The sequence below is a fragment of the Eumetopias jubatus genome, unplaced genomic scaffold (genome assembly GCF_037043125.1).
Source record: "Eumetopias jubatus isolate StellerSeaLion01/CBP00866 unplaced genomic scaffold, mEumJub1_p1.0 scaffold_17, whole genome shotgun sequence".
NCBI classification, from domain to species: Eukaryota; Metazoa; Chordata; class Mammalia; order Carnivora; family Otariidae; genus Eumetopias; species Eumetopias jubatus.
The window spans coordinates 13,360,234-13,432,322 of NW_028274823.1; the positions used below are offsets into that span (position 1 = coordinate 13,360,234).

Consider the following 72,089-nt stretch of genomic DNA (forward strand, 5'->3'; position numbering starts at 1 on the left):
AAAGTCCGCTGCCATGTCTTTCTTAGTTATGTAATCCTAATTTTAATCAGGACGCAGAGGCAACTTAAAATAGATAATCTCCCAGCCTGCCTTGCAGCAGTGTGGCCCTTTGATACATTTCTGGCCAATGAATGGGCAAGGCCAAACCTCATGAAGATGCTAAAGTATTTGGGAGGAAGTGTACCAATGTCTGCAATTTACTTTGAAATGCCTCAAAAATCAACACTGTGAATTGATGGGTGGAGGGAGCTGGCTCACTGGCTAGCTATATGATAAGGCAAGTATGGGAAAAGGTTAATGATAGAATCTAGGCGTTGAGTAGACAAACGCCTCTTGTAATATACTTTCAATTTCACCATATGTTAAACATTTCTTTTCAAAGTATGTTGGGAAACAAACGTCCTGTGGAGAAGGCATGTGGCCCTTAGCCCTTCATCCTTCTCCTCTATCCTGGACCAAATGCAGGAAGGGCCAAGGCCATCTTGTGACAGCGATGGCGGGTCTGGGGCCCACGGGACCTGAGAGCAGGAAGACAGAGGAGACGGGTCCTCGATGAATTCCTTGCTTAGTCATACCAGTGGTTTCCTTCCAGGCCTCTTGCCACATGAGGCAAGGGAGTCCCTGCATGTTTGAGACTGTGTATGCTGGGTTTTCTAACAGATGCACCTGGATACTCTAGAAAGAATATTTGTTTCAGTTTTCAGAGATAGAGTGCTTGGTGGAGGGAGATGGGCCCAAACTGCTTTCTCTCCTGGGTGCTGTTTGCCGTGCTTCTGTTGACATTTCTCTTCTGGAGTCACATTATATGGACTTTGAGGGAGGGTCTGAACCCCCAGGTGATAAGCAGCTGCACTTGGCAGGCTGTGGGGCCAGAGATGGCCCGATTCCTCCTTTGGAAGAAGCAGCTTTAGTTACGCAGTGGAGGGGTCATTCCTATGGACACAGGGGTCACCTTCGTGAAGGGCAAAGTGGAATGCAAAAGCAAAGCTGAGATCCTCTGTCAAGGACTGACCTGGAATTAGGGATTTCCCCATCAGGGTGTTCACTCCAAAGGACTTTGTGCCCCCCTTGCCTGGTGGGGGATCCCAATGTATTTGCCAACACAGGCTGATGCCCGTCTTGAAAAAAAGCAAGATTCCAAAAGTAGGGTCAAGGACAGAACTCCAGCTCCTCTTGTTAAAAAATAAACTGCAGTAAGAGTTCTATTTTGGTTATAGATGGATTTTTAAAAATCTGTATTTATTAGATTTCCCGCATATTTTCTAGAAATGGTCCAAGAAAGCATTCCCTCTCCCTTCCTGCATATTTTCTAGAAATGGTCCAAGAAAGCATTCCCCCTCCCTTCTAAAAAATCTGTATTTATTAGATTTCCTGCATATTTTCTAGAAATGGTCCAAGAAAAAAAAAAGGTCAGTTTTTTGTTTTTTTTTTTTCATCTGCCCTCATTTCAGTTCTGTGTCTCTTAGGATTCCCCTCAGGAAAGAGACACTGCCAGCCTTTGATTGTTTCCATGCGGGGGTGGGTGTCCTGCTTCCTGGTACAGCAGCTGGTGGAGGTTAATACTCCAGTCTCTGAAGGCCAGGAGTGGTCCAGAACCCTCTGCACCTCCACTGCTCCCTCCCTTCCCACCCCTGAGACCAAAGCTCTTCACATGAGGTGGAGGAGCAAGAAAAGGATCGCAGGATGGAAAGGGTTTCCAGAACATGGTCAGATGTGGCTCTGCTCCGTGCCTGTTATTATAGTCACACAATGTACTTCCTCCACTCCGGCCTCTTGAGCTATTTGTAGCTAGCTCTACCATGTCCGTGTTTGCGGGGGCATGATCCAGGAGACAGCTCAGTGTCAAGGCCCTGTCACTGTGGGAAGTTCAGCATGACACAGGAATGACCATCCTTTCACTGGAGCTCCCTGGGTTTCTAGGCTGTGGGGCCTGCAGAGCGGCCAGGGGCACGAGACGTGTAGATTGGTTCTGTCCCCTAGCCGCAAAGCTCTGGGAAGCACGCCCTGGGTGCTGGTGGGCTTGGGCTGAGAGAGCCCCCTCTGATCCCCTGGGGATCCAGTGGCCAGGCGGTGCGGGGGCAGCTGCAGCTTTCTGGGTCAGGAGCCTGACCTCCAGCCTTGGAGAGAGCGAACCTGGCTTCCAGACACGCAACAGCATCTGATCTGGGTTGGGGGTGGGGCAGGGTGCGAGTTTCCCTTGGGAAAGTCTTCTTCCAGGGGGAAAATTGCCTAATTTATTACATGCTTCTGACGCTCATCTCACTACCTTCCACCCAGACGTCACTCTCCTGAGCTCAGGTAATAATCCAGTTGCCAGCTGAACATCTCTTAACTCTCCTCAGTGAGGAGGGCCAAGGAATCACAGGGGACTTGGCTACCCCCTACTCATCCTCCAGGACTCGGATTAGATGTCCCTCCCTCCGGAAGCCTTCTTAACGGGGTGCCCCTGTCCTGTGACCCGTACAGTCTCCATCAGAAGCCTTAGCATATTCTGCTGTGATTCCTTCCCTGTGTCTGTCTCGCCCCTGGACTACAAGCTTTGTGGGGGCAGAACTGCACCTCTGTGATGTTCACGGCTGGATCTCCAGCTCCCAGTTCTGGGCAAGGGGCCTGGGCAGTGCTCTGTCGATGTGTGTCAAAAGACTGCAGGAATTACTGTGCCATCCAAGCCTGCACACAGGTGAGTCTGAAGCATGCCTGTTTATGGTCATGCCTATCGTCTGGGCTGACTTTGAAGGCACTTTCCAAAGAGAAATTTCTTTTTTTTTTTAATTTTTTAAGATTTTATTTATTTGAGAGAGAGAGAGAGAGCATGAGCAGGGGGGAGGGGTAGAGGGGGAAGGAGAAGCAGACTCCCTGCTGAGCAGGGAACCCGATGTGGGATTCGATCCCAGGACACCAGGATCAAGACCTGAGTTGAAGGCAGATGCTTAACCCACTGAGCCACACAGGCGCCCTCCAAAGAGAAGTTTCTAAGATGGTTTGAGCAATAGTTATAGAAATCTTCCAAGCTAATTGCCTCTTTGAGAGAAATTTTGTGCCTTTGAATGAGTATGTTTTAACACATTAGTTTAAAACAAAGCAAAACAAAAACAAGTCTTGTCAAAATTGCCAAACCTCCTACAAAGATAACTGATCAAACATCAGTTCTTGGGCGCCTGGGTGGCTCAGTCGTTGGGCGTCTGCCTTCGGCTCAGGTCGTGGTCCCGGGGTCCTGGGGTCGAGTCCTGCATCGGGCTCCCTGCTCGGCGGGGAGCCTGCTTCTCCCTCTCCCACTGCCCCTGCTTGTGTTCCTGCTCTCACTGTCTCTCTCTGTCACATAAAAAAACAAAAACAAAAACAAAAAACATCAGTTCTTTCTCCTGCAGTTGATTCTGCAATTTTTTCTGCAGTTGCTTCTCCTTGCTTTCTCCAAAGCCAGAGAAGGAAGGAGGTGTGGAGAGACCTGTCGACCAACTCTTTCCCTTTATCAATCTTGAGTTTTAAATAAAGGAAGGAAAAGAAAACAGCCTTGGGAACGTATTACAAACTGTTCCTTCTAGATGCCACATATAGGAAAAAGCACGGAGGGGAGAGATAGGGAAAGAGAAGGAATGTTTGCTAAATGCCTACTACATGCCAGGCTGGCTAAGCATCTACCCTGTGCTGTTCTAGACACTTAAAATGTGTAATTTATTTAATGTTCCCAACAGGTCTACAAGGTAGGTATTTTCATTCCCATTTTACAGAGAGGTGAACTGAGATGCTGAGATGGGGCATTTTAGTAAGTCCCAGACCAGCTGGGAGTAGGGAGCCAGGATCAGACCACAGGCTGTTTGGATTCCAAGTTCATGCTTTGCAGGAATGTGCAACCCTCGTGACTGAAGCTGACTCGGGGCTTACAAATCTGAGTCTGAACTCCCAAGAGCTGATGAAAAAGAAGCACTGTCAGCGGCAGTGAGTTGAAAACACTGTGAGAGGAAAGGGCTTCTCCCCAAGCCCAACCTTATAAGACTTCTGCACTATTTTGTTGCCTCTTGCAATGGGGTTAAAAAAGACCTCAGCTACACCAGCACAATAGATCTAGGACATGTATCAGAAATTACCTTATCTATGGTTAAGGTTTTAGGCATCATGGCTTCTTGTAATAATCTGAAAAATAGCTATGGACTCTCTTTTTTAAAAAATGCACACATATGCATACAAATTAAGAGAACCCCAGAATTGGGAAGTGGTCAAGAAACCTGGTCTAGACACTAGATTCTTCAGTGACAATCTAGCTGTGTGTGTGTGCGTGTGTGTGTGTGTGCACATGCGCACGATTATACACGGAGTGGAGAGTGAAGCCAGGGAGAAGTAGAAAGAAAAAAAAGTTAACCACATTTTTCCTGAATCTATCCGGTGGGTAGATTAGAACTACTTTCGTGTGTATCTCCCTGTGGACTTCTGCCTCCTTGAAAGTAGTTCCTCCCCGCCTGCGGCAGTACACTGCCTAGGGCCTTCCAACTTGCCGGGCTTTTGGTAGGTATTTGCTGGCCTAACCAGTGTTCCGGTGATTCTCCAACCCCTTCACCAGCCTTCTGTTTAACCCATGGCAGAGTACACTGTATTAACATAGAGAGAGTGCAATGTCATGACCTGAATCTGGTCCCCGCACGGCTGCTTCTTAGACTATACGACCTCGGTCAAGTCCCTTCTATTTTTCTGAGTCTCGTTCATTCATTTGAATTGTACTCTTGATGCATCAGAGGCTGAGCTGAAAAGTCACTGGGATTATTAGATGGATGATGCAAGGTCTCCAACCTCAAGGATCTCTCAGTCTTGCAGAAGTCTGGAATATTAAAAAAAAAAAAAAAAAAAGCAAGGGTGATATTTAAAATTGTTGGACAAGCAGAGAGACATGGGTGCTAATCACTCAGCACACTCACACTGGGGCGTCCCAGCGGAGGACTGCCCCTCAAAGAAGCCCGGGACCAAAAGACCATTGCCAGAGTTAGACGTGAGATTCAGTGATGGCGGGAGAAGGAGCCTGAGGTCTCAGTTTCCACTTATGCCCAGGGAGGGGTTAGGTTGGAACCGAGGTCAGCCAGTGATGAGGGGCCTGTGAACCAAATGGGACCTCCTAGCTTCTTCTGTAAAGTTTCTTTGGAGCATGTCCTGCCCATTTGTTCACATGTTGTCTGTACCCGTGCTCACGCTACGACAGCAGAGGGAAGCTGTCGCCACACAGACGGTATGGCCCACAAAACCCAAAATAATGTACCGTCGGGCCCTTCACAGAAAAGTTTGCAGACCCCAGACTGGATAAGTGCCAATATTCCTTCCATCAGGAAACCTCCATGCCTTCCTGAGCAGGTAGAACACACAGTTTGCATTAAGTTTTCTAAGAACTCCCCAGCAGACAGCGAGTGTCATTTTCTGGGACAGTGGAGAGTGGAGACCGAGTCCTTGGAAGACAGAATGTAGGCTGGGCGCTGTCCTTTGGGGAAACTATTTTTTATTCTGTACAGAAAGTTCTGCTCATTGTCATAATGACGCCCATTGGGGAATTGCTCGTGCGTACCAGTTGGCAAGCATGTACTTGCAATTGAAAACAATGAAGCTTCCAGGAAGCCACCATCGACAAACGCCCTCATTTGTGGAAGAGGTGATCCGTATGCAGACTGAGGGGTCTAACTGGCCTGGTTGGACTAGCTTGGAAATCATCAACCCTGTGTGGGTTTTCCTTGCAAGACTGCGGGAGAAAGCAAGAATCAAGAGCTTGGAGCGAGCTGGCTCCACGAGAGGCTGTGATAACGGCAGATTTGAAGCATTTCCAGGCGGGGTGGAGAGAGTCTTGAGCAAGTAGAGAGATGGGTGGAGCTAGGCTGGACTGCTTTACACTCAGGTTGTGCACCCTTCCTTCTGGATGCCCTTCCTCCTCTCAGACCATCCCTTTGCTGTCTTTTCTCTTGAATCCTTAAAGGCAGGCTTCAAGTCAAGAGATTTCTTATTCATCTTTGAACCACTGTGGGGCATTCCTGGCCTCAATTCTTTATGCCTCCTGTATTCATCCTTTCCTAGTGACTTTGTAGTTCTTCCTCTATCTCCACACAGAATGGCAGAATATCATTTCATGCTCCTTGAACTTGAGCTTGGCCACATGACTTGTTTGGTGAAATGATAGCATGTCAGCTCTGCTCCTAAGCTCATGTTTCCACTTGTCATTTGGTACATCTGCTTCACTATGAGAAAAATATGCCCACATTAGGCATAAGAGGCCAAAGGAGGCTGGTCAAAGGAAGATGAGAGACATGGAGTGGAGATACCCCAACCAACCAATAGACCTGCAGTGAGACCTGCCAAGATGTCTGAAGCAGAGCCCTTGGCTGAGCCCAGCCTAGGTCAGCTAAATCCTGGCAGAAGCACAGACGTGAGCAATATGAACTCTTTGATATTTTAAGCCACTGAGATTTGGATGGTTAGTTATGCAGTGGAGCTGATACCAACCTCCCCCGCAAGCTCTGTAAGAAAGTTTTTATCAGAAAGCAGGAAAACAGTTAAATGAAGGGGCCAGAGAGAGTCCATCTACTATGTTTAGAAGCAAACAGCAAACATTAATAGAGACCTTTATTCCTGGATAAGAAAGGAGGAGGGGGAGGAAGAGGAGGAGAAAAGAAAGAGGAAAAGAGAGAGAGAGGGAGAATATGGGGCATTTGACTGAGAGAGAGAAAAACAGAGATGGGCTACAGCTTAGGAAGAGAAGAACATAGCCTCAAGTTGTACACGATCATTATTTTGGAAAATATGTACTTAAGGAAACAAACAAGAAGTTTTAAATAGCTTTCACTTGATACTTCTAATAAAACTCAAGAAAATATGGACTTAGGAGAATAAGAAATTAAATGTAAGATAAGACAACAGTATTAACAGTACGTACTCTCTTGGGTCAGGGTTGCCAGTTGCCATGTTGTGAGGACACTCAAGCAGCCCTATGGAGAGGCCTGTGGGGGGTGGGGGGGCCTGAGACCTCCCGCAAATGGCCAGCACCGTTTTGCCAGCCATGTGAATAAGCCCCCTTGGAAGTGGTCCTTCAGCCTTCAGATGGTGGCTCTTTGACAAGGTGTGAGGTGCAGTGACTTTTATGACCTATCCTCAGGGGTCATGCTCCTTCATTTCCTCAATGTCCTGTTGGTCACACAGTCAGCCCTATTCAGTGTGGAAGGAACTATCGAGAATATGATTGCCAGGAGACTGGAATCATTGGGGGCCATCTTGGAGTGAGATCCTTGCCCAGTGGAAGACTTCTTCTAGTAAACAATAGCCGCTAACATTTATCCTTGTACTTGTTAGGTTATGGACACTGTTGAACTGTGCTTTTCATGTATTAGCTCGTTTAATCTTCCCAACAACCCTTGAGGTAGGTACTATTATCCTCATTTTATAGATGAGGATACTGAGGCACTAAGAGTTTAAGTCATGTTCATAGTGTCATTCGCTCAGTAGGCAAAAAACGCAGGATTGGAACTTAGGCAATCTGGCTTCAGAAGGCACACTCAGAAGCACTCTGCTTCTGCCCCTTGGTCATACTAAATTCTGCCACGGCTTGGTTTGCAGTTGTTTTGTGGGAGTGGAAAAGGAAATATCAAGGATAGGAGGGAGCCAGGGAAATGGGGGTCACAGGTTTGCAGCTGTGCTAAGAATAGCAGCTCAAGAATCCAGAAGGTCCTGGTCTGCTGGAAAGATCATGGCCCGCACGACGACCCTCTCCGCCCATGCTGTCAGTGATGGCTGGCTCCTTGCCTCTCATCACTGCCCAGGAACTCTCCAGATGCCTTCGTGTGGTGTGTGTATACGGCAACCAAGCTACTAGGGCATCGTCACACCGCCTTGGAAAAGAATACAAGGAACATTTCACTTTAAATAAACTTCCCGAGTCGATCTATGAACAGTTATGTGCTCTCTGCTTCCCCCACTGGGGGAGCGCAGGCAGGTGGGGAGCCTCTCACACACCTCTGTTTGGTGAATGTCAGGCCGTAGATGATAAATGAAAAGTCAGCCTGCTCAGAATGGCCCGGCTTGTACATTTGACCCCAGGAGAATGTTAACTTGCACCACAAGAAAGCAACTGATGTCCCAGGGACAGCCCATGGCTTTGTCTGTGGCCCCCAGAGCAGGGCTGGGCTGGGGTACACCAGTTGTTGATGGAGACACAGTTGAGGTTCTGCATGAGGTCACCTGCAAAGTCAGGGCCATCCCGTGCCCCTGGGGCCCCCGTCAGGTTCTGGTGTCTCAAAAGATGCTGCACAGCCCATCTTTGCAGGGAAAACCAACTGGGTTGGTCACAGAGAGCGTCAAGCGTGACTCGCCGCAGGGAGGCAGCTAGGCTGGGAACAGCCCGGAGAGGACAGTGACTGGGCGCACTGCTATTTTTGCGGCTCTACCTTCATATTTCTTCTTTTCTTTTTTCTTCTCTTTGGCTCAGAAGATGATCTAACATGTGGCTCACAGCTGACTCTTGTAGGGGCTCAGATAAACGAGGAGAAGACAAATACCACCTGGGCGTGTTTACGCCATTCTGTGTGGATAGCCGATGGAGCCAGACATATTTTCCTCCGCCCTCTTTATTTGTGGAAGGCCTCACACCCTTTCCAACAGGAGGAGAGAGGGTGGGAAGGGCACCGGGATGCTGTGTTCAGGGGGAGGAAACGGTATGTATGGGCAAGGGGGCTCCGGTAAACCGCCGAGGATGGGCGTGGTCACTGGAGCCCGCCGCCTCTCTCTTCCCAAAGCCCTTGGTGGCTGCGGTCCCATCAAGTGATAGTAACGGGAAACACAACATCTACGCGGAGCCAGGCACTCTTCTAAGTGCGGAACGTAGCAATCTTTTGAGGTAGGTGTGCTATTATTCCCATTTTACATATAAGGAAAGCGAGTCACAGGGAGATTAAGGAACCTGCCCAGATTGATCCAGGTCTAAGTGGCAGAACCGGGACTGCAGTCCCAGGCAGTCTGGCTCCAGAGCCTGTTTTAGTAACCACCCTTCGCCATTGATTTTCAAAGGCCATCTGGCTCAGGCTCTCCCTAACTTACTCACTCCTGAACCACCTTCACGATCTTTGCAAAACCTGTGTCCCACCTCTAATGTTATTGACTTGACTTTTTTCTTCTCGTAATTCACGGGTTTAGTTAAATACATGTATCTTGAATGAAATCTTGGTATTCCTATGAGAGACGAAAAATCAGCATCATTTGCCATACAAAATAGAAAGGAAATGTCAAAATAAATTCAGTGAAAACAATGTTACTAAATTTTAGCCAGCTACTGCTGCCCCCAAGTCCGGAGCCCCCAGGGCTGGAGTTGAGGGCTCAAAAAGAGCAGAGGAAGGGGAATCACGCTCACGGGACCTGCCCCAGGGATACGCCAGTGTTCCCTCCAGGGCACTGACCCCGCCTTGCTTGCCCCCTGCACTTGGAGAAAGCGGGTTCAGGACAATGCTGCTTCTCACCCCCGAAGAGGAGATGGAGGCTCAGGGAAGGGAATCGCTGTGCTCGAGACCAGCACTCGGGACCCTGGACTCCTGAGCGTGTGGCCCTCTACGCTCATCTCCAGGCACACTTTCACACACCTCACATCTACCAGGTTAATTCCTGAGTTAATTCGTGTAGTTTTCATGTTGACGGTGGCTCTGCCACCAAAGTTTGTCCTCCAGTTCTCGTGTTTCTGAAGTAATTCCAAACCTTGACTGACTTGGCTGTTCTGGAGGGAGTCCCAGGTCACATGGGAATTTGGAATCAGGACCTCTAGATCTAGGTGGTCTGCTGCCACTGCGGTGGGAGTCATTTAACGTCCTTCCATCTGCCAACCCATCTATATGTTGAGGCTAACAGCACTTTCTCTGTGGACCTCGGAGGGTTGTGGTTAGGATGCAAGTGAGGTCATGGATTGGGAAATGCTCTGGTGGAAAACACGGCCCTGAACGTGCCCACTAGCGGTCACCCCCCAGCCCTCGCTCATCTGGCATCTGCAAACGATGAGAACCGTGAAGAAGGGGACGGGCATTTGAATGGACAAAAGAGATACCACAGTTGACTCATCTGTAGGACATCTACCGATCCTGCTGCCCAATGTGCCAGGTGCTGGCTGGGTATGAAAGAACTGGGACAGGTTACCACGTGGCCTGGACGTGAAGAGAATTCAGTGTAAAAGGCAAGTAACACACAGTGTATGAAAGGGTTGGGATCCCTCGTGGTCCAGACCCTCGGCCTTCTTTAGGCCCACGGCCGGCAGGTTGGGTCATCTGTTTCCCCAGATGACACAACTTCAGAGCTAACAGATGACAAGGGAGCAGGGCTATTTCCGGGGGCAAAACTGCCTTGCTGAAGAAGAGGGGCTGACTTGGAGGAAAGAGGTAAGAAAATGAAGCATTTGTGCATCCAAGTCTGAGGTTGCTTAGTGGAGGAGCGCAAACCCTACAAACTTCACAGACCCTGAAATTTGTTGTTTTGTAGGATATAGTAATGCATAACCAGTACTCATAACGACCTCCTGAATCAAGGGCTTTGCATTTTCTTGTCCCCTCTGCCTGGAATGCCCTTCCCCAGACCTCCTGCTGGCCTGACTCCTCACTGCTTCAGGTCTCTACTCCAATGTCCCCAACCTCAGTGAGGCCCACTCTGACCACCCTGTTCTCAATTATGTCCCATCCCAGCTTCTGGAACTTTTCCTCTATTTTTTTTCTGTAGTACTTACCACCTTTGGACATAATATTTGTCATCTCTCACCTATCTATATCTAACTACCTATCTATCACGTATCTGCCATCTGTCTTTCATTGATTACGTCTTTTGTGTGACCCCACCTCTGGAATATAACTTCCATGGGTGCGAGGGCGTTCGCTGTTTTCCCAGACAGAGCTTGTGGCCTGAGCAGTAAATAGACACCCAATACATGTCGTTGGTAGACCTCCAACTCTTGAGTTATCAAGGAAAGGTCAAATTGTAGTTCATATATTTTGAAAATAGGGCTCTTGTCATGCGCTTTCACCCTCATCACCTGCTACATTATAAAGGTGTCTGAGGGTGCATCACTTCCGGCCCGGATCCACTGATCCTCACACCCCGCAGCAAGCCTAGGCGGGCACCCAGGAACCAGAGTCCTCCTCTGCTCAGCCTCCTCTCGCGGACTTCCCCTGAGGACTTCCCATGGAAGAGCTTCTACAGAGAGACAGGTTTTCTTTATTTTTATTTTTTTTGCCATGTGCCCAATTTTCTTCCAAATTTCCATACTTCTTCCTATTCTTTAGAAGTCATTTAGAAGATATGTAAGCAGGATCCCAATGGTATGACTGACATCAAGAGCAAAGACAATACATACAGTAAGTATTGCAATTTACTCGTCCATACTCATCCACTTAAAAAAAAAAATGAAAAAAGTTTCAGATTAGCAACCCGAAATGCCTCGCTTAACCTAAGTACTTTTTAGGACTCCCGTTGCCATAGCAACTTGGAGCCGATCTTGGTGGTCAGCGTACCCAATTCTATTGAAGCTAAAAATTACCTTAGCCTTGTGCATATGCTTGGCCAGCACAGTAGAGACTGGGTTCCAGAAAATTAAAACTTTTTTTAACCAGTGAAATTACTTCTACTAGAGCAAAAGAAACCTCTCAAATCTAAGTGTTTCTCTTCTTTAAAAAAAGGGCATAATTTGTTGGACATTAAAATAACAAAAGGGCTTTGAGAAAGGATTATGGGTTTCTGATGTTTCACCGCTAGAACAGATTTACCTTATATCCGACTGATGTTGTAATCTTGCGTTCTGAGGTAATGTTTTAGCTCTTTCTCTTCCCATAAATAAAGATCTCAACGATAGCACTTCATTCCTTCTCTAGAGCATTCCTTTAGATTTTTTGCTCTTGGTCTTGTAAACCATTTCACCAGGATGGCGTACAAATTGGATGCAGGACTTCTGTCGGGGGCAGGGAACTCATTACCAGAGGTTTTTATTGCTACAAGCTTCAAATGGAAAGTGTTTCAAGTCTGGAGAGTTTCAGTGGAGATGCTCCACATCAGATGCTTTCCCTCGCTACGAGGAGAAGAAATGCAGTTCAAAGTTCTCTTCTTAACCCAAAAGGCGCCTGGCCCTGGGATCTCGCTGAGCCCGGGGCTGCAGATGAATACCCACTGGGGTAATTCTGAGTTCAGAAAGAAAGCGTCTGTTCACAGCCCTGGCCCGCCTGCTAATCACGTGCGCCTCCTTTCCCCCTCGCAACCCCGGCCGGCCTACTGGCCTACAACTCTCCAGGGCAAAATCTCTTTAAAAATTCACAGATATATCCCTCTCCATGCAAATCAACTGCAGAAACTGCCTGGGCTTTGAATATCTTTTGAAACCGAAACAACTGTATGTAAATAAAGGGCTGTTATTTACCAACAAGGAGACAAAAGGCCCGGGCACCCCCTCAGCTCCGGGCCCCTGCAGGACTTCTCTGCCCGGCAACTTCATACTTATTAGCGTGATTGCCAACTTCGGTTTATTATTCACAAACTCACCCTGAGCCCGGCCTTTGAATGCGAAGAAAAAATGGTGTTTATGTTCCAGATTTTTTGCTTTATTCTCATGACTGAAGTAAATGATGAAGTATTTTCTGCCTCAGCAGAGCCGGCAGGGAAGGAACACTTGTTGTAATTATCTTAAATAAGCAGGCAATGGACACTGCTTCTAGGGCTGTGTGGTGGGGGCCCCCGGAAAAAGTGGGGGACACGGGGATGTCCCGCCACCTACACTCAGCCTTGCCCGTGTCTGATGGCAGAGGTGGTCTGTACCCAATTTAGTGACAGAAATGCGCTTTCCAGCCACGAAAACACATACTATTAATTGGGTATTACTTGGGCTTTTTTGAAAGATGAAAATTGATGACCATGTTTAAATGTTTTAAAAGAAAGGCATCATATTTGAGCAACACACAATGACAGGAGCAAACTGAAACCTTACTCAAAAAAAAAAATTCCATTAAAAAGCCATCACTGACAATAAACTCTTATGAATCTGAAACAAATACCTTCACGTAAAGATTTTGATCAGGACAAACCAATCAGACAATTATCAGAGTACAAATAGTATTCAGTGTTAGGTCTCGGCAATAATCTCAAATTCCAGTGCGACTGATTTGGGATTTGGTTCCAAATACAGTCAACTTCTTCCATAAACAGCACAAAAGAACAGATCAACTACGTCTCTGTTTTACTCTCAAAAGCATTTACTACTGAGGCTCAGGCTGAAAAGAAATATTTTTATTAAACAAGCTTCTCTATTGTCGTCTCAGAGGTTGGGAGGGAAGCTGTGGTAACAGCAGGCCTGAGTGGCGCTCCCGGCGGGCCCTGCGCGTCCCCCTCTCCCTGTTGCTCCCTCTGGAGAGGGGAGGCAGATTTATTTCTCCTCGGTTCTCCTCTACCAAGTGTGTTCCCTGTTCCTTCTACTAATTAATGTGAGAATAGAGAATCAAAGAGGGTATCCCTCCAAAGAGTTGTTTTTGAAGAGTGACAAATTAATCCCCTTGAATATGCCTGGAGGCAGGCAAGATATCTTCTGTTTTGTTTTGCAAAATTCTGCAATTAGATGTGCAAAATTTCCATTTTTAGTCAAGATTTTGTTGACAAATTTCATCCACTTCAGAACACACACACACTCTCTCTCTCTCTCTCTCTCTCTCTCACACACACACACACACACACACACACACACACACACACACACCCTGTTTCCGGGGAACAATTCTTCAGGGAATATATTTTTTTGGACAATTGAAACATTCCTGTGCCAAGTTCCGCTTTTTGCAGCTCTCCCCATTCCCTACCCCCCCCACACACCCCCAGCAGCACCTGACAGAGTGCTCTGGGCTCCCAAGATGGGGAGTGGGCTCAGAACCCCTCAGGGTGGGGGAGCTTGAAGCACAGAACTTGGACATCCCTTCCCTCATTGGAGCCCTAAAATCACCTTGGGACGTATTACTCTTTTTTTTTTTTCAAGATTTTATTTATTTATTTATTTGACAGAGACAGAGAGAGAGAGACAGGGAGAGAGGGAACATAACCAGGGGGAGCGGGAGAGGGAGAAGCAGACTCCCCGCCGAGCAGGGAGCCCGATGCGGGGCTCGATCCCAGGACCCGGGGATCATGAGCCGAAGGCAGACGCTTAACGACTGAGCCACCCAGGTGCCCCTGGACACGTTACTCTTGCCCCCATTTTATAGGTGAAGAAAAAGCTCAGAGCAGTTAAATGATTTACTCAGGTCACACAGAGAGTCCATTGGTACTGGGGCTGAGTTTCAAACCCGAGTGGTTTTCCTACAAATCCTCATCTCTTTCCTCCAGGTTCTCCTGACTTCCTGCAATCTTCATGGAAATGAGAATGGAATTGAACGTGTGTAGAACTCCCAGCTTTATTGCAACCCCAATGAAATGAAGTCTGTGTCTCTCTTGCAACTCAAAGATCGATTGCTCAGGTGGAAGATAGTTATAGATCGTGATTTAAAGTTTGGTATTTCATTTTCGCTTAATGCCCACAGAATTAGGACATTAGTTTCTCATAAATCAATGCCGTCCAATCAAGTATGCTCTTAGTCATAAATACACTGGAGGTGATCTACAATCACATGGGCTAACCACTATCCACTGAAGTCTTTTGGTTTTTTTTTTTCCCACTTAAAGCAGATGATTTACTTATGGAAATGTCACTGAGACTGGAACACCTTTTCCATTTCTTTTGACGGTACTTTGAGCCATCACCCCTCCCTCTGCTCCCAGTTCAGAAATGGGTGCTCATGGTATATAATTTGCTTTGTCCTGTTTTGTTTTGGGAGATCAGTTCTTTAAATCATTTGGCCAGACTGAATAAAATAACACCAAGATTTTTTTTTTTCTTTTTGAATCCACAAGGTGCGAGGAGAACTGACATTTATCGAACCCTGGCTTCGCACCCCACACTTGGGTGCTATGCTAGGGCACCCAATCTTCCCTGCCAAGCTGGGCAGGAAGAATCGTGATTCTTGTTTCGCAGATGCACCAACTGGGTCTCCTGGAGGCTGAGAACCTCATCAGCAAGTGCTGGAGGACTGCTGTGCCCTTCCAGCCCTCTTTGCCCTGATGGCAAATCAAGAAATTCGCCTGTGAGGCGCCTGATCAGAATATCCTTCTAGAAGCTTGGCTCTACCAGTTGTGGGAGACTGGCACTGTGGACAGTCACCAGTCCCTTCCTCAAGAGCATTCTGAAGGTGGACATCAAGAAGGAAAATGCTTTACCCCAGGTCTCACTACATTTACTTAGCGGTGGGGCCTGGATTCAAATCAAGATCCCGTTCTTCCCAATCCCACGCTCTTTCCACTTAATATTGTATTTCTGTTAATATCATTTAAACCAGCTCAAGTTGGGTAGGTCGAAGAATAATGGGCTGATGGCTGAGGATGAACTCTCTGTCCTCTGCATCTAGCACCAACCTCTGAAAAGGGAGATGTTTGCAGAACTTCACCTGCTGCTGAATACCCAGTGGTAATTTTTTCTTGCCCCACACCATCTGGTGAACGTTGGCTGCGTCCCCACTTGTCCCCAGGGCTCCAGGACTGTTGGGCATTATGGATTTCTTCAAGTACATAGTTAGGCCCTAATCTCTAGTCTTCAGGTTTTTAGTGTTTATGTTTGGACAGCACGTGAGAGGAAGCTGATGGGATATTTACCCAAATACAAGACACTTTTCAGACTAAGATGCTGCTAGAAGCTCTACCAAGCCTGGACCTCCGCGGACACTGGCGACAGGACCAGAGCATTTCAGTCGTCCAACGGCCACTCCCTGCGATGTCCCGTTCGGGGAGAGGACAGTCAAATGCGGAACTGTGGGATGGGGCCTGGCAGTCCCGGGGACCATGCCTGGGGGTGTTTTTGCCCCAGTCGGGCTCTCAGCTGCTTGTTGGTGCCAGCAGGATGGAGTTTGCAAGACTGAGAAGTGATCCGAGTTTCTGTTTGAGACCTCCCTCTGTGGGCTTTCTCAGAGCTCACTGGGGTCCCCATAACTGGCTGCCTGGCCATACTCCCGTTCTTTGTGGCCTGGCGCTCATGGGCTGTGCAAATACCGCATAGGATGGTTGAAAGAAAGAGCTCTGGACTACGACAAACCCAGGTTTGATTCCTAGCCACTTCACTGCTGTGTGACCTTGGACACTTTACTTAACCTTTCTGCACCTTAGCTTTCTCATCTGTAAAATGAAGCTAATATTGCTGATCTGATAAGGATTATGAGAGATCATGTATATAAAGTACTCAGTGCCTGGCATACAATAAGTGCTCAATAAATGGCAGATTATTATTTTTATTAGCTGCGTATTTTGAATATACACCTTAAAAAACATTAGGCTTAATATCGTAAAGCATACAGACACTCGCTACAGCAAGGATGAACCTTGAGAACATTATGTTAAGTGAAAGACATCAGACACCAAAGGCCACACATCGTATGATTCCATGAATATAAAATGTCCAGAATAAATGAATCTATAGAGACAAAAAGTAGACTAGAGGTTTGCAGAGGCTAGGGGGAGAGGAGAGTGGGAAGTGACTACTTAATGGGTAGGGGTTTCCTTTTTGGGTGGATGAAAATGTTCTGGAACTAGACAGTGGTGATGGTTGCATTATATTGTGAATGTACTAAATTCCACTCAATTCTTTAAAATGGTTAAAATGGTAAATGGTATGTATATTTTCCCACAATTAAAAAAATTGTGTAAAGCAGACCCACTCCAGACATCTCTGGATTCCGTTCATTGTTCTTTGAGATCATATAGCCACCTGACGGTCACAGAGGCAGGATCAATCTGTAGTCACTCTTGTATCAGAATCATTTTTTAAAATGCCTTTTTATTTTATTTTAGAGAGAGCGCGCGCACGCGCAGGTGAGCGTGAGTGGGGGAGGGGCAGAGGGAGATTGGGGGAGGGAGAGAGGGACAAGCAGCCGCCACACTAAGCATGGAGCCTGCCAGGGGGATCGATCTCACGACCCAGAGATCATGACCTGAGCCAAAATCAAGAGTCGGAGGCTTCACAGACTGAGCCACCCAGGTGCCCCCAAATCCTTCAAATTTTAAATAGTGCTTTATAATGTACTCACATGAAACTACCTTCCTCAGCATACTGTGAGATCGGCAGCAAGAAACATTGCTCGCATTTTACAGGTAACAAACTCGAGGATCAGTGCAAGAAGATTAGTTGTGGTTGTTACATACGCTGTTAATCGTGGTGACATTTTCTGAGTTCACAGAGTGAACAGGTGGGTGTCGGAGGCTGGACTCCAATCCTTGTCTTCTGGTTCCTGGATCTGGGCTTTTTAACTTCTCCATTTTGCTTTACACATGGTTGTTGACAGTTCATTTTATATTACACGTATGACTTTATTTTTATGTTTTTCATTTATAAACGGTACTGGGTTAATGTTTATCCCTGGCTGACTCACAGGGAAGGGCAGATTGTGTTTTTGTGGAGAGTTTGCATTTGGGCTGGTGGCTTGCTTTATTTAACTGAAAATGACTGCCTTCACTAGGGGCCATTAGCACATCAAAATGGTGTTTGTTGAGCCAGGAAAAGTGATACATTAGGCTTGCATTATTCTTTGGTCCCCAAAGACTAATTGTTGGTTTGTATTTTTAAACACCTTTCAAGTGCTAAGAGCCCCTAATTTAACCCTAAATTAAGAAACCATTAGGGTTGAGAATAGTGGTGTGATGTGGGCACAGTGTTCCAATTATGGCACTGGACACCGGGATGAGGCGTGTACGAAAACACTACAAACCCCTCTGTGTCTGATGCTATTTGACACTTGACAAGTATTTCCTTTTGTTAGTCAACCCATATGTCAATCCTTGACATGGGGCACTAAAAATGACCATTTTACAGATGAGGACTTTGAGGATTTAGAGAAGTGTAGTGGTATGCCAACTCAGAGCTTGTGAGGAGCATTTGGATGTGGGTTTTGGCACTCAGGGCTTCAGCATTATACCGGAGAGTTTTGCTGGTGAAGTCACACCCTTGGTTGGGTTTGGGGCATACACAACACTTGTTGCATTATTACAAACTGCTCAGAGCCCACCCCAGTACTGGTTTGAAACTGACATCCCATGATTCCACTTACAAATCTGACTTACCTGCAGAGGCTAATCTCTTCACGCAACTCAGTGACCCAAAGGAGGCTGGGATGAGCACCGTAGGAGGCTGTTAAAAGAGATGTTTGTGGCTGCCCCTAGTATCTGATGAGGTGTTCAGCTAATTTCTCGGACTGGATAGAAACCCAACCCTATTCCACAGAGAAAAACAGCGGCCGTGTCAGGGACACCTGGAGACATCCTCTGAGTGGATATGTTCCCAGGGGGCCTAGAATACCACTGTTTTGGGTTGATGTTGTTAATCTCAGTTATCACCAGCCTGTTAGCTTGCTTGGTATTGGGTGCTTAGCCTGAGCTAGCCCAGCTCGTCTCCTCCTTTGGGCTGTTCTAGTATCCTTGCTTATTCTCATGAGTCTGCCCAGTTGAGCTCCAGATGTAGTAGACTCATTACACCCTATCAAGCCAGGGCCAAAGCTAAGCTGAGATGGTCAGTGAGAATGAGTCAGAAGGAGGTTCCGGTCATTGACATGGCCTAAATCAAACCCGGGCAGCCCTTGTAATTCAGGGCACTGGGGGAAAGGGGCTGGGAATTGCTCAGAATCAAAAGCCTCCATACTGGGGTGTGTGTGTGTGTGTGTGTGTGTGTTTCCATTGTATTTAGCAAAATAAACCATCTGGCCCTGTTGGCAATTTTCTAACCAAAGTCCAGCTCCCTAGATTCAACCTCAACCTCACCGATCGGCTATTTTGAACAGTACACTATTAGTGGGGGATGCTTGGTGCTAGGGGAATTTGGCTTCTCATATATAATAATTGCCATTATCTTTCAATTACTTAACAAATAGCAAAGCACGGGGTCATGCTGTTTCAAAAGAGTCTCCTGAGAGCAAGGCTGGATATCTCCAAATGTTACCCGGAATTAGCTGGGAGAGGGCAGCGTTTTTAGCATATACCCAGGGGAAAATGCATACATACACTATGTACTAATCACTCAGGTGGCGCCATGGCTGTTTGCCCTTTCACCTTAACCTCCCACTTCCGGCTAAGAGAGATCTGGTCAACCCAGAAGAGATTTCAGTCAGGTCCTTTCTGCTGCTCTCAATCTAGACCTAGACCTCAACCTAGACCTCAGACCTACCAAATAGTCTGGATGAAAGATGAAAAAAAAGTGAGGAGAAAAAAAAAAAAAATCAATAAACGAAGGAGCAGGGCACCTGGCTGGCTCAGTCAGTAGAACCTGTGACTCTTGATCGCAGGGTCGTGAGTTTGAGCCCCATGTTGGGTACAGAGATTACTTAAAAATAAAATCTTAAAAAAAAAATGAAGTAGTGAGGGGAAAGAAGTTAAATCGTTTGGTGTTGTGAAGACCCAAACAAATAAAACTGGATTGTAGGTCGTCTCTCTCCTCGCTTTGGAATCATGATAGCTACCTTCTATTTTGGGTTTGCCAATAAGCAAGTGTTGATAAAATTTTACGAAGAAGATGCTTTGGGCAAATTAAACATAGCCAATTTTGTTGAGAAATACGCTCTTTTCCAGTGTAATTTTGTAACATCTTAAACAAGCACCGTTCCCTATGAGAAAGTAGGACCCAAAAAAGATCTTTTTGTTTTATATACAAGATTTGATTAGATTTAATGTAGGATTGCAACTTTGAAAGGAGCTTTGGTTTTTCTGGTGGCATAAGAATTAAAATTAAATTTGGGTTTAACTAAAAATCCTCAACACAAAATGAGGATTAAATGTTAGGGATCTGTCTGCCCATGCACCTTTTGATTTCATTTTAATTGGCATCTTGAACACTCAGGGTAGAAGGCACACTTTTTAATTTTCAGGAGCATGGAGATCTCAGGTACTCGGCTTGCTAGCTTTGCGTGGGTCTTTATGCCACCGAGTGAATAGTTGTGCACTTCTTGTAGAATCAAGGACTAAAGAAGGAAAAGGTAGAGGAGATTACACTTCCGGAACCCTGATTCCCACTAAACCAAAGGCAAGCGCTTTGTAACTATTGATCAGGAAATAAACCCTCTTTGTTATTCCACAGGGAAACCTCTTCTCCCTCTGCTTTTCTACACCTCTTCCCATAGATACATGGTTTATACTGACCTTGCATTTCTTCTTACACACCTGTCAATTTGGAACTCTTCTGGCCTTAATTGCTGAATTTTTCTCCCCTCCTCAAAACAGGAAGTGATAATACCCCAGCTGGCAAGTTAAACATTTCTGTCAAAAAAAAAAAAAAAATAGTTCCAAACCATTTGTCCTTTTCAATTTACCCAGTAAGAACAAGAGTGAGATATGGCAAGACTGGCCAGCTCATTGTTGCCCCCAATTTCTTACATTCAGTACCTTAGAACAATGGTTTTAATTCTCTTCAAGAGGTAACGATGTAACTGCTTCAGATTTTTTAATTAAAAATGAGAGATTATGACTCTGGACGGGTTCTAAACACTTTTGGAGGGACTATAATTTTTCTTATTAATGCCTCACACAGCAACACTCAACTTTGCTCAACTCACAAGTCTTTGCCTTTGGTGGATGGTGATCAGCCGCTGCAGAGGTGGTGGAGGGAGGGAGTGATGACTAGTGCATATGTTTATGTTATTTTAGTAGAAAATCCATGTGCCATTGGTAATGAATTGAAGGTTAAGTGACAATTTTTCTTTACAACCACTCTTGCCGAATAGTCTGTGAACTGAAAACTGGATTAACCTTTAATTACCCTCAATGATCTCTCAACCCCGAGACAACATTACCACTCCTACCAGTAGTATTTGCATATACAATTTAATGAGAGAAACATCTGTTTGCATATTCGCTATCATTAATACTATGCAGATGAATAGATATTCACAATGTGATAGGCATTCGTGCTAATGTCTCATTTTCTTCCTTCATTTCTAGTCTTTCTTCCTCCACACACAGCTTCAGCTGGACTTGGATTAATTAGAATTAAGGGCTGTCTAGAGCCAACAGCCTTGTACAGGATGCACAAATGCAATGTGATCTGAATGCCTACAAAGCCACATTTTATTCAACTGGGGGAAAACACTGCTGGGTCCCACAGAATGCACACCGTAGAGGCCTGTGTGTGTTTATGTGTGTGTCTATGAACTTGAAACAAAACCATGTTTTTTCTGTCTTTGATCTAAATAAAAAAACCCAAACAAACCTTGGTATGTCTATTTTTGGAAACCCTTGCCTTCACACACAGCTTTCCTCTCTGATGGCTATATCAAATGCTTCCTATATGGAGTTTGACGATTTTACTGCTGACAAAGCCCTCGGAGGCCAAGCCAATCAAACCTTTATTTTCCAGCCAGGCTAAGTGATTTGCCTGCAGTCACCTCAGTAGCTAGTGATGGAACTGAGTCTGGGGGAGCCAGCTGAGCCTCTGGACTTCAAGCCTAGTGCTTTTTTGACTGAATTGTGCTGCCTCTCTGTATGAATGAAGTTTCAAGACACAACCGCCAGTAAACCCAGTTTATAGAGTTTCATAGAAATCCTGTGGTTGCCTCTTGAAGCCATTTTAAAGGTATCCATATATGTATTACGTATATAAAATGCATGCTATAAATACAATATTTCTCAACAAAACAAACATTGTATTTTGTACGCATATGTGTTGATTCTTGCCTACAACAAGGCTTCAATTTTTGCGTTGGTCCAAAGATAATGAAAGATCCCTTAAAGATTTTCAGGGCTTTAATTTCACGGTACATTTTTCAATAGGTGTTCCAATCTGGAAAAGAAAAAGTGTTGCTTCTTTATGCTTTTTAAAGTAAAAATCTCTCAGTTCTAACTTAATTTCACCCCCTTCTGATCAGAAGCCTTGAGCCAGGCACTGCCACCTTTAGAACTTGCACTTCTCAGCATATGCCATGGAAATTATTTTACAGAGCTACTCCTCACAACTGTATTGTCTCATCAGAATGAAGAAAATTCTTGGCTTTCATTAGTGAATCTATCCTCATTAATTCAAACTAAATGATGGTGGTGGTGAAGGGCCAGCCAGATTAACTAGTGAATACTTTGAACCATAGAAATTTTTTATGGGAATGTACTATTCTTACTTCCATGGATGTTCAGTAATTAAAGCCGGGCTGTGTCGCCAAAGGTCTTTAGGGCACATGATTAAATCAATTGGTTTGTGATTTCATATCCATTATTTGGAGGCAAAGGTGTATTATGAAACTATTGGAAGCAATTTGTTCCCTAAGCATTTCAACACTAAACCCTACCTTAAACCCTCCCTCCTTATTTATATGCTATTCAGTAACACTGTCTATAAAATAGAACACATTTCTAGGGGAAAAAAAAGGTAGAACTAGTTCAGATAGCATCTGAGTTATTATCATTTCCAAATAAATAGGATTATTTTTAAATATATTCTCCAAGTAGAAATGGACATAGTGGGATAATTTGATTTAAAAAGGCATTTTGAACACCTGATGTGAAGAGAGCACTGATCGAGAGTGAGATTTCCATCTGAAGTACAGTCATTCTGTACAATCATTTTAGACACTCTGTCTCCTACTATCGTCTGGTCAGTAACATTTAAACATGAGGTGACATACATTCCTTCCCATTATCACCATAAGTACTGTGTGTGAATGCCTGACACAGGATAGATATTCAATACCGATAAACATTTGTTGGGTGGATGGATGGATGGTGTGACAGTATGAAGCACCCTAACTCTGTTAACCATTTCTAGAATCTAAAGGAGCACATTATTTTCAGTGACCTAAGTACCAGTTCTAGTCCCGGGGCAAAGTTTTACAAACAGAGTTGTCACTATGATTCATGGCTTCTAGTAGCATCTGCTCTATCATGTATCTTGTGGGCATCCCATATGGGCTCCTAATTACTCTACAACTGCTTGGGTCGTAGTTAAAGTTAAGATGTGCTTATATGTGTGTAGTGGGGAGATTTGTAAAGAATCTCTGCAAATCTGCACTTAACAGATTATTCGAGTTCACAAATTAGTTTCCAGCTCTGTGGTGGCCTATGTATTTTTAAATTTATGCTGAAATTTATTTGTGTTATGATTTTATGTTAGATTTGACCTATGGGTGCTCTCATGTGTTCCTGGCTGTGTTCTAGACTCTAGGGTCTATAATACATGCTCTCGGGTGTGCTGAATGCATTGACTTCAAGACAGGAAGGTAAAGATGCTAGGAGGTGCAGGCCTAGGTTCCCCCCATGGGATGGTGAGGGCACATCTGTCCATCCACTGGTTGCACAGGCTCCTGCTGTAATGGAAGTACACCTCCTTCTGACCTAGTTAGGTCAGAACTCTTGGCAAGTGATCAAGCTTCTGGTTGTATTCAGAAGCAGAGGAACTTAGGCCTTACTCAGATGGACAGGAGGATCTCTGGGCGCAGGCCTTGGATTTCCGTGGGCCCATCAACCTCGGGGCACTTGACACTGTCCACAGTCCATTGGGATGAGGAAAGAAAATACGAGATTAACGTTTTGATCAAAAAGGTAAGAAATAAAATAAGCATTACTAATATTTATATATATATTGGGGATGATCACATCCCTTTTTTTAGGATTGGGGATACATGACCAAAAAAGTCTGGAGACCTCTAGTCTCGGAGAAGATGCAGCAGGTTTTGCAGGACAACTGCGTGGGGCTCTTGCCTACTCCTTTCCATCCATTTTCCCACCTACCTCTCGGGTCTCTTAGTATGCTGTGCAGTTGGGTCCCTCGGGGCCTGCTCTCTTCTCAATTTTGGATTCTCTTTCCTTCTGTTTAGTCAATCTTTATTTTACTTTTGTAAGCAGTTTCCTGTGTTTGTTGGACTGCGTGATCTCTCTGAGGGCCCTACCCCGCCCCCCCTTCTTAAATCTCTGTTACAGCTTCTTAAGTTCATCGCCCTTATTGTCTTCTGAGCAGCCTGAGGGCAGAGATCATTTCTCAGACGTTCGTGTGTAAATATCGGTGGAAGGAATGAATGAAGAACGAAGGGAAAGTCGACCTCGAGGATGACTAGCCGCACCCTGTGACTCCTCTAGGTCACCAGGAGGGGTCGCTGTTGGCACTTCCTGTGATGGGGAGAGCCTGGTTGCCCGATCTTTTCTCTGACATGTTCTCTCCCAATTCGGCAGAGTCTAACTTCAGGACCTCCTTCCCTGACCCCTTCTCTTACCCACTCCCACGCGAAGGGGAGAGAAACTGAACCAGAAGGCAAGCCAGAGCTTCTGACTATGGTGGGATGTGCTTGTGCCTGGGACATCCAGGAAGATAAGGACTGAGCACTTCGGGCCCAAGAGTCCGTCCTTGTTGGGTGGATTCACAAATACTACTGGAGAAAATTGTGGATGCTGCCTTGCTTCTTCTTCCAGACCAGAGAAGCTGTTCTGGAACAAGCAGCGGAATATAAAGGAGGCTATTGAAAACGTCAGTGACTAAGGAACAGCAACCAACACCCATGAGCAGATTTTGTGAGGCATAAAATCACATTGCTGCTTCTGAATGCGGCCGGGCCAGGGGATTCATTTGGCTTCCCTTGGAAAATGGGATAGAAAAATGCACCGAACGAGGCAAGAGCTTTGTATTAACCATAATGTCAGAGAATGCATTGCCATTTGCCTTGACAACTCGAGTTTGTAAAAGACAAGTAATTACCAAGGAGTTGGTGAAAATAAAAAAAAAGGGGGGGTACAGAATGTCTCAGTCTCATCCTTTAAAATGGCTATTATTTTTTTTTACTTTAATTCAAGGATATTTTTATACCTTAGTAATAAATTAACATTTCAAAAGTACTTTTACCTGCTGAGATGGTTCATTCTGCTAATGTGGGTAGCTCTGTGGACTCGAATAATTAGTGTAAATTGCCTTTGAATAACACAGAGCTGGGAACAACTCTAACTTGCTAGGGCTTAATGCCCCTTGCCTACAGGATGAAGAGTCCTTAATGGGGCCTGGAAAAACAACTAATACCTACAAATCAAAGGAGAAAAGCCGTTTTTGATGCATTTGTCTGAGAGTGTGAGTTTTAAACTAAATTGTTAACACTTCCTCCCTGCTGAGGGTCATGGATTAGCTAGGCTGGGAGATTCTTTGAGAATCTTTCACACTGACCAGGGGAGGTAGGGGGTTCCAAATACAAGTGTTTTCTTAACCCTAATCCCTACCTCCCTGACCAGGACAGCTCTGCATTTCCCTCTAATTAGGTGAAGAATTAGGAGGTGGATAAATGTGTTCAGGGATGAGGATGAAGTGATTAGTTCACTCCGGACCATGATCGCGATTTCTAGGCACTACTTAGTTCCTTTCAAGATAATAACTTTTCTCTTTTTCACAAAAACGTATTCAAGCAAACCTCCAACATGTATTTATAAGCAATGATAATTATCTCTGGGCAAACTTGGGGCAGCATATTGACAAACTATTTTTGCTCTGTGCATTTGCTTAAATTTCATAACATTATTATCCCATCAAGGAGCGTCCAGAGCAACTCCGAAATGGACCCAAGGAGTAGAATTATTTGTGCAATCTGAACAAGATTTAATAACCTAACCCCCCCAAAATGTGTTCACATTTAAATGATCCTTTCAGTGAAACGGGGAAAGGGACATGTTGCTGAGGAGCCATCTGCAGTAAAACCATTTTGACATTTTTTCTGCATTATGAGTAGATACTACGCTGTATGTATGTCCCGCGCCTTTTCTTTTGGAAGATCTTGTAGATATTCTTCACTGAAGTGTAATTTTAAACTTCTGGTTGAATAAAGCAGTTACTGAATAGCTCTGAACTTTGGTGGTATTAACAAGCTTCATCACTGATGGATATCCAAAGGCCACCTAGACCTCCAAATCAGTTTCAACAACAGGAAAAACCCAGACAGGGACCGACAAAAGAACATGTCATCTTTTATACTCAGGCAATCAGTTCCGGAACTGCATACACACCAACTTGTCCTCTGCTTTTGCCATTTGAGCTCACTTGGAGACTTGAGCATCTTGCCCTTTTGTCTTACCTAATACGAGTCTTATGTGCTATGAACAGAACCTCAGGATGAAGAAAAGTGAGAGCAACAAATGACAAAACGTAATGTTCTCCCTCCTTTCCGAGGGCGTCGGAAGGCCTGAGACAGTATCCCCTTGGTCCTGTTTGAAGGCTGGTGAAAGGCAGTGATCTCATGGTGACCTTCTGGAACAAGTTCTCCCTGTTTCGTCCCTCTTCTTAGATGTTCATCCCTGAGGACTATAAATGTGCCAGAGCAAAACAGAAGTGAAAAGTGACACTCTAGATGCCTGCCTCCCTGTTTCCAGGTTTGATTTCTGAGTTAGTCTCAGCTGATCAGGAGTAGACACTGCCCCAGCCTCTGGAAGACACATGACATTATTATTATTATTTTAAGCCAAACTTCTTTTAAACTGAAGTAAGCTTTCCTTTCCAGTCCTACGAATATCATGGCTGGTTTAAGGTATGATGTCTGCATCATGCCCAATTACGCCATACAAGACAGATCACACTACATTAGCCAGGATTATGTTGCCTCTTGATCTTATCAGCTTTGTTTCCTAAACTACAAAAAGATCTAACACAGTGCTGGTTAGCAGTTTGGCTTAGCCGATCTCCACAGCTATCCGTCACTGTCACCGGGGAGCAGGAGACATTAGGCACAAAGCTAGGGGACAGGATGCAGCTGACATGCTCTTCCCAAGCCAACTCTCTAATTTCACATTTAAACCAGCTCTTCCTATGCTTGTCCTTCCTTCCTACTGAGACTTCCTTTTCCTTCGTTGGAGGAACTCTATGCCCTTTGTCTTCTGAAATCTAATGCAGAATGTTACACATCTCAATCATTTGTTTGCTTGTTTTTAAATTCTTAACAACCGTAGATAAGACACAGAGCAAACGTATAAGGTAAAATGTACAGTCCTGAGCTAAAGAGAGGGTAGTAAGTCAGGTTCCCCGGGGGAGAAGAGGCTAATTAATAGATTCAATCTGACCAATCCCGTCTCCTGGATAATCTCTGGACCCACAGTGGGAATTCTCTGCAGAAAGGATACAGCCAGTCTAGCAACTGGGATTTAGCATCTTCTTTTTCATCGAATCTGGGATTATTCCCAACTTGTCCATTCCTGCTTTAAGGTCTGGCTCTTTTAAATAGCCCCAGGAGTTAGCGAGGACATCTGGATTCTGACCCACTCTAATTTGGAGCAGAGAGCGCATGCCCGTTTACTCCAGTAAATCGAGCATCATGGACAGCCTCATCTGGAGATGTGAAACAGTAGGAGATTTGAAAACAGAATCCATTACCCTCTTTGCAGTCAAAATCTGATAGGATCAAGTATTCACAGTAGAAATATCTATGTGTCAAGTAGTAAACTTGATAATCGTAAGAATACATTTAATGCAGCAGGAGAGAATGCCAAACCAGAAGATTAACATTTCTGTTACATAATTACCAGTTCAAGGAGTTCAGCCTCTTATCATTTTATAGTGAGTATCGAAAGTAGGAGTGATCCTCTTTAATTTGTAATTATTTAACTGAAAAGTGAGGTCCAGCGGCCTTATTCTTACCCTTCTGGGCTGGCCGACATTGGTATGCAGAATCCATGCGAGAAGGCACAGTACACTATCAGAAGGAGACATGTTTGATTATTCTTTAAAACCAACTAAGAGAAGTTAATCTCATTGAACTTCTTTTTATTCAACAAAAGAGTTGGATGTTTCCAAGTCTAATGTGACTATAATGTTCATTAAATGGACTTCTTTACACCTTTAAATGGATTAACGGCACATCTTCACAGTCTAATTATTATACATGTCATTCAAAAAAATCACAGATCTAATTCAGGGGATGATAAAGGCCTTTCTTTTACAACTATGGAAAAGACAGTGCAGTAAATGGATGTGATTTTTATCTGTGCCACTTTTTTTTTTTTTTTTTTTTAAGGGCACATGTTGCTCCAAGGAGGTGGGAGGGAGGGACGGCACTGAATGTGCTGTGTTTTTCTGCCCTAGTAATTTTAGTTTAGAGATTTAGGAGCTGCCCATGCCGATGCTTGCCCCTTCCAGACTTGCTGTACCAGGTACCTGAGAGGTTCCTCCCACCCAACCCTGCTCAGCTAATGACTTCAGTCTGTCCAAGACAGCTCTTAGTCAGATAAGCGATAAATTATGGACGGCCCCCTTTTAGTCTTCGGCCTTTGGGGCTTCTCCGAGTTCCTTTACCCAGAGCTTTCTTGAAAGCAAGAGAAATGCTCTCGCCATGCCCCTAGAAACAGCAATTCAGTTAACAACACGTACACATTTGATACCAACTATCTTTGGGCCTGTACTTGTCTCCCTTTTTACCGGGGGAACATTGAACTTGGTATACTCTGGCAATTCGCTGGTGTCCGAAGGATGTCACAGGCCTTGCTTGGCTCAGGTGGGTACAGAATGTTCTAGAAGCTATCAGAAATATGCAAGGACTTTTCTCTTTCCTTGGGGATGGGATCTACAGGGGATGGCCCCGGAAATCCACCGTGAGTGATTTCAGGCTTTTTTGGGCTTAAAACTGAAGAAGGACAGATTTGTCTTCCTTCACTCATTTCAACAATATTTACTGGGAAATTATTATAGGTCCGCCAATGAGCGTGGCCTATCACATGCAGCACAAAGTTGAGCAGACCCAATTCTTATTCTCAGGGAGCATTCAGCCTAAGAGACGTTCACCTCTAATTTTGTAAATCGAGGGAGTCTCCCAAGTTTTCCGTATGAGAGGCGTTCGAGTTGGCAATCTAGTCAGACGTTGATTCTAGAGCTCTTGCCTTGAGGTTGTCCTTGCTTAGCAAGGAAGGTCTCGCACTATTTTTATTTACGTTGTATCTTGTATGGAGTTGTTTTGGAGTGGGGGACAGAGATGTGAGGGAAGAAATGAAGCACCTGTCTCTCCCTGGGGGTCATCACTGGATGTCTTCCTCGGAGCCAGTCAGCTACATCCCCACTCCCGGTCCTGGCGCCGCCACTTCTAGCAATGTGAATGACAACAAGTTACTCACCTCTTGAAACCTTGATTTCCTTATCTGTAAACAGGGACAGTTATGTCCATCTTACAATGTTCTTGTGGGCATTTAGAAACAATAAATGGATAAAGGGTCTCACACAGTGCCCGGCACATAGTAGGTGTTCAATAAACACCGGTTCCCCCTTGTCCTTCCCTCTCAGCTGCTCCTTGCATCCTCTTCCCCCCACTCGCTTGCCCCATGCCCAATTATTAATCCTAATTAATCAATTAATCTTAGTGAGGTCTTACTTCCTAAATGAAGTATAACAGCTCAAAGCCTACCTGGATTAGAGGTCTTTGCCTTTTTTTTTTATAGATTTTTTTTTAATTTTAAGATTTTATTTTATTTTATTTTATTTTTATTTGACACACAGAGAGAGAGAGTACAAGCAGGGGGAGCGACAGGCAGAGGCAGAGGGAGAGGGAGAAGCAGGCTCCCCGCTCAGCAGGGAGCCCGATGTGGGGCTCGATCCCAGGACCCTGGGATCATGACCCGCGCCGAAGGCAGACGCTTAACCATCTGAGCCACCCAGGCGCCCCGAGGTCTTTGCCTTTTGAAAGGAAAATCCTGAAACATTGACAATCCCCAGGAGCCGCAGAGTGATAGCCCGTGGGGTTGGTGTTTGGGCTGATGGACGCTCCGTTGGCTTGTGTAGAATCCCATGACCATAGATTCTCACAGCCAGAAGCCCCGTTTCAGGCTCCTTGGTCACGCTCACAGCCTATAACTCCATCCTGGGGCTGCCCCATGTATGACTTGCTTTGGATTGTGAGTGAGGCTGGTGTGGCTCAGGCTTAGCCTGCGCTGTCCCCAAGCCTGAGCTCAGACATGGCACTCCCACCCCCCAGCTCTGCCCGCCCTCTGTTCTCCTTTGTGTCTGGCATTCCACAGGATTTGACAGCAATAGGTGAGGATACTCTTAGAGACGCCTATGCTGAGACAGAAAACTCTTTCATAAATCGTTTCAGATCCATGTTGTACCAACATCAGTTATCAGAATTAATTGCCTCCTAAAACATAAGAAATTTGTACTGCAAAGAACTGACATTAGCTGGGGAACTGTGAGCCTCTCCTTCTCATCTTCTGATGGAGCACGAACAGGTACCTTGATGAAGCAAACATTGGCCTTCCATTGTGTGTAGGTACTGTGTCCTTGTTTCCAAGCTAATAAATACTGAATGAGTAAATAATTTTGTTTTCTCTTTGCGTTATAAAGATTCAGTTGTATTCGGCCAAGTGATTTCAGGGAATATCATTAAATACTCTTCAAATAGTGCTTTCTCTAGGACATATTCTGCTCTTGGAAAGTGTCTACATATCAGTCTAGAGTGCGGACATGGAAGGAAGCAGAGGATGAACCTGACTCTCTGTAAGAGACTGTCCATTCCCAGGAGAATGATCAGCAGTGAGCGGCACCTAGGCACCGAGGTTCCCTCGTTTGTCTTCTTGCTAATTCCACACGGGCTGGGGATTTGATGGCGTACAATGAAATATCAAATTACAGGGGTTAAAATCTTACCCAAACAAATACATTTTATAAATAATAGAAAATCAGAAAACAATTTAAGTATAAAAACCTGACTTCGGGATAGCTAGAATAGAATTCTAATTTTTATTATATATAGAGAGAGTGTATATATGAATATCATATTTATTGCATGAACGTGTGATTTCATATATACAAATAATATGCATGTTACATATGGGATGGTGTTAACTCCAAAGGTCTATACTCATTAGCCAGCAAACAGAGATTATTACTTCAAGATTTTTCTCTACCAGGGCATTCTGTGATGATTCTATTTCCATCTTGGATTTATTTAATCTGTGAGATAAGAAAAGTTAAACAACCTCATCATATTGTATGTTAATTTTGTCCTAGGCTTATCAGGTAATAGAAAACATGCTTTGATTTGTACTCATTCAGAGACCTGACACCAGCTTCAATGCTTGGCAGGAAAAGGATCTTTGCTCAGGAAGTTACTTATCGGACAACTAACATGTGGAAACTATACCAATCAGTGTGTGAAAATGCCACATTCATGTTGAATTTCCAAAGGGTGGAGGCTCGTTCTTCCGAGACCCTGACGACTCTTGCTGATGGGATAAACAGGATCATTACATTTCAGTCTCCAGGTAATTGTCAGAAATGAAGCGTGTGAATTCTTTCCCAATGGGGCCACCTGTCACCCTTCAGTCTTTGTACAGAACGGCATTTTGTTTCTGAAGACCTGGGCCCCAGTTTAGCTCTTCCAGAGTGTTAGGGACGTGTCCTGGCTTCCCCTTGTCTTACTATGATGAACAGATACGTTTTCGGCGGGTTACCCACCCTCTGCCCAACCGGGGATTCCACGTGTCTGGAAAGCCTGTGGCGGGTGTGTAAGACCATAGCAAAGCCAGGTGTTCTCCCATCGCTGTTTGCTCATGGGCAGACGCCCGTGTGGGGTGTGTGTGGGGGCGGGGGTGGGCGCTGGACGGTGGTTTACTCACCGCGGCCACCACCCTGCTCGCCCCATTCCCTCCCCTGCCCCGTCCCCTGTTCCCAGCTGCCCTGGGCTTGTGGAGCCTGTAGCAGGCTGTTGCAGAAGCTCCGGGCACCGGGGCTCCTGGAGCCTTGCTTAAGGTCTCTGCCAGAATGCCCGCCCCACATCTTTTCTACGGACAGCCCAGCTCCGTGGGCTCGAGGCTTCTCCTCTGAGGCCGGACAGGGAATGCAACTTGGCTCTGAGGTCACTTGTGTGACCCACGGGCACGTAGGCGTACAGCTGTCCGTGGATCTCTGGTCGACGATTCACGACTTATCTCTTCCAGGGCATTCTATGACAGCTGTATTGTCACCGCGGGTCTGTTTGATCCGTCAGATAGGAAGAGCTAACCAACCTCCTCCTGGGTTGTGTTGATGTTGTCCTAGGCTTATCAGGAAATAGAAAACATGCTTTGATTTGCCCCGATGCAGAGCCCTTTGCACAGCACATTACTTCCTGGACAATTAACATGTGGAAACTCTACCAAGCCGTATGTGAAAATGGTAAGTTCACATTGAATTTCCAAAGGGCAGAGTCTCGTTCTTCTTGTTCGCACAGGAGCGGGCATTGTTTGGTTCGGTAATAGCTTCGAATGGCAGACATTCTTCCAGAGCGTGGGGGCCTCCCGTGGTGCGGCCTGTGCGTTGTCATTACTGGGGGTCCCTTTCAGAGGCACAGGTGTGTGGGCAGAGGACCAGGTGGGTCCACGTACATGTGGATTTGTTGTTTTATGACTACAGTACTGTCAATGTATTTTCTCTTATGATTTCGTAATAACATTTTCTTTCCTCTAGCTTACTTATATATATATGCTTGTATACATAATACATATCACATACAAAATACATGTCAATTGACTATGTTATTTGTAAGGCTTCCAGTCAACAGTTGGCCATTAGTCGTTAAGCTTTTGGGGAACCAAAAAGCTATATATGGATTTTCGACTGCTCGGAGGGTAGGGTCGGTGCCCCCAAACCCCACATTGTCCAAGGGCCAACTGTACTTTCATTAGGTCTTGCCTTGTGTTTGGTTGTCTAAAACAAGGGGAAATAACCCTGAAAGTCTTTTACATTTGCTGATGACGCTTTCTCATTTGAATGAGAAGTGCCTTTAGGGCTTGGGAGTGAGGGTGGAAATTACCATTTGAGTCCAGGTGTTGGCCATCAAGGGTGCCTGGACGATCCAAACGCTTTCCTTACCTCGGGAGTTATAGTCCTATAGGTCTGTATGGGTCGGGGACCACAATACTACAGAGAAATATAATTTCACGCTAATTAGGACTTCTTACAACCCACTTCCTGGTGCAAATTGTGATCAATAATCAAAAGCGTTCACTCCTAATGGAGAAAGATCTCCAATCCTTTCTTCTATAACCAAAAGACGTCCCTGCTGCAGGCTGGATGTAGAGCCAGGGGGTGCCAAATTGACCTCTTAACCTATTGAAGTGTTAAATTCTCTTGCAAGTGATGGTTCTTCAGAAACATTCCCAACCTGCCCTTCCCTTCCCCCAGCTGGACGAGACACAGTCACGCCAGCCCCTGGGTGGCTGAACTGCCATCTTCCTTTAGCAGGTGGTGTGATTTTGACCACAGCCTCCAAGTTGACACCTGTTGAAATAATATTGGAACCACATTTGTAACTAATCTCAACCAAGATGTCAACTCAATCTGACAATAGGACAGCCCAGGAGACTCCGTTCAGACCCAGGCTGAGGCTTCCTGTCAAGTCCAGGCTTGTTGTCTATTATCTGACAAGCCCAGGACAAAATTAACACTAAATACAAGGTAATTTAATTAACTCCTCCTATCCCAACAGGCAGGTCCCAGGACCCCAGGTGCCCCAGGCCTTCTAGTGAGCAGAAGAGTGTTGCACCCCCAGCGAGTAAATACTTAGTTTGTGCTTTCATTATTTTAAGTGGGTGATTTGCAACGAAGGATCTTCATGAAATTCCTTAGAGCACTAAAGCAAAAGCATAGTCTTTTCTTATCCTTCAGAACATGGCAATAAATTGTATGAAAATCATTTGCAGGAAAACTTACCTTGTAAGAGCCAGGATTCTTCAAGGAATGCATGTGCTTCCTGGAGACAGGAGAGAAAGAGAGCCGGAGACAGAAGAGAGCTGAAGACCCTGCTTTAAAAGGAACAAAAGAGGAAGACAGTGTGAAAGGATAAAAACAAAAAGAAGCTATAATAAATATAAGAAAAAAACACACAAAATAAATATAAGAAAAATTGTTTTAGGGGCGCCTGGGTGGCTCAGTCGTTAAGCGTCCGCCTTCAGCTCCGGTCATGATCCCGGGGTCCTGGGATCGAGCCCCGCAGCACCGGGCTCCCTGCTCAGCGGGAAGCCTGCTTCTCCCTCTCCCACTCCCCCTGCTTGTGTTTCCCTCTCTCGCTGTCTCTCTCTCTGTCAAATAAATAAATAAAATCTTTTAAAAAAAAGAAAAATTGTTTTATTATAAAGACCTTCCTTAGGGGACATAAAGGCCTCTTTTATTTCCTTATTTCAACAAAGCTGACCCTTGACTTCCTCATCCCCAGTGAACTGAACATCAATCTATTTAATTATTCTTCCCATTTTCCTGCTCTCTAATATTAAGCCGACACAAAGGACATGAAGCAACAGGTTATGAGCATTATGAAAGCGAATCACAACTCTTCAGTCTGTAAAGGTGAAGTAGACTAGTTGAAAAGGCAAGTGGGGAAAATGAGGCATCTTATGTCTGTCAAGGGGAGCAAGCTGAGCCCATAACTGCCCCTGGAGGTCGTGGGGAGAATGTGGGCTTTTCATGGATGGCCGTGGAGTACGGGGCAGTTTGCTGGAAACCAAGCCCGCGTTCTCACCTGGGCCTCCTGGTGCTGACAACCCGTGCTGAAGGCTGGGTGGGGCTCTGTTGTGTGGCTTTTCTCCACGTGAAGCCAATTAGATTAGGCACCAAAGCGATAAGGAGGTTGATGCACATATTCAAATGCAGATGAAAAAAGGTATCTGGGTCAGGGATACCAGGTCAATAAAAGCCTGCAGACCTCATTAAAAGGCAAATCAGCAGGAAGTACTGAAATCATTAAATATGTTAATTTGCAACAAGGAAATGAAAACTTTGGGAGAAGCCAGTGGCTGGGTTTTCATCTTGGCGGCCTGGGTTCTCTGCCTGGGCAGCCAGGTGCCGGCTTCCTGGTCTCTTGTCAGGGAGTTGGAGGGCATGATCCATAGTTCACCTTGGTGCCATTTACTTGGTAACTCAGGACTCTGGACACATTAAGCAGGTGCTTCTCAGCCAGAGCTGCACATTAAAATTACCTAGGGACCTTTTAAATATCCCAGCTCTCAGGCCTGTTCCAGACCAATTCAATCAAAATCTCGGGGGGAATCCAGGAATCAGCATTTGTTAAAGATCTCCAGGGGACTCCGATTATGTGGCCAAGACTGAAGACCACCAAACGCTCATTCTTTCTAATAAATAGGAACTAGAGACACCTAAACAACTCCCCCTTCCCCCAACTCCACCATCTTTGAGAAGAGCTAGCGTGTTCAGATGGGAAGGGATCAAACCAGTTGCTCAGCTTCACATCTCACTTTCCATTTCCTGGCAAACGGCTCAGGGGAAAAATTTGAATCGGTGACAGATGATGGGTGTAGCTAACAATAAGTTACAAGGGCCCTAAAGCTGCCCCTTGGCTTTCTGATGGACAGAGCTGGAGACAGCAGCCTGGGTCATCCCAGCTGGTGAGTAAGGCATGGGCTGTTGGAGGACATAGGGCTACCTCTCTTTACTTCTCAGACTGGCACTCCCAGCCCTGATTGAAGCGTGGGCTGTTCTTACCAGCCTCATGTCCTTTGCAAAACCGCTATCATGGTGTACATTGCCCCTTGACCTCCCTCCAGGAGGATGAGAAAACTGTGGCCCGTGAAAAACACTCATCATGGAAAGTGGGTGAAGGTGAGCTACTCTTTTAGGCAAAGCACACTATATTGAATAGCGTTCTCCTTAAAGTTCATATCCGTCCAGGAACCTGAGGATCTGAGCTTATTTGGAAGTAGTGTTGTTACAAAGGTAATTAGTTAAGACGAGGTCATACTGGAGTAGGGTGGGCCCTTGATCCAGTGTAACTAGGGTCCTTATGAGAAGAGGAGCAGAGAGACACAGAGGGATAAAGCCATGTGTGTGAGTCTGATGGCGCTGCCATAGCAAAATGTCGGAGAATGGGGGGCTCAAACCACAGAAGGCTGTTTTCTCACAGTTCTGGAAGCTGGAAGTCCAAGATCAAGGTGTTGGCAGATGTACTTTCTTAGGCCTCTCTTCTTGGCTTGCAGATTGCTGCCTTCTGGCTGTGCCCTCATATGGTCATCTTTGTTATTTTTGGGTTCTAATCTCCTTTTCTGGGCATATTAGACCAGGGCTCACCCTAATGACCCGATTTTTACTTGATTGCCTTTTGACAGGCTCCATCTCCAAGTATAATCACATTTTGAGGTACTTGAGGATAGGGCCTCAACATATGAATTTCGGGGGGACACAGCTCAGCCCATAACGCCATGTGACAACAGAGGCAGAGATCAGAGTGACACGTCTAGAAGCCAAGAAACCCTAAGGATTTGCCAGGAACCACCAGAGGCTGGGAATGGGCAAGGGAGGATCCTCGTGTAGAGCATTCAAAGGGAGAGCATGGACCTGCTCACACACTGAAGTTGGACTTTCAGTCTCTAGAACTGTGAGACAATAGATTTCTGTTGTTTCAAGCCCCCCAGTTTGTGATCATTTGTTACAGCAGCCCCAGAAAACATAGGCCACTTCTCTTACGCTTTTTCCTCTGAGTGTCTACAACCGGATTTGAATGTCTAGACACAGTGAAAACTCGTGCCATCCCAGTAAGCCTGTGCTGTCACGGTAGGCCCCAGCACAGGACCCCAGGAGACTCTCCTGCTGCTGGGTCACTGCCATACTCTCCGCACTTCCCAGAGGGGAGCCTGGGGAAGGGCAATGGTGGGAGGGGGCAGGGCTAAGAGGGGGTTGGGTCGAGGCGCAAGGTCTCCTATCAGTTCTCACTTTTTCCTGAGAAGCGGACCTCTGAGCACAGTGCTGGCTGCAAATCACCCATAGGAAGCCTTGCCTGGGTTCTGCCCTCATCCTGGGACCAGGGCGACTGTAATGAAGATCTGTGGCTAATTCATTGCCCTCAGGAGCTAGCCCAACCCAAGCTCCTGTGGGAGGAGCGACCATGGTTAGCAAGGCCCTGTGCGGGCAGAAAGCGCTCGGGCCAGGCAACAGCAGGACTGAAAAGGGACAGGTCGGCATGTGGATCCACATGATGCAGCCGGTTAGTTTATAGAGGGAGCTTGGTTGTACTCCCCTCCTTCTGGCTCCCATGGTGGAGCCCAGCTGACAGGCTTCAGACAACCTTGGCAGGTTTCTGGTCATTCAAGGAACTGGAGAGGGGCTCACAAAGACCACACAGGGAACATGTCTCAAGAAGGAACTTGAGCGGCAACCCACAGGGTGCAGTGAGAACCCCGAAGTGGTTCCATCTCTCCTATGAGGTTTCAAGGAGCTGAAGGCTGTGCCTGTGGGCCTCTAACCAGAGGCCTCTAACCTAAAATACATCTCTGCAGCTCTGGGTTTGTCTGCCCTGGACAAGCTGCCCATCACCTGATGAATGAACAAAGGAATGAACGGGTTTAAACCGGGAGGCGAAGACGCAGAAAAGCAGTTCCTATGAGGCATTTTGCACATAGGAAGTCAGCAGCCCTGGGTTCTACCCCTGGCTGTGTCCAGCCACTGTGGGGCTTTGGAGCGGTCACCTCCCCTCTGGGACTCAGGGAAGGGAAGGCATTAGGGTGCAGGCCCTCCAATAGTCTAGGGCTTGGTCACTTTTCTTTATTCAGTGAAGGTAGCAGGAGGATGCCTTTCTTCTCTTGCTTGCTTTTGGCTCCCGACGTGTGGAAATTAGGCCCTTGAAGCCTCTTTGCAAGTAAGTGGGACCCAAGGGGGGAGACTGGGCAGTCCCAGCATTCACTGCTCTAGGTATCTGCAAATAACGAGGAAACAGGAGGTTGTACAGAGCCCAGGGCCCAGGGAGTGGGTTTAAGAATGATTCGTAAACACAGGAGGAAGGGAGAGAGGGAACAGAGGAGGGGAGGGGAGGGGCCCCAACGTGGAGAGCCGCTCCAATTAGATCAGCAACAGGCAGCCTTTCTCCCTGGCAGAAGGCGCCCCAGCAAGTGATGAGTGACAAGAAGCCGCTGAGAGGTGCTCGCTTTTTCAAAGGGAAAATGCAATTTGTAAACAATCAACATCTTAACAAGCTATAAACAACCAGCCCCGACTTCCAGCAGATTTACTGATGCTTGAGTGACTAAAATTCACAATGTTTTTCCAAACCAGCTTCTTTCAGTTGTGGCCTGGTATTCATTAGGACCAGAGGTCCCCACGGGGACTGCTTCCCCTGGGCTTCTAACCTAATGATGTGGGGCTGGGGTCCAAGCACTTGCCCCTCCTGGGTGGGGGCCCAGAGCCGGTCCATCTCGTCTCCTTCCCTTCCTCACCACGGCTGGCCTCGAAACTGAAACTCGTAGAATAGGATATGTTTGTTTGGTTTTAAAATTCTAGTGTTTCAAAAATCACCCATCGTTTATCACTCATCTTAGATGAGCAATTGTAGGTCCGCACGGCCGGAGGCTTTCCTCCAAACTCCTCCTCCCCGTCCCTCCCCCACCCTCCCCCCCCCCGCTCCCCCCCCCCGCCCCCCCGGGGAAATCAAGAAAAACAAGATTCTACTTGTCCAGGCCCTCCGAGATTCCTCAGAATTGCTGGAATCGTCACAATAAGTGGTAGTAATAGAACCATATACAGGACTGTAAATACAAACTGCTCACTGGAGTGGCAAAAAATAATGAAGTAATTAGGTGAACTATTATCAGCACCTGTGACTGATTGGTACAAGCACATTTCTGGCTTTATTATGTTATTATTTGTCAGGAACAATAAGCGGATTCTGACATGGTGTCACTTCTGGCCCCGCACCCGGCTTCCGAATCCCAAGGGCCCCGCTCACCCCAAGGTGCGAGCCCACCATGGGGGAGACGTCTGCGCATGTGCAAGCCCACGGTGGGGACACGAGAGTCCTGCTTCCCAGCCCATTAGGGGTAATGCCACCTTAATTAGCCATTGATGTGACTCCTAACAGGTGCTATTTAATGCGCCGTTTCCAGGCTGAGCGTGCGTCCTGCGGACAGACAGACCCGAACCCGTGTGGGAGACTTTCTCCACAACACACCGCTGACTCTAAATGGAAGTGGCCGTTCAAATGCTCCACCTGTCACCTCGTACCTGGCAGGCTGCCCTTCCTCCTTGTTGGGATTTCTGCACAGAAGGGCCCATTTGCCAGTAATAATAATAATCTGGGGATAATAAGAGTTAACACTAAAGAGTGTAACTATGTGTCAGTCCCTTTCTGTATATTTATTTACTTACTTAGTCCTCATAGCAACCCAGTGAGATAGATGCTGTTACCCTCCTTGTTTTACAGGTGGGGAAACTGAGGCACAGGGAAGTTGAGTGATTCAGCCAAGGTCACAGAGCCGAGACTCCAAGCCGGGGAGTTTGGTGGCAAAGTACACACCCTTTTTTTTTTTTTTAAAGATTTTATTTATTTATTTGTCAGAGAGCGCATAAGCAGGGAGAGTGGCAGGCAGAGGGAGAAGCAGACTCCTGCTGATACGGGACTCGATCGCAGGACCCTGGGATCATGACCTGAGCCGAAGGCAGACGCTTAACCAACTGAGCCACCTAGGTGCCCCAAAGTACTCACTCAATCTTCTGTCCACTGTTCTTGCTCAGAGGATTCCTTACAGGACTGTGGACCACGGGATGCCCACCAGCGTGTCTGGTAAAGGATGGGCACGGGGCGGGATGGAAAGTGGGAAAATGGTCCTGCTGAAAACCAAGGCGAGAAAGCGGTTTCTTACAGACTGGCCAACAGACTTGGGAGAATCCACCGCCTTCCGTTAGCAGGGGAGGTAGACGTCCAGGTCCAACCGTCATGCATCGAGAGGCACAGATCAGACCTCCCATCATCAGCTAGAGAAGCGTGCGATGTTTGCAGGATGAATCCCTTCTCTGAGAGCCACAGAGGCACTCAGGCTTCTCCCGGGCTTCCTGCCACCCACGACCTCTTGGGGTCTGCAACACCGGATTGGCTTGTTATCTTAAGGATTTAATTCTTAAGCCGGTTGAGTTCGTTGAATTGCTAGCCAGGTGGTTCCGTTTTGCAGGTTTCGCTCCAGCGGGAGGCAGAGTCATTTGCCCTGACCACCCAATGCCAATTACCATTCTGGCAGAAGGAAGCTGAGTGGTGGACCTGGCTGGGTGACCTCAGACGAGTTACCCAACCTCCTTCAACCTCAACTTTCTGATCTGTAAAATGGGAATAATGATCCCACCTTCCCCATAGCCTGACTGTGGGGATTAAATGACTTAATAAATGTTAATCACTGATTATTATTATCATGTGCAAAGGCAGTTGACCGTGAGGCTAAGGAATCTTAAACTTTGGGCCCCTTGTCTTGCACATTCTCTCCCACACACTACGATATTTTGTATTCATCATTATATTTATTTTTCTTAAGGAGGGTCCCAGACTGTATAAGCTTTAAGCCCCTCCAAACCTGGATCCACCCTGTGAAAGGAAGCATTTGGTTTGGAAGGTACCTACGGTCCGGCTAGCTCAAAAATGTGAAGCATCTAGGTCTTGCCCATGAAAACATGGGTGGGGAAGGACCTGCCTTTGTGGACAGGGACAGAAATTTCTAAGAAGACAAGAAGCCATAGAAGACCGCAGATGCTAGGCTCACTATAGAATGACCAACTTGGTCCAGTTTGCCAGGTACTGTACCAGTTTTAATGCCTAAAGCACCAAGTCCCAGAAACCCCCTCGGTCCTGGGCAGATTGGGACACTTGGTCACCTTCCTTGCTGAGGACAGAAACATGTCACTGTCGTTCACCACAGAGCTGCCAGGCTGCTGGGTGCCGGGCGCCTGTTAGGTGCTCAGTAACTATTCGTTGGATACGCGGTGGTCTAATGGGCTCGAGGAGGAAGAGTGCATGGTGATCTGGGGCAGGCAGGTAGATTCATGGAAATCCAGTGTAAACACCAAATCTGTGGTGGGGGAGTTGGATTGGGAAACTACCATTACAGGGGGAGAGGGTTGTGGAATGTGACGTGTGCTCAGACCTCAGAGAGTTTCTGTTCCCTTCTGTGTACCTGCTAACAAACAGCAGTTCTTCCATTTACAATTTCCACCTCATTGTGTTCTCAGCTCAGGATCAATGCCTGTGTCCAGGCAGAACCCCGACTACAAGCTGGATCTGGTGGGGGGTAAATGGTGCCCCAGGCAGGTCTGCAGCGGGCTCTGGGCATTGCGGGTGAGCTGCTCAGGCCCCGATTCCACATGCTGTGTAGAGTCTTCCAATTACGCCAGGACTTAGAGATCAAACAGCCCAACTGTGCTTCACATGAAAAGAGGAGGTCTTAATTTTACTTTGTGCCAGACCGTGCAAAACAATGCATTGCATTGATGTCCTCCTGAGCCCCAAACCTTCCTGAAATCATCTGCGTCTACCCCAGCAACATCTCCGTAAAGTGGACAGGGGAGAGGGTCAGATATTTTAAAAGAACCGGATGATTCCCACCGGACTGCTCAGGACATCATGGCAACCACAGATGGCTTTAACCACCGACTCCAACCTTGCCACAGACAGAGAATTTTCAAATTCTTATTTATTTTTATTTTCAGGTATACTTAGAGGTGTAGTGTTGGCATGTGAGAAAAATTGTTTGCCTCGGCCCTTCGCTGAGCTGTGGCACAACCACAGGAGACTTGAATGAAAACAGGGAAGCCCGCAAAGCACCAAAGGCTGGAATTTTGCAAATTTTATTTTTCTGCTCCCTCATGATACAGTTAGGAATTATAGTGAGGCACAGCACAGCCAAAAATTAGACTGATTTCCTTTTAAGTGATAATGTCGGTTAATAGGTAAATATTCCAGAAAATGCAATCACTTTGAACACTTAAGATTAAGGAAGGCAGAAAGGTTTGGGGGAAAAAATTCTTTGTAGACATTGAAATACGTAGGCAACGATAGAGACCTAAGCCCACAAATCTGATTTGTTTTAACATATCAGTAGTTTTTTTCTCATACTTCTAGCTTTCAGACAATAGATTTTTTAAAATTAAGGATAGTGCACTAAAGTGATGAAAAATTGCAGAATTTTTTGATTGGTGATTTCATCTGTATAATAATCAGGTTCTTCATGTTGCTACTTGTTCACAGCCTTTTCTAAAAATAAATGATAGATACCTTAAATTGATCAATGTTTCCCTTAAAATAAATAGCCATTTGACAAAGAAAGGGAAAAATAAATGAGATGTAGCTGAAGCTTTATCACAACATAGAGATCAGGATGATAGTTCAAAAGGCAAATGCAAATACCTTTTAGGCTGAGCACTGTATACCAAAAGCATATATTTATAATGGAAATGGATCTTAACACGAAGGGGAAAAGATCTTGTAGGTTTTTCTATTTTGGAACTAATATGCTAAATCATTTCTTATTTGATGGTCTCAAAAAGCAGTTCACATTACTTTGAAAGCAGCATTTTTCAAGCACTGTAAACACATTAGTGTAGAAAACTAGAACGAAGCAAAAGTACTTGGTCTGGGAGATTCCTAAACAATTTGTCTTAATTTTACTTGTTTACTCTTAAATATCAAATGTTCTTCCAACCATTCCCCTGTACCCATACACTGCTTATTTAATGATGTGTGTGTGTGTGTGTGTGTGTGTGTGTGTGTGTGTGTGTGTGTGAAATTTACACCTAAATGATTTACTGTCTCACTCTGACTGGTCTTGAGGACATTTGAAGTTGATAACACTGGAAGAAGAACTCAAAGTGTTCATTCACTCTATTTTGGACTACTTGGCACTGCAAATTTAAAACTGGAGACACTTATCTTCCACTACTAATTTTGGATTTCTTAAATTCTTTTACGATAATAACCCTAAATTAGAAAGTTGAATATCAGATCGTTGGTAATTGTGAAATGTGACATCGCAACCCAGTGCAAAATGTCATGATTATGCACATGTGTAAGAATTAAGATGTCTTATGAATTAGCACTGAATGCTGGATAAAATTAGACACCTGCCACAGAATCTTCCCCCTGGGCAAATTTGGCGGTGTTAAGCAAGTACTCTGGGTTGAAGTCATGGCCAGATTGTGGATTTCTGTACACAGTGAAAGTTCCTGTGGGGAAAATATAGCGGGGAATGTTATGCTACTTACCTTGCTTTATACCACATTTGTTGCAAAGTTTTCTCCAATTGCTTTCCAGTTTTGCTTATCAGGATCCAGAAAGAAAGAGTTTCCCGGACTACTTACTTCTTAGTTGTTCCTTAGGACACAGAGATTTTGGAAGATAATTTAGCATGCTTTCGTCAGTGTTTCTTTCCAGTTTAAAGCCTTAAAGATGGACAGATGTACATTGACGGCGCGACAGGCAGTGAAATTTAGAGCCGACAAGCTTGCTCCAAAAGCCTTTCCTATGGAATGGGCACAGTTTCACGTATCGCCACTAGATGGCGTATGACAACCATTTCTATCAGCCACACTCCGCTTCCCATCTGTCAATAACTTACCAAATGCGTCCTAGAACAATTCCTCCAAGACAACTTCACTATGAGATTATTATGATCAGTTCAACCTTTATATAGAAATTTAAATGGTTCTGATTTATGTTTTGGAGGTAGAAGATATCCTCACTGGAAGAGAATATATCAGAAAGCGTACTGTTGCATTTGCTATGCATCAACGTTAATAAACATTGGTGCTTACAGCTGAATTGACACAAATGTTAAATGTCAATGTGTATCCTACTCATTTATCTACCAATGCTTCGACACACACTTATTAAATGTCTGTTGTATGCAAAATGTTACTTGTGCTTCTAAAATATTGAGAGAACATTTTATTACCAGAAATTAATACAAGTATCAGGAAACCGTAAGAGCACTTTGTAAATTCTCTTCCCCCCTTATAGCAAAACATAATCCCCCTTGCCTTAATAAATTGTAAACTCCTGTAAAGAAAATAAATTAATAAAATATACAAGCCCTGCCATGGGGTCAGTTTTCTCTTTTGTGTCCTTTGTCTCCAAGTATAGGAACAAGATACTTCACGGCATAATTTTTTTTTTTTTTTAGTCTGTTTGCTGATGGGCTTTAATAATAACACTGGCTTTATTGCAAAGTGTTCAGGGGGGACATGAGAAGACCCCTTCAAAAGTTAGCTGCACACCTGTGGAGATAATCAAGGAATCTCTAAGATCCTCTCCACTTTTAAGAAGCAATGATTTAAAAAAAAAAAAAAATGAGCATTTGAATTCTTTCAAACCCTCCAAACTAGGTGTGATATTGCTTCTAAGCCAGCCTCTAACCAAAAGAAAAGAATGGTCTCATTTTAGAGTTACTGGCTGTTTGTTTGAACTGAAGAATTAGTTGCATTTCACAATAAAGACATGCCTAATGAAATGATTAAAACATACAGAGCATTAAATTATAAGCAGATGGGAGTTGGGCGGGGGGAGGTGAGTTTGCTAGAGAGCTGAGACCAGGAAACCTGACAGCTTTGGGTTTTTCTCAACAATACAGAAGATGATTGTTTAAGCAACCGAAGATAAGAACGCAACCCCTGAAAGATAAATCAATCTTTTTCTTTCTTTCTTTCTTTCTTTCTTTCTTTCTTTCTTTCTTTCTTTCTTTCTTTCTTTCTTTCTTTCTTTCTTTCTTTCTTTCTTTCTTTCTTTCTTTCTTTCTTTCTTTCTTTCTTTCTTTCTTTCTTTCTTTCTTTCTTTCTTTCTTTCTTTCTTTCTTTCTTTCTTTCTTTCTTCCTTCCTTCCTTCCTTCCTTCCTTCCTTCCTTCCTTTCTTCCTTCCTTTCTTTCTTTTCCTTCTTTTTCTTTCTTTCTTTCTTCTTTCTTTCTTTCTTTTCTTTTCTTTCTTCCTTCCTTCCTTTCTTTCTCTTTCTTTGTTTCTTTCTTTGTTTCTTTCTTTCTTTCTTCCTTCCTTCCTTCCTTCCTTCCTTCCTTTCTTTCTCTTTCTTTCTTTGTTTCTTTCTTTGTTTCTTTCTTTCTTCCTTCTTTCTTTCTCTTTCTTTCTTCTTTCATTCCTTCTCTCTCTCTCTTTCTTTTTTTTGATAGACAACAACACACCAGAAGAGCCAGAAAGTAAGTCCATGTGTATTATAAGCGTTCAAAGAGATGGCCACTGTGGAAGGGAGGGAGATATTCACAGGGAGGCAAGGAAAAGGAACCAGGAAATTTGCAAGTGTATCAAAGTAGCGGAGGTCCTAGGAGATCGAAGAGGATCAGAGAGGCCCAGAGTTAAGTCACGGTTCAGGGTCTGGATTCTTCTTAAGAAAGTCAGACATCTCCCCGGCTGTTGTCTGGTCCCAGTTATTCATGAAACACCTTCTCTCTTCCCTCCTCCCTGAAATTTATCATTTTAAATGCTGCTCTGTATAGTTAAAAGATACTAGTTTGATGAGATGGAGTTTAGAACAGCTAAAAAAGAAGTTCAGCGAATAGGAGCAGTTCATAGGCTGTGCAAATGGTCTGTTAAGTGGCACTTTATGGTCCAGCCGAATCCATGAGAGTTTTATCTTGAATTTCTATCAGGCTGCATTCAGCAAGAGCTGGTTCCCTGGAAAAGGGCATTTAAAAAAAAGAAAGGAAAATCTGTGTTGTGTTTCTATCTTTCCTGGATATACAATGGCAGTTTCGACCCATTTGAGCTGCCTTCCCAAACAGAGGCACTGATTGTCTTCGACTGTGGGTTAATGGATGTAGGTCTAGAGATAAAGGAAATAAACCGTTGAAGATTTTGTCTAATTTTTAAAAGGCATCTCACCTTCCTAAGTTGTGTGTCTTCTTTGTCCTGGAGGTCTACAGGGGAGAGGACAGCCCTGCGTGGCCACCGTGGCTCGCACCTGGGGCCATGGCCAGGCTCCGAGGGAGGGTGCAAGGGCATCTTCGGAATTGAAATCAATTCTTGCTTTAATCACAGAAAGAACACCCCGAAGATGAGTGTGGTACACACGCACACACAGACACTCTCTCCAGGGAGGCATGTGCTCTCCTTGTTCTGTTCCAGGTAAGACCCCGTCTGCCGTCCCCATGAGCTGCCCGTGTGGGTCCACAGCCCTTCCGTGTCTGGCCTCAGGGCAAAGAGCACTGCTCTGCAGACTGACCGATTGTAGCGAAATCTTGTTTCTCCAGCACCATCTGCTGACGCTGAGCCCCACTAGGACCTAAAGTTGGAGGTGCAAGCTATCGATTCCACTCTGCCTCATGCCTTATTAAGTCTCTCCGTCCCACCTCTACCAGGGGACAATAGCTATGTGTTTAGGAATTGAGGGAGTAGGTCTGCTCCCCAAGTAGTTTGTCCCACTTACCGGGAAGGTTGGGGTTCAGTGGAATGCTCAGCGATACCAGCCACGTTGGCCTGGTTCGGGAGTAGTGACACCCCCCCCCTCCACCACCCCCGCCAGCGTAAAATCTTACTCTTTTCTCTTTAATTTTGAAAGTTCTGTTCAATGTGTCCTATAGGAAGCCTCATCCTGTCCTTGGAAAGTAATGGACCATAAATGCATAAAGTTAATATTTATATGTACAAATATATAAGTAATATCTCCTGGAATTCTACCTATAGAGATGCCCTCTGTGGAACTTTGACATTGTTCCCATTCCTCTATGAGAAGGTAACATTCTTAAGGAGATTAACACCTCTTACCTTTATTAACTACTGGCCAGAGGAGGGCGGAGGGCCCAGGAGCTGGGCGGGGGGGGGGGGGGGGGGCACTGGTTGGCAGCTGAGTGAGGAAATGAGCCGGAACTGACCAGCCTGGGGGACAGGTGCGGGGAGAGTCGCGCTCCTGGTGGGGACAGATATGACGTGAGCCCCTTCTTCCACCTGTGCGCACCTCTCCCTACTCCCTGCAAGGTCCTACAGGGGCAAAGGGATGACAGCACCTCTGCAGCCGGACTGGGAGGGACGCCCGTCCTGAGCTGAGGCTCTGGCTCCAGCCGCCAGGAACCCCCGTGTGAAGACCTCGAACTATGCCCTCTAAAAACTCAGGTGAGTGGTTGTCACCATTGCCCCCCTCCGCCTCTTCATCATTTTCACCATCACAGCAGTCGTCGACGCTAACATAGGAGAGCTTACCACAACCGATGTGCTGTTCTAAGCACTTCACGTGCATCATGCCCTTTACAGCTCCCCATCACCCTGTGAGGGAAGTGCTGTGTTCACCCCAAGTCCTGGGCAGAATGGCGCTGGCCCCTAAGAAGAGCTCGGGGAAGGACAGTCAGGGCCGGTATCCCGTATGAAGCACTTGCATGGGAGCCGTCCTTGGAAAGACGATGGACGTCCCGAAGGCTGATTCATCCACCCTCTAGCTCACCACACACCTGTGCAGTGTCCTTGTGGCAAGTGCTCGGCTGCTTGCTCTGCACCTGGCCTGTCACACCAGGCATATAAAGGTTGGCTGACTCAGTTTGTAGGGGATTCAGAGACATGGGTCTCCCTTGCCCTGGAGACCTCACCCTAGGATGAGGGGAGGAGATGCAGAATGACGGACAGATAGAAGGGAGAGTGGCACACGGTAATTACTGAAGATGTATACCTCTCCGCTCCAAACAATGGTTCCGGCCCAAGGGGCACCTGAGGAGGTGATTAAAGATGCAGACGCCTGGGCACCATCCCCAGAGATGCTGATGTACTGTGGCTGGAGTGGGCCGGGGAATTTGCATTTTTACCCCGTTTCTAGGTGCTCCTGATGCTGGGCTCCATGGACCTCACACCGAGAAACAAAGACCTAGAGGAGATAGGTCAGAGTGGACTAGGGTTGTTTTGGGGGGGAGGGGGTCCTCCCAAAGGAAGGGGAGGCTTTGCGTGGGCCCTGATCTTTAGCACCACTGAGATCACTTATCTCAACTCTTCACCTGATTAAAAATGAGATTGCAATCAATTGAAATGGGGGCCCCATATTTTCTAAAAACATAAAGCACATTCTTCAGGCCTGGGTGCCTGGAAGGGCCAGCAAAGAAGAGACGAAGTCACACCTCCTGCCCTGGGAGCTGATGATGGTGGGGAAGATGAAACAGGGCTCGGATTAGCTCTGAGGTCCCTGGGGTGCAGTTCCGGGCTCTGACCAGCCAGGAGGAGGCTGAGGGGCGCCTCGCTCAGCCTGTCCTCCAGCTGCCTGGATGGGAACAGCTGAACTTCAAAAGAAGCATGGGGTTTACCCAAGGGCAGCTGTGGATGTGTGGGTGGGTGCGTGGGTGGGGCACCCAGGGGAGCTGAGCCGAGGGCTGGAGAATAGCAAGGGAGAGATAGAAAGACAGAGAGAGATTCAGGGCGGAAATGAGCAGCCTCAGGTTTGGGCCTTAATTATGAAGGAAGTGGGCACACTTGGAAATGCCTTTCCCATTCATGTTTTAATCAACACCAAATTGTAAGATCATCTTGATAATCCCTCGAATATCCATGCAGGGAAATTGTTTCATGATAATTCCACCCGAAATCCTTTCCTGAGCACATACTTTAAGGGCTTCCATGGAAATGTCCTGAGAGCCCAAGGCCAAGAACCTGGGGCATCCCTGTCACTCCCCGCAAAGGCTTTTGTGAGTTCTTGTTTAAAAACTGCAGCAACGTTGGAGAGGTTGGCTTAAGGAGCGGAGAAAACCCCAAACCAACAAGAGAAAGGCGCTCTGGATTTGGAAGACAACTCTGCAGAGCCTGACCCGGTGTTCTGTCTCAGGAAGACGGGGAGACAGGGCCCCTAGCACTTTCACAATGGGTGAGAAGATGTCATCAGGAATCGCTTCCCATGGCTTGAGTTACAGGAGGGAAAACACGGGTTCAGAGCTTGAAGAAGTAAAAAAACAAACCCCCCTCCCCGCAAAAAACCAAAAACAAAACCATAGGGATTGTACAGAACAAGAGAACAAGAAAACAGGGAATGAACTGCCAAAGAAAGTGGAATTTCCATCCCTGGAGCTATTCTAGGCAAGAGGAGGGACCTCTTTACTACAGGTTGTTTAGAATAATGAACGTGATCCCACCGCGGTGCATGGGAACGGGCTTGATGACCCCGGCGAAGTTCCTTCCAGTCAGCAACTCCGTAATTATTGACCCAGGTGGCCAAGGTTCGTCTCAGAGGAGAACGAGTCCATTTTCAACGGACTTGCAAGGGCTGTGTTGCCAACAGTGCTTTGTCATTGACTGGATCATTTTCAAGTCATTTTGTACGGCAGAAACTCCAATGGGGAGGTCCACTCAGCTGCCGGGTGAGCATTTGCCGAGGGCCAGGAGGGCTCAAGCCTTTCTGGCCAAATTGCATTCCCAATCGCCTCGTGCAGGTTTAGGAGAGGTCCCGGAGGTCTCCTGAAGAATCCTGCAGCTTCCAGGAGAAAGGGAGGCAGCTAATACCCTCCATGTTTTCTCTTGCTAGAAAGCTCCTTTGATTGGGCCTCTAAGGCTGGTTGATGGAGGTTCTCCCGGAGGACTATGGAGCAGAATCTACATCCATCCTGTTTTCAATCACTTAGCTGTGAGTTCGAAATTACTCTGGCTCTCTGGTCTACATTTTTGCTGTGTTTTGTCACGAGGATGTCCCACCCTAAAAAATAAAAAGTCAAAAGAGGTTCCCAGCTGGTTTTAAGTCTCCATATCTCCCTTTGTCTGTCTCAGGGAGACCATTTTAAAAGGAGTTTTAGGTGAGATGCCTGAGTGGCTCTGTCAGTTAAGCGACAGCCTTCAGCTCAGGTCATGATCCCAGGGTCCTGGGATCGAGTCCCACATCAGGCTCCCTGCTCAGCAGGGGAGTCTGCTTCTCCCCCTCCCCCTGCTCATGCTTTCTCTCTCACTCTGTCTCTTTCAAATAAATAAATAAAATCTTTAAAAAAAAAATAAGTTTTAGGAAACCAGTTAAAAAAAATAAAATAAAAGTTTTAGGAAACCAGTTTTGACGTTTCACAATATACATTACGTTATGCGTTTTGCAATGCACATAATACACTAAATATTTTGTGATGATAATTTCATAAAGGAAAAGCGTTGGCCCTGGTTTTCTTAGGCTTCACCAGCTTGAACGGGTAAATGACCCCACCTTAATGAATAAACCACACATCCCTGGCTCTTCCCCCACCTACATAATACATAATATGGAGGGCCTCGTGAAGCAGAGCTCCCTCCGGTAATCCCCGGAAGGTTTTTGAATGACGTCTCCCAAACAGAGAGCGTCCTTCCTGCCTCTTCCCCCAGGAAGTCACACGGAAAGGACAATTCACCACCATCCCTGCTGCCAGGACGTTTAGAGGGGGACAAAATGGATTCCCTGGCCAGAGTGCCGGCTCCATATGGCTCCAAAGACAAGGCCAGGGGCCCCAGCGGTGTTATGTTCCTTGTAATGCTCTGCAAGCTGAAGACACAAGTTCAAATCCTGCTGAAACACAGGAAGGCCCCTCTCAGCCCCAACCCTCAACCCTGTTTCTGTGTTTCTTAAGTGAGACGCACACACCACTTACTCAGCTTGGACAAGGTATTAACACCCAGGAGGGAGAAACCCTGCTGGTTGTTCCCCCCACCCAAGAAGCAAGAGTAAAAAGTCCTACTGCGTTGAGTTCCCAGGGGCTCCCTGCACCATCAGATACGGTTCGTTGGTTCTGAATCCAGCTGTGGTCCTTGCTGGCATTTCCCAGGTCTAAGATCATTGCACTTTTTAAGTTATGTCCTTTGACTCAGAAATTCCTTCTGAGCCACTTTTTTTGGGGGGGGGGAATAAATACAGAAAAGCTGTTATGTGCAAGATGTGTATTGAAGCATCGTTTACAGGCATGAGGAAGCAGAAATCACCGAATGTTTGATTATTAAAGAATGGTTGGGTAAATTATGGACTGTCCCCCCCGAAAGAAATAGTCCATAGCCGGTAAAAATGATGCCTACAGAGGCTTTGTAGCCACGGGGCAAATGTTTGTAAGATAAAGGGAAAAAACAATCAGAATGCAAAGTTTTGTATTTAAATTATTATCAGGGTATAAAATAAAACAGAAAGCATGCATAAAAAGTCAGGAAGGATATAGAAATAAGTATTTACCCCAATTCGTCTTCTGGTAATAGAATACTGGGTGGTTTACAAAGTATGTTTCTTTCTACTTTTCTGAATATATCAAATTTCACCAAATGAGGGTAGTTCTCAAACTGATGAAAAAATACACAATAAGAAAAAGAAGGGCATCTGGGCGGTTCAGTTGGTTAAGTCTGACTCTTAGTTTCAGCTCAGGTCAGGATCTCAGGGTTGTGAGACCGAGCCCCATACTGGGGTCTGTGCTGGGCGTGGGTTCTCTCTCTCTCCCTCTCCCTTTGCCCCTCTCCCTTGACACACACACTCTCTCTCTAAAATAAATAAATAAATCTTAAAAGAAAAAGAAAAAGAAAAGGCCCCCCCATCCACATCTCCATCCAGGTGAAAACGAAGTGGGGATCAGCTGGTGACACGGGTTCGGCGTCCCCACTGGGCATCTGGCAGTTCCCTCCTAAGTCAGTATGGCAGGGTCTAAACGCCACACCAGAAAAATCTCTGTTCAGAAATGGGGTCCCCCTGTCAATTCTACAAATATTTATTGAGCACCTATTATATGTCCAGTGTTAGCTCACTGAAAAAGACAGAAAACGGACATAAATTCAGGCCCGTTTGGGGTGTCTTTAGCATCCCAGAACTAATTACTACCTCTGGCCTCTGCCTCTGCTCTTCTATGTTCGCCTCGGGACGCTGGGGCTGGGTTGTGCGGGGCCCATCTTCTGAGGCTCTGCCGGCAGAGCGAGCTCCAGGCGGACGCAGCAGGGAGGCGAGGCGTGCCCCTTCCTCCGTGCTCCTTCCTCTGGCTTCCTGTTTCTGTCAGCTTCCCCAAACCTCCCTGCCTCGCCTCAGCAGCTGCCTGTCCTTTCTGAGGCAGTGGCTGAATCAAATTTATAATTTTCCCAACGCTTACAGAACTAGCCTCATGCTGCCCCCTAGACACACCCAGAGGTCTGGGCCCCACCCCGCCTGACCCTCGTGGAAGCTTCCAAAGGTTCGTCTAGCCTCTTCCCTTTGTTCCATCAGCCGTAGGGGTGGTTATTCCCTCTTGCCTTCTGCAGTAGCTACATCTGTGATGTCTTTTTTTTAAATATTTTATTTATTGGATAGAGAGAAAGAGAGAGCAAGCAGCGGGAGGGGCAGAGGAGAGGGAGAGGGAGAATCTCAAGCAGACTCTGTGTTGAGATCATGACCTGAGCCGAAATCAAGAGGCAGACGCTTAACCAACTGAGCCACCCAGGCGCCCCATCACTGTGATGCCTTAAAGTTGTCCTTTTAAGCCTTTCAGTTACTGAATTGATAACTTTCTTATTTTATTAGTAATTCTTTACAATAAATCAGCTGTTCAAAGAGCTTCTGTGTCCTGACAGTACCGGAAGGGGACAGTCACTTGGATGGGATTGCAAATTCCCAACAGCAAATACCCCTAAACTCTCAGTACCACACTCCCTCCTGCTTCACAGAGAAAATGGACGCCTTCAGCTGAGAATCCCCACACTGCTCACACTCGACACAAACAAACCTGTTCCCTATGCTTGCCTGCCCTCCTGCTTGCCGAATCCTACACGCTTGCTCCCCATCCCATCCCCCTCCTGGCCTCTCAGGAACCCTCCCCCCCATTAATCAACTGTCTGTCCCCTCCCACATGGTCGACATTTCTCAAACGGATCCCTCCTACTGGCTTTTAAATCCGCTCAACTCTCACAGACGTAAAGAACATTTCCTTGATCCCCAACCCCCTGCCCAGAGACCATCCTCTGTCTTTCTCATGATCTCAGTCACTAACTTCTTGGGCTTAATTCATTTCTATTTCCTCCATTTGTACTTTTTCCTCGTTTCTCCTAATCTGGCTTCTGGTCCCACCAGTCTGCTTTGCTAATGTCACCCATGAGTGTTAGGTTCATAATCAAATGGACATCTTCTTTTCAGCCCTCATTTTATAGGACCACTCGGTTGTACTTAACACTGTCACACACTTTTGTTTGAAAGTGAATGCTGAGGCAGGTCTAACCCTGCCGTTGTTCCTTTGTCCTCTGGGAGGGCACACTTTTCTAGTTTGCTTCCTACCTCTCCAACTACTCTTCTCACTGCAGAGCCCCCTCCCCTCCCAGAATGTGAAATGCTGGCATTGTGGAGGGCTCAGCCTTGGGTCTTCTCCCTTCTCACTGCTGCTCAGATCATCTCATCCACACCAGTCACTGCCACGGGCCAAGTATTTGCACGCTTACATCTTCTGCCCAGGAGTTCCCTCTGAACTCCGAGCCCATACATACCCACCACTCCTTGATCTCTGCACTTGAGGTCTCCCACGTGTCCCTACCTCGACAGGAATAAGACAAAACTCAAGCTCTTTCTCCAAAACAGGTCATCTTCCAGGGTCCCCTATCTTAGCCAAAAATACAATCTTCCATCTATGGCACAACCCAAAAACCCAAGAGTTATCTTCCATGCTCCCCTCTGCTTCTATTTCCAATATGCTACCAAACTTGTCTATTTTACTTTACACATATTTCTTGAAAACATCTCTATTGTTGCCATACTACCATATTCTTTATCTGCTGTGGTGGCCTCTGAACTGATCTTCCCTTTCCACTTTTCCCTCTCCGAGGGTGTTCTCTGTACTATAGCCAGGGCAATCCTCTTACAAGGAGAATCTGAGCATGTCACCCCTCTACTTAGAACATGTCAGTGGTTTCTTCTTGCTCTTAGAAAAGCCTGAAGTCCTTTCTGAGGCCTCCAAGGCATTGGCCACCCACCAGCCTTGCCTGTTATCCTTCTCTTTCCCATTTTCTGTTCTCTGGCTGCCTGAACTTCCCCTGCTTCCTGTCCCAGGACCTTTGCACATGCTGGTCTCGTTGTCTGGAATGTGTATTCATTTTTCATACCTAAGGGTAATGGCCATTTCTGAGGGAGGCCTTCTCTGAATCCCCCTCCCGCTGCCCCAGACTTAGTAAAGGCCTTTGCAGAGCAGAGTGTATCTCTCCTTGGAGGCCTTTCTACAGCTGTGATTTTACATTTTCTCATGTGACTGACTGGCTGATATTGATCTCCCCACCGGTTGCATGTTCCAGGAGATGGGGGACCATATCTGCCTTGCTATGCTCTAGAACTCTCAGGGTCTGGTCCAGGATCTGGCTCCTTCTCATAATAGAGGAGTATTTCTTGAATGAATGAATGAGTTTGGATTGGGGACTGCTGACCTCAGGACATTGCTCTCTCAGTGCCTTTATGCCATGGGATCTTTCCATGATTTTGAAAATCATAGAACATTTGGAAAATGTTGCATGAATGTTAAGACATGCAGTTTCAAACTGAAAGACTATAGGTTAAACCACTACCGCCTGAAAAGGGAAACCCATGATAGAAGTCAATATTTTCCTAATTTAAAACCCAAAGAAATTTCTCTTAGTTCATGTTTTGTCATCAGAAATATATTTTCAGACAGGAAGAAGGCAAATCTGTGTTTTGTTTATTATCGAAAGCAGCAAAGTTAGACATGTTACCATAATGGAAGTGAAACCTTTGGTGAGAAACACAACTTTAGTAAAATTGGCTCCCTGAATCCAGGAGAGACAACTGGCCGATACGAGCAGAGGGCAATTTCTGTTCATAGACAGTAAAAGTGTTTATTTTTATGAGTATTTATTGAGCACCTACTGTTTTATAGTTGAAGAAACTAAGCCTTGTGGAGTTTAACTTGCTTAAGATTATACACCTAGTAGAAGGCAGAGACTAGTTTCAAACCCTGTCTGCCTGATGCCCAAATTTAGCATATTAATCACCCTGAGGAAATTCCAGTTAATGCTATCTGGGTATATTGGTGTTGCCGTTATCTGTTGCCGTACAATAAACCACCCCCCAAATTCATGAATTAAACAACAACCATTTTATTAGGCTCGTGATTTGGGGGGTTGGGCTGCAGTGGAGATGGCTCATCTCTGCTCGGAATGAGTCCAATGGTTAAAGATAACCGGCATGGCTCACTGGGATCATCTGCCGGAAGCCCTGGTGCTGGCTCTTGGCTGGGTTCCTTGGTTCTTCTCCAGGTCGCGGTCTTTGGCCTGGAGCATCCTCATTTCACTTACGTGTCTGGCTCTGGGCTGGGATTGCTGGAAGAGTTGGGGCGTCTTGCTTTCCTCACAACTCGCCGGGGCATCCTCATGGCATGGTGGTCTCCGGGGAAGTTGATCAGATATGCAGCCGGCTTCCTTCAGAGTGAGCCTGCAAAAGACAGAGCTAGAAGTCGACTGTGTCTTAAGGTCTGGGCTGCGAACTGGGACACTATCACCTCTTAGCGGTCAAAGCAATCACAGAAGACGTCTAGGTTCAAAGGGAGGGCGACACAGACCCCACTTCTGAATGGGAGGAGTATCAAAAAATGTGGCCACTTCAATTCTTCATAATCAGATACATTAGCATTCTCTCCTTAAATGCTTTGGAATAATATAGATGTATTTTTACCCTAGACTCCATTTCTATTTAGGGTAAATATTGCTTCTAAAGTCAACGTTCTCATTGCATTGTGTGAGTCCTCAGGTTCTTACAGTGATAACTATGTATTGAATAACTCAGGAATTGTCCACTGTGATCACAGCAGGCCATCAGGGTAGAAGGTAAAGTAAACAGACCAGTGGAAGTAGCAATATTCTGTCCTTTATGAACCTTGACATCTAAGAAGCACTGAAATGGGATGTGACTCAGTTTTCTATCTCCTCTGTTTCATGATTTCTTCTCTCAATGCTTACCTTTAAAAAAATATTGAGTTTTTTTTATTGTTTTCACTTTACTCCTCAAAATATCATTGTTCTGTCTTATAGCTTTCTAAGCCCTTTTCTGGATTTTTTTTTAAATTGAAAATTTTGAGATAATTATAGATTCAAACAGAGTTGCAAAAAATAATGCAGACTTCTTGTACCCTTTACCCTGTTTCTCCCAATGACAACATCTTGTAAAACTATAGTAATATATCACAAACAGGAACTTGCCATTGATAAAGTCAAGATACAGGACATTTTTATCACCACAAGGACCCCTCACACTGGTCTTTTATAACCATATCCACTTCCCTGTCATCCTGATTCCTCCTTAACCCATGGTAACCACTGATCTCTTCTCTATTTTTGTAGTTTTATCATTCAGGAATGTAACATAAATGGAAAGCTGTATGTATGTAATCTTTTGGGACTGGATTTTTTTATTCAGCCCAATTCTCTAAAGATTCATTCAGATAGTTGTGTATATTAGGAGTTCCTTCCCTTTTATTTCTGAATAACATCCCATAATATGGATGGACCAGAGTTTCATCATTCACCTGTTGAGGAACATCTGGGTGGTTTCTGGTTTGGGCTATTACAAATAAAGCTGTTATAAACATGAACTTACAGGTTTTCTGTCAACATAAATTTTTTTATTTCTCCAAGATAAATGCCCAGGAGCACAATTGCTGGGTGCTACAGTAATTGCATGTTTAACGTTTTAAGAAACTGACAGTTTTTCAGAGTGGCTGTACAATCTTACATTCTCATTAGCAATACACATATCACCCAGTTTTTTCCACATCATCTCTAACATTTGGTGTTGTTACTATTTTAATTTTACCCATTTGGATAGGTATTTGGAGTTTTAGTTTGAATTTCTTAAGTGGTAATGACATTGAACATCTTTTCATATACTTATTTGCCATCTAGTATATTCTTTTCAGCGAAGTGTTTATGTTTTTTGCCCATTTTTCAATTGGATTAATTGCTTTCCCACTGTTGAGTTTTGAGAGTATGTTGTATATTCTAGATACTAGACCTTTGTCAGGTACGTGGTTTGAAAATATTTTCTCCCACTCTGCAGCTTGTCTTGTCTGATCCCCTTGATGAGGTCACTTACATAGCAAAAGTTTTAAACTTCTATGATGTGTAATTTATCAAAATTTCTTTTGTGGTATGTGATTTTTGTTATCAAATCTAACTCTTTTGACTAGCCCTAGTTTCTGAAGATTTTCTCTTTTTTTCCTCTGGAAGTTTTAGTTATACCTTTTACGTTTAAGTTAGTGATCTATTTTGAGTTAATTCTTGAATTAAAGTGTGAGACTTAGGTCAAGATTAATTTTCCCCACTATGGATGTCAATTGCTACAGCCCCATTTGTTGAAAAGGCTATCTTTCACCCATTGAATTGTTTCTGCAAAACATCTGTTGTGTCTATTTGTGTGGGTCTATTTCTGGGTTTTCTATTCTGTTCCCCTGGTCTATGAGTCTATGTCTCTGCCACTACCACACAGTCTTGAATACTATAGATTACTATACAATAAATCTTGAAATCAGGTAGACCGATCCTTCCTACTATTTTTTCTTTTTTAAATTTGTTTGCACTATCGATGTCCCTTTGCCTCTAAATTTTAAAATTATCTTGTGTATACCAACCAACAAATTGCTGAAATTTGGATGTGAATTGTGTTAAACTTACTCATAAATTTGGGTGGAATTGGCATTCTTGCTATTGTGAGTCTTCCAATCTATGAATAAAGTAGAATGAAAATATTCATTTATTTAGACCTTAATTGGTTTCTTTCATCAGTATTGTACAGTTTCTAGCTTACAAGTCCTGTACATATTTTGTTAGATTTACACTTAAGGGTTTTATTTTTTGCAACAGTAATAGATAAATAAATGGTATTGTATTTTTTAATTTTGGTGTTGTGTTCATTACTAGTGTATAGAAATACAGTTGAATTTTGCGTATTTATCTTGTATCCTTGTAACTTTACTGAATTCATTTATTTAGTCCTGAGAGGTTTGTGTTTTGTTTTGTTTTTTTATTTTTTGTGGTTTGGTTTTGGTTCTTTTAGATTTCTTTGAATTTTCTACATAGACCTTCATATCATCTAGTAAATAAGGGCAATTTTATTTCTTTCTTTCCGATCTGTATGTCTTTTATTTCCTCTTCTTGCCTTATTACACTGACTAGAAATTCCAGTACTATGTTGTGTAAGAGCAGTGAGAATGAACATTCTTGCCTTGTTCCTGATTTTAAGGGGAAAGCGTTCAGTCTTTTACCATTAAATATAATGTTAGCTGTAGGTTTTTGGTAGATGCTCTTTATCAAATTGAGAACATTTCCTTTATTCTTATTTTTATGAAAGTTTTTTTTTATCATGAGTGGGTGTTGAATTTTGTCAAATGTTTTTTCTGCATCAGTCGACGTGGTCAAATGAGTTTTCTTCTTTAGCCTGTCATTATTTCACTTTAGCCAATCATTATTACATTGATTGATTTTCAAATATTGAACCAGTCTTGCATCCCTAAAATAAGCTCCATTTGGTAATGGTGAAATCTACATGCCAATATTTTGTTAAAGACTTTTGTATCTCTACTTATAAAGAATATTTGGCTATAGTTTTCTTTTTCTTTTTGGTACTGTATTTATCTGGTTTTAGTTTCAAGGTAATATTAAGTTTATAAAATAAAAAAAATAAATTGGGAAATGTTTCCTACTCTTCTATTATTTAGAACAGATTGTGTAGAATTCATGTTAATTTTGAAATTTTTGGTAGAATTCTCCAGTAAAACCATCTGGGCCTGGGGATTTCTTTTGAGGGAATTTTAAAATTATAAACTCAATTTTCTTAATATTTATAGGGCTATTTAAATTATCTATTTTGGGGCATCTGGGTGGCACAGTCAGTTAAGTGTCCAACTCTTGATTTTGGTTCAGGTCATGATCTCAGGGTTGTGAGATCGAGCCCCATGTTGGGCTCTGGGTGTGGAACCTGCTTAAGATTCTCTCTCTCTCTCTCTCTCTACCCCTTACCCCACCCCCTCTCTCTCCCTCTCTAAAATAAATAAATAAATAAATAGATAGATAGATAAATAAATAAATCATTTTATATTGGGTTAATTTTGGTAATTTTCTTTCTTCCCCCCAAATAATTGCTACATTTCATCTAAATTGTTAAATTTATGTATATAGAATTTTTCAAAGTATTTCCTTATTATTTTTTTGATGTTTTCATCTCTATAGAGATACTCCATGTTTCACTCCTGATATTGGTCATTTGTGTCTTTTCTCTGTTTTTCAGCCTTGCTTGCCAGAGATTTGTCAATTTTATTTATTTCTTAAACAACCAGGTCTTAGTTTCATTGATTTTCCTATTTTTCTGTTTTCATTTTAATTTATTTGTGCACTTATCTTTATTATTTGCTTTCTTTCAGTTTATTTTGCTCTTCTTCTAGGTCCTAGAGGTGGGAGCTTAGATTACTGATTTGAAACATTTCTGTTTTCTAATACATGCATTTAGTACTATAATTTCCCTTTCAAGACTACTTTGTCTTTGCCCCACAAATTTTGATATGCTGTCTTTTCATTTTTATTTAGTTTTTATTTCATTTTCTTGACCTATGAGTTATTTAGAAGTATGTTGTTTGGTTTCTCAGTGTTTGGAGATTTTTCTCTTATCTTTTTGTTGATTTGATTTCTAGTTTGAATTCATTGTGGTCACAGGACACCCTTTGTTTGATTCAAATCTTTTTAAATTTGTTGAGGTTTGTTTTTGGCCTAGGATATGGCCTATCTTGGTATATATTATATGGGCACTTGAAAGGAAAGGGTATTCTGCTGTTGTTGGGTGGAATATTTTCTAAATATTGATTAGACTCTAATGATTGATAATGTCATTGAGTTCTTTCATAGACTTGCTGGTTTTTAGTCTTGTCATTTTATCAATTATTTTTTTCTAATTTTTAAAATCATTTATATATGCATGCATGCGTGCGCACACACACACACACACACACACACACACATTTTAGAGTGGCAGAGGGAGAAGGAGAGAAAGAATCCCAAGCAGGCTCCACACCCAGTGGAAAGCCCAGTACAGGACTTGATCTCACAACCCTGAAATCATGGCCTGAGCTGAAATCAAGAGTCAGATGCTTACCTGACTGAGCCACCAAGGCAACCCCGTTTTATCAATTACTGACAGAGATGCTTATATCCAACTATAATTGTGGATTTGTCTATTTCTTTTTTCAGTTCTATCAGTTTTTGCTTCATATATTTTATTGCTCTGTTTTACAGTGCATATGTGTTTAGCATTGCTGTGTCTTTTTTGTGGATTGACCCTTTCATCATTACATAATGTCTGTCTTTGTCATTGGTAATTTTTTTCACTCTGAAGTCCTGCTTTTCTTTGATTAGTGTTTGCATAAAACGTCTTTTTCCATCTTTTTATTTTTACCTTGCCTTTCTTTTTTAATTTGAAATGAGTTTCTTGTAGACAAACTACACTTGGATCATGTTTTTTAATCCACTTTGCCATTCTCTGTGTTTTAATTGATGTATTTAAATCATTTACATTTAAAATTATTATCGATATGTTAGATTTTAAGTTTGTCACTTTCTTTTTCTTTGCTTGTGCTGTGTTTTCATTTCTCTGTTTTATTTTTCCTGACTTCCTGTGATTCACTTAAACATTTTATAAAATTCAATTTTGATTTATTTATGGTATTTTGAAAGTATCTCTTTCTAGAGATTTTTTAAGTGGTTGCTCCAGGTATTCCATTATATATATATACATAATTTGTCAGTCTATTGGTATTGTCATTTTACCAGTTTGAGGGAAGTTTTCTTTCTTGCTAGACTACCCCTTCCTTGACCTTTAGCTAGAGAGAGCAAGCTTTTTCTTGGGGCTTTTTAGTCTGCATCTGTTGACATTTCCAGGTTACTAGCTTCTCCAGCACCTCATCTGGGATATATGAAGCAAAAAGGAAATTCAGGGGACTCTTCACTGTTCTGTTCGTCACATCGTGTGACCCCCAGGGCATCTGCCTTCTTCTCTCTGTCATTCAGAGTTGCCTTATGCTTGTTTTATATATAATAGCCAGGATTTTTAGCTGTATTTGGAGGGAAGGATAGGAAAAAGTACCTCCACTTCATCCTCCCAGAAGCTGAAGTTCTCACTTATCTTTATTTTTAAAGAAAATAAATATTGTCATTAAAAAATAATAATTTAAAAAGTATAGTTTGCAAAGTAGGTAAACAAAGCAAACTTAGATGTAAAACCTAGAGATAAGTACTCAACAAGTTCTTTTAAAAAAATCTTCAATCATTAAGACTATCCAAAACCCTAAACGAATAAAAACAATGCTCCCTTATATTTAGTTCTTTATACACTTTCAGCACTTTCTTATCTTTTATCTTACTTGATCCTTCTGGGAACCCTATAAAGGGGGATAAGGCAAATAGTATTATCCCAGTTTTATAGAAAGGGAAATGACACTATAAAAATCAGAAAAAACACAGGATCCTCCAAAGGTTTATACAAAACAATTGGCAGTATTTGTTTCCCTCTGTGAAATGAAGAATTCTCTTCTACAGAAAATTATGTGAACTAATCTTTTCAGAAGGCTTTCTTCCCTATCATCTAAAAGGAGAATATTTTACCTGCTATAATATTTCCAGGTTCCAACCATGAGAAGACTTATTTGGAATCAATGAGAGAATGGGAATTTACTACTTCTCCACCCCCTTCAAAAATCCCGCGCCATAACTCCTCCAACTCATGAATCATCTTTTGAAAGTCTTGAGTTATATTCTGAATCGTCATCTGGACCCAAGCTGGAGAAATGGCATCCTCTTTGAATTTCAGATTCCTTCTGTGCAATGGAGGCCAAATCCCGCAGTGTTTCTTCTCCCTGACTTCGCATGTGCCATACTCTGAAACATGGAACTGTTTTGAAGACCATGTAATGATGAAAAGAGATGGTACCCATGCTGACCCCGAATTACCGACAAAGTACACCATAGCTGAATTTTTCTCGGGCACCCAAGAATCTTACAGGTTGGAAACATTTTTCGAGACTGAATCTCTACCATCTGCCTACATAGTTCTGCAAGAGGCAGGAAGCATAGAAGAAGTGGTCATGGAGGGTCACTTGGGGATACAGCATAAGGAATTTCTCTGTTGAATCTGCTGTGTGCAGATTTAAGAGATTCAAATATAGACTCCATTGAAGAGGAGAGTGAAATAAAACAATACAATAAAATACAAGATATCTTTTATTAAAATCATAATAAGAGAGAAAGTGTTTGAGAGTAAGGCATTGAGAGCTGGCAGAAGGTGTAGCACTCAGTTTATGGAGATACTTGGTAATGGTTCACTAATAGATCCAAGGCATTATGATGAGGAGAAACCATTTACCTAAGTAGGCCAGGGTCTGGCTCTTCCTGTTGACTGTCAAGAACTATCTGTTGCCTATTACCTCGGTCTGAGGCAATCTCTGGGGGGTGAGAAGACTCAGTTTCTGTCCTCAGGGAGTTCCCTATCTGACTGAGGAGACCAGCCCTAGAGGTAAGAAGACGAGCAGGTGCTAAGTGAGTGGTATAGACATGTAACTGCTTCTGTTATTTTTGGACTGGGCTGGCCCTGGAAAGTAAGCTTAAGATGGAGAAGGGGAAGAGATTTCAGCCAGAGAAGAGAAAGAAGGAAAGGCCCAAGTGCGGGTCTCTGCCTCTGCCTCTTCTTGGGGGGCAATGAACAGACATGCTTTCAGGACCTCTGCCAAAGGGTGTTTATAAAGGGATATGGTGGGAAAAGGGGCCCAAGAAGTGGGGCAGGTGAGACCAGGACTTTCTTTGGCCAGGAAAGAGAGCTCGGAAAGGTCAGTGGGGACACGCAGAAGGAAACACATTAGGAGGTTGGAGCCCGTGGTGGAGCATAAGATGGATTGCAAAGGAGAGACCTGGCTAAAGTGGTGACAGGTCATTTATTTAGAAAGAAATGTTCCTTTTTGGTTTAAACAACAAACCTCCACAAGGGAATAATTAATTTGCATCCTTTTGATCTGTTTACAATTAATATGGTCAAGTAAATGTCCAAAATCCAAATTCAGCCAAGTTAGAGTTTTGTCAGCCCTGGGGACCTAATGCAATCACAAAGCCATTATTTAACATTTTCTGAACATCCTCTGAGTCCCTGTGTTGAATTCTGCTCCTGCATCCAATTTATGATGCAGAACGAAAACTATCATTTTTTCCATTCCAAAAAAAGGGTAATATCTCACAATTCAAGTGCTACATTTACTCAAAACCATAAAATGTTGCTGCATGTGTATGTTTGGTGCATCAGCCACCTGCCCTTGAGGGAGAAAAGGAAAAAAATTCAAATGTTTGAAAACAAACAAAAAAGCCCAACTGCAAAGTCTACAGAAGATGACAAAGAGGTTGGTGAGGTATGTCTCAGGATTCAGAACTAGGAACGCCCTTTGAGACCAGATGTTGCAAATCTTTCACTTCAGAGGTCAGGCTGTGAAGACCAGAGGGGCTTCGGGGCCTGCCACCTGTCTGGTTGGTGGCCAGGCAGGACTGTGCTGGATCCACCCCAAAGCTCCACCTTCTGATGTTCCCTGGGATGCGGGCTCACATGCCTGGCTGTCCAGGTCCTAGCTGGGCCCCTCAGACCACAGGTTTAAGCATCAGTTTCCTGGTCTGGGGTCCAATGGACAGTATCTAAGATCACTTCCAGAGTGAGGTCCATGAGGAGTCTATTCCCAAACTCCAGCTCAAGTTCATTTGATCTTTCTGGGTCTCAGTTGTTTCTTCTTTAGAATGGAGTAATATCTGCTTCACTTATTTTACAGAGCGTTGCTTAAGATCAGAGGAGACTGTGTATGTGAACTTGCTTGAAGAATAGTTAACTCATGTTATGAATACTTCCATATTAACTAATTTATCCTCCAATCAATTATAGATCGGTTTGATATAAAAAAATTCAAAGAATTTTTATCCAATTTCTTTGGGGGAAACCCCCCCGCCCCCAAATTGTGGATTGGTTTGATATAAGCAGTTGGGTAATAACTTTTTTTTAAAGATTTTATTTAAGATAGAGAGTGTGAGTGTATGAATGGGGGTGGGCAGGGCAGAGGGAGAGGGACAAGCAGACTCCCTGCTGGGCGGGGAACCCTATGTGGGGCTCCATCCCAGGACCCTGGGATCATGACCTGAGCCGAAGGCAGACACTTAACCGACTGAGCCACCCAGGCACCCCGGGTAAATAACATCTTTAAGGCATTTGATTAAGTGTTAGTATTCATACAGAAAGCTTTGATCAGACTTAAGCTGGCCCACAGGGTATTAGAAGACCGTGATAATTATTCTAAAGATCTTCCATCTCAAATACATTAAGTATTTGTCAGGACAGAGAGAGTGTCTTTCTTTCTTACTCTCAAAAATTTGATTCAACAAACTTTACTCAGAGACTGCTCTGTAGGAAGAATCATGCTAAGTGCTGAAGAGGTACGTGACAAAGGTACAGATGCTCAGGGAAAACTCACAACCCAGAAAAGGGAGGAGAACAAGAACGGAGTTTGTAAATCCCGGGCTGCAAGTCCGAAGTGAGTTAACCACTAACCCCAGCTGGTAAGCACGTAGGAGAGCACAGGTGGGCTTGCCCTTTTGAGAAGCTACCGCTTGACAGATCAGCCCGGATTTGGAGGCAGCTATGCCTGTAACTGTCAGCTTAGGGCTATTTGAAACCATTGTCTGTTTGTTCTTAAAACACATGTCATACTTCTCCCCATCAGCAGGCACCCAGTTTGGGCTACCGTGTCCCACCCCAGGCTTTTCTAGAGTGGTTTTTACACACATCCTCCATATTTTAAGTCAGAAATTCCTCAGTTGAGTGAAAGATCTCTTTAGCCAATTTCTTTCAATGCTTTTGCAGAAATTTAATTTTATTTACGCAAATTTTGATCCAATTTCTTTGGGGAAAAAAAAAGAAAAGTCACCTAACCATGACCCGATGGGATAATGAAGTTAAAAAGGGAGTGTGCGCGTTTCCTAGGACTGCCATAACCAAATGTCACACACAACAGACCTTGATTCTCTCACAGCTAGAGAGGCCAATGGATGTCAGAGATGAGGGGGAGGCAGAGCTGCACTCCCTCTGAAGTTTCCAGAGGAATCGTTCCCTGCCCCTGCCTAGCTTCCGGGGGCTCCAAACCATCAGCTTCCATCCGCACTGTAGCTGTTGATCAAGTCTCTGCCTCCATTGTCATGTGGAATTTTCCCTGGTCTCACTCTGTGTCCTCTCTTCTTAGAAAGACATCAATCACTAGATTCAGGGACTACTCCCTGATCTAGTATGATTTCATCTTAGTTTAACTAATTATATCTGCAAACACTCTTTTTCTAAGTAAGATCACATTCTGAGGTTCTAGATGGACATGAATATCTGGGCGGGGGGGGGGGGGCGGGCATGATTTGGCCCACTACAGTAAGCAAGAGAGAAAATCAGCAACGGGGCAGAGGAAAACAGCTTGCCAGATACAAGGGAAGGTAAGGTTGATATGCAGATATCCGCCCAGAGTATTCCGCGCTTCGTTGGAAGACAGACTGAAAATGTGTCATTGAAATTCCTCACGTGGGAAAGTTACTTTGATTAGAGCTTGAGCTCTGGAGTCTGACCAGCAGGGTTTGAATTCTGGCTGATTTCACTGACGAGCTTGGGGAGAAATTACTCAAGATCCTGGTGCTTCACTTTCTTTATCTCTAAAATGGGATTAATGGCTGTTGGGGAGAATATATTAAGTAATGCATGTAAAGGATTTTTATGTTTGGAGAGATGGGTGAGCAGATGCTCCATCCAGCCAGTCAAGAAAGCGTAGGATTTGGGGAAAACAGGGGCAAGTCCAGGTTGGCTTGAGCGCAGAAATTAAGAGAGGAGGTGTGTAGGACTGATGGGGGAGATGGGCTGGGCCCACCCCGGACGTCAGGGTGAAGAGGCTGACCTGACCCACACATGTGGTCCTTGTTCCACCTGCCCAAGTTCTGACACCAGCGCTGGCACAGGCTCCCCTATGGAGAGCCAGGATGGAGGGCATTCCTTGGTCTGCAGGAGCCTCCGTCAGCCTCTACCCTGTATCTCTGTATCCCCACTGCTGTTCCTTGTCATGTCCATTGGGTTTTCAACTCCATTGTAAATTTTGTGGCTCTGCTTTGATATACCTCAAATCTTGCCTTGTCTCTCCCTTTTGGTAGAATCAGAACTGTCCTCCAATGTTTTCTTCCAAACTCCTCGTTTTACAACCCTGTATCTTACGTCTCTCCACCCCCTCACTTCTTTATCTATAAGCAGGGTTATATATGTGGCTCTGTGTCTGGTCCACTGTGACCCCTGGATCGTTTCCAGCCTGTCTCTGTGATCTGCAGGCATTCTCAATCTTCTCCTGGCCTCATTTGCTTCTTCCTTCTCTGCAGGGCACTGGGATGCACTCACATGCTCCTGCTCTATATCAAGGTTGTGGCAGGCTGCTCTCCCCCAGCAACAAACCATAAAATTAAGAATGGCAAGACTCTCTTGATTAATTTCATTTGCCTGTCTTTAAAATCATTAAAGAAAATGCCTCTTTAAATCATTCTTTTGCAAGCGTATTTGTAAATAATACTTAAAAAACACTTCATCTAATTGTTCTTGCCACAGCTGAATGTTAACAGATCGAAGATGAGATTTATGTTTAGACAGAATTAAGGTACTAATTTTTCCTCAACAATAGACACTGCAACTGACAAAATTAAAACGGAAAATGTCGACCAACAAAAATTAATTCTCACTAGGCTTAATAGTTTCTCTAAGCAAATCCAGTCTCTCCTCAGCTGCCTAAGAAAAGCCATAAAAATTTCTGAGAAGAATCTGGAGTTTGGGATTCCACACTAATTGCTTCCCCTCCCCTTTTAGCTCATCCCCTTTTCTTGTTCATATCGACTGCAAAGGGACATGCAGTTTCCATAACCAAAATGCCTTTGGCTCTGCTGGGGTAAGGAAGTCGGGGGTTGGGGGGAGGGCGCAGGCCAGGGAACCACATAAATAAATGGGAATTTCTACATGGACATGAGGATTTTCGTTTTCATTTTTAAAAAATGAGAATAAGGCACGAGTATAAATTCCAAAAAGAGCAATTTATTTAAGTCTATCATTTTTTGGCAACACAATAGAACGCACATTGGGGTGAACAGTCACAAATCACGTCCCTTCCCACTGTCTGTTTTCTCCACCATATGTTGTGGAGAATACAATTCACATGCTGAAACTCTGCCTCGTCTCAATGTGAGAAAGCATATTGTGATATCAGCAGCCTGGTCACCGAGCCAATGGTTTTTAGAGCAGTGGGGGTGGGAAGAAAGAGGCAGCAGGAAATACAACTAACCCTTCAGTCAGAATATTTTTTAAAGCCTGGGGACCTTTATAGTTTACTCGCCAGTGTATGGGTTGGACTGAGCTTGCCTGGGCACTTCCCAGAGTGTCTTTCATGGACGCCCAGAACTGCTGGGCAGAAGAGAACGTGAGGGACCACCCATGCAAACATGGGGCCTTCATGTCCTCTCAATTTTTCTTTTTTTCAAGTTGCCATTTTGTACACAGGGATAGCTCTCCTTCCCCAGATCCAGTGAGATGTGTGAGTTAACGTATTTACTCGGTAGGCAGGTTACGATATTCTCTCACCCCCACCATGGACTCACCTGGTCCTCCATGACTGATCAAAAAGGGGGATGGCATTTGTTGGTGAAATAGAGAAAAGGTAACCCAGTAGCACACTCACAGCCCAGCCTCGTTAGTACTTTGCTGTAACCCAAATGAGCTGACATACCCACAATGCATGTGCACGCCCAGAGAAAGACCAGAGCCGTGGATGATCCTTCAATGCCAGTCTCCGCTTATCATGAAAATGGCTGTTGGATGTTCTTTGTATTAGAGCTTTCGAAGTCTCCCTTCCTTCCGGGTACAGGGCACAGATGGCCCTGCTGAAATGAGGCTTTCTGGAGACATTCTAAGCCGACTCAGTATGAGGTCAAATATTTTATTAAGCCCTGCTCTTTCAGTTGTTTAAGGAAAAAAGAAAAGAAAAGCTTGTGTTTTCATTTACAGCATGACAATGTTCAAAACAATATTTTAGAAGAGTTTTAATTGATTGCAAAATGCCAGTTAACCTATACGAAACCTCATGGGAAACAGGAAAAATCTTTTTTTTGAGAATTACAAGAATCACAGGTAAAAAGCGAGTTTGATTCCCTAAGTTGTGCATCAAACTTCTTGTCTAAATTAAACTGAACAGATGTGGAAAAATGAGTCAGGGGCTCCCCATATAATTCGAAATGAGCTTTCAGGTTCCGCTTCCTATGGCCGATTTCAGCCTAAGCTGCCTTATTGCCTAAAATCTGCAACTTGATACTAAAAGCTTGTCAAAATTAAGTGCATGCTTTATAAGTTTACATTTTTACAGTCTAACTGTTTTTCTTTGATATTTGACAGGGACATAGGTTCCCATGTCATCTGGCCTTGAAGTACTTTTAGAACTTTCTCCTGGACCAATTTGAGGGAGCTCAAGGTTGCAGTGAATTATGGGCCTTTAAGCTGCCTGCCCAGCAGCCAGCCGTTGGGCCCACACTTGAGGGCTAACACCTGTTGGCTGGACAGAGCAATTAATTTTTTTTTAAATGCAGTAAGCCGCCAAAAATCAAAGCTAAAGGATAAAAATATAATTTTACCTCTTGAGCTTCTAGGGTCGACCTTTGATCTCATCCAAAGTCTGTGTGGCAGGAGGCACCCATCTTACATTTTCTTCCCCAAGAAGCACCTTTGAAAGTCACGAGCTGAGTGCTGACTGAACGTTTCTATCTTCTGTCATATCACTGGCGCATGATGACTCACACACAGAGACCTGATGGAGATAGTCACTCACAACAAAAAGGCAAGTCTACCAAATGTCCCCCTCTTCAAGAAAATTATAATTGGAAGCTTTTAAATTATACTGCAGTCTACTCCTTGTAAGATCAAATGTTATTTCTCTGAGAGGCGACACTTGGGTTTTCCAGTTGATGATTATAATGTGGTATTTGTTTCTGTACATTAAATAGATAACTGTGAACTTCAAAGCGCTAAATACCAATCATGGGCTGGGGCATGGCCACACGTACAGCCTCCCTCCTTCTCCGAACCCTTTGGTAGCCAAGACAAGGTCACTGATCAGGGTAATTTGCAGGAAAAGTCAATTTCTCAAGTACCGAAGCAGGTGTCGTGGCGCTCTATGACAATTTACTGAATCTAAATTGAGGAAGTTGAAAAAAGCAAAGGTCATGATCCACAGGAAGAAAGGAGGAAAGGAAATCTCTTTGACTGTATTTTTAACTCCTTTTCAACCAAAACGTACTCACCAACTGAGACGATTAACGCTAAAAATAAATAAATGAAAATCAGAATATCTCGCTCCAATCAGTAACTTATCTGATTTCTTTAACTAAGGAGAGAGGAATTCAATTTTGCTTGCATTCACAAGGAAATCAGCCCAATTTATAGGAGCTAAAGAGCAGGTCTTTCTGCCCATGAGTGTTTGGAAACAAAAATCAAACCAAGATGTCTGAACTTTCCATCTTTAAAAAGCTCAAATATATAATATATACTGCTTATCGTAGAGTACAAAGTATAGTTTGGAGTATAAGATGTCATAAACATAAAATGTATAACCCGGGGTATTTTCTTCTAGATGAGCACATTCCTCACTTCCCCAGCCCTGGGGAAAGAGAACACAGCCGAAATGGGAAATGCTTTTAGGAAGAGAAATGGAGCATGAGTTTCAGAATCTAATGTTATTGGGGTAGCAAGGAGAGCATGGGATAAAGAGTTAGAAGATGTGAACTTGAATTTAGGTAAATCACTAATTACCTGTGTAATTAGAGCAAATCGGTTAACCTCTTTAAATTTGTATTTTTTTTCATTTGTAAAATTGGCTGTGTAAGGATTAAATGAGCTAATGTGGGGACTTTTGACAAACTATAATATTAATTACCATCACTAACCTTTAGGGCATTGTTACCCTGAAGGATGATATGCATACCCCTGGTATGCACGAGGTTATTGTAAGCATTTAAGATTTAAAAAAAAATGAATCAGAAGAAAAAAATGTTAAGTAAATAATAGTACAGGTGGAAAAATATTGAAGGTGGCATGTGAAAGTCTGGCATTTTTAGTGACTTTTCAAGATTTAGTTAAATTCTTCTTGGGAGGAAAAAAAAAATTCTTCTTGGGAGGTAGAGCAAAGAAATGGAGCTACCAAACCCTCTAATGATGTTTCCAGTACAAGAAATTTTTTTTTTTCTAAATGTAGATGAAAAGTAGAAAAATGAGTTATTTTTAGTTCACTCAAGCACTCAACCTAAGAAGAAAATACATTTGCTTGCATGTCAATTTCTCTCATTAGAAAGAAAATTCTCATTAAAACAACGCTATTAACGTAACCCAAAGACTTCTGAGTTCTAGCTGGTAGCTCAACATTTTCGAGCAAATGTTAAATGTAATAAAATTCCTGTCCAATGTAATCTGAATGCTGGATCTTATGTCCTCCGTCTAACAAGGTAAGCTCATTGGTGTTGCAGGCCAGTGTCTGATAGCCACATGTTATCACAAATGTCATGTACACTGACCTCCTCATTTTATAGATGGAGACACAGCGGGCCAGAGAAGGGTGGCAGGCTGGGGACTCTGCATAGGTCCCGGATCCGGGACTTCAATGGGCTTTGGATCCACTAAGTCCAGGGCTCTTCCTAGAGTCTAAATGTCAAGTGCTTAATGTCCCGGCTAAGTCAGGAGGGACAATGAAGATGCCAGTGTTATTTGTAATACATTGACATTTGCATCTCCTCCAATCATTTGTTGTTTTTTTTTTTTAATTTATAGTGCTAGTTGAAATCCTCAATCAAACATGGAGGGCAACCTGAAAAAGCATTAAGCACTCAACACATTAAGAATTGAAATACAGGTTGAATATTACTTTTTCCAGACTCATATTCTCACCTGCTCTTAAATTTTATGGTTCTTTTATACTCCTAGTTTAGTTCTGAAGTTACTTTCCATGTGTATGTTGCTCCCCTTGGGTATAAAATACACTTTCACAAAGATGCTTCTTAATCTTAGCCAAGGTGTTGGTGTTCCTCCTACATTTATTGGAACATTTTAATATTTGGTACTGGAAATTGAAAATTCAGCACACAGAAACATTTGTCTATGAGGAAGACAGTAATATAATTGTGGATACATATTATTATATTTGGAGCAGTTAATCTGAAAACAGTGTGCTTTTTAATGTTGGTATGCATTGTTTGGTGAGACATTTTCTGGTGGCCAAATAAATGGCTGGGAAATGGATCCTATTTTAGCTGTCAGGATTCTAAGGCCATTTTTGGCTTCCAGAAACCAGCTCCAGACATGTGGAGAGAAACCTTTCCTGCAGTGATCTGTCTCAGAACACTCCAGCATTTTACTTACACTCCCGCCATTGTGCCCTCCGGAACTGGATGTCTGGTCTCAAGGCTCACTTATTTTACTGTTTCTATTTTTATTATATTTTAAAGTTTGAAATAATTTTATATATATGGGAAAGTTACAAAAATAGGACAAAGAGTTCCCTATATCCTTCATCCAGATTGCCAAAATGTCCACATTTACCACAGTTACTTTATTGTTCTCGATGGATGGATGGATGGATAGGTGATAGAGATATATTTATTTTTTCCTGGACCATTACAGAATAAATTGAAGGCATGATGTCCCTTTACTCCTAAATACTTCAATGTTTATTTCCCCTGTGTAAAATAGTCACAGTACCATAATCAAAATCAGGAACTTAGCATCAATACAGTGCAGTACTGTTACCTTATTCAAATTTCTTGAGCTGTTCCATGAATTCAGTCTATAATACTCTCAATAGTTGACGTTGTCTTCTACATGCTTTGTTCTGCTCTATGTATGGTTAGCTGTATAAACCAGAGGCTCCTGAAAGAATTAGTTTAGCTATTTAAAATAAATTAGTTACAATAAATCGTTTAGATTAAAGGAATACTCTAGGCCTGCTGAGCACCTTCCAGCGATTGGGTGTGAGTCATGTGATCTTGTCTCAAAAGTGTGTTTTGTGCTACAATTGTGAACTTGTGAGAGCTTGCGCTTTGCAGGGATGGGTTCTGTAAACATAGAAAGTTAACTACACACCCGAGGCTAAGTGCCCCATAGAAATACTGCGGCACTCTTGATGGCAACTTCTCCACTGACTCTATGTGCGCTTGGGCAGGTTACTCTTAGAGCCTTGATTTCCTCCTCTGGTCAATGGGACACATGAGATCTTCTTTCCATCTTCATTGTGTGAATTACATGAGATAAATAACATATTAGGACCGGGCTGGCCCATTAGGTAACCAGTCACTGATACACATCATTGATTT

At 44.2% G+C, this 72,089-nt stretch overlaps 1 long non-coding RNA gene across 10 annotated transcripts; it reads left to right on the top strand.

Moving 5' to 3' along the window:
• Window positions 1-1,615: 1,615 nt before the first annotated feature.
• On the top strand, window positions 1,616-21,174 carry LOC114223087 (uncharacterized). 10 transcript variants are annotated; one of them, XR_003612062.2, is made up of 3 exons: window positions 1,616-2,680; window positions 8,444-11,336; window positions 14,332-16,322. It is a non-coding gene; the product is annotated as an uncharacterized LOC114223087 (long non-coding RNA). The 10 variants fall into 10 exon arrangements; XR_015767079.1 differs by having other exon boundaries at window positions 8,447-11,336; XR_015767084.1 differs by lacking the exon at window positions 1,616-2,680 and adding an exon at window positions 21,007-21,174 and having other exon boundaries at window positions 2,918-11,336; window positions 14,332-16,130.
• Window positions 21,175-72,089: the final 50,915 nt, after the last annotated feature.